We start from the raw sequence: 72089 nt of genomic DNA, 5'->3' as shown, positions 1-72089 counted from the left end.
AGATTGAAGATTCAAGATGACAATTGTATTGAAGATCTCCATTATCAATCAATGAGGATTTCTCATTCTCTCTCCTCTTTATTGCTTTGTTTAATTTCATATTTAATTGCTTTGATTTTGATGTTTGATCTTAATTAGTGTAATTGTGTCTGCATATTTTGTTGATTCTTGATTTCTGTAGTTGATTGTTGATAGATGATGATTATTGAGTAGTTGTTTGGCTAGGAATTGGGTAAAACTTGCATGATTGATTGATTGAGATTAATTTGGGAATTATGTTCACTACTACAAAAATTGGCAAAGAGACCCGTTGAAATATGCCTAATAGACCGCCTCACAACGGGTCTCTATCTCAGGGGTCTGTTTGGTAAAGAGACCCGTCATTAGTGGGGGTCTGTTTTTGATGACAAAGAGACTCGTTGTAAGTGATGTCAGGTCTGTTACATGAGTTATAAATTTAATAAGTTTGAAGAAAAAGAAACCTGGTATTAGAGATAGGGGGTCTGTTAAGTGGTACCGAATAGACCTACCATGTCAAATAACGGGTCTCTTTGTCCTCTTAGTTTTTTTTTAAAAAAAAAACATAATATTTTTGTTTTTTATTTGGTACGATTTTGGAGGTTTTTCATTTGATTTTTGAAAATTCTATTTATAAATTGGCAAATTATTTATAAATTGTAAATTACACTTTAAGAGCACAGAAAATAGCAACGGAGTAAATTAAAATTGATGCGAGATATAATAAAATCCAACATAAATTTGCAAAAAAAAGAAAAAAAAAACTATGAATTTACTGAAATTTTACTATTACAATAACACCATACAACAACAAGGTTTGAATACTCCATTTCCAATCTCCTCTGTTTGAGAATTTACTATGACGAAATCATACAAACCCTGACAAAACAAAAAAAAAAGACAAATTAATGTTGATTAATGAAATTGATATACGAAGTAAAACAAAACAAATTCACTAACAAAACAATATACTACATCCAAAACAATTATAACATAGTTAGTAAGTTACCCACTTGAGTATAATAAGACTGAATGGTGAAGAACACCAGCAAAAAAATACAACAATTAGCTCCGGAAACCTGACCCGAAATAGGACTATAACCAAAATTGAATATAAGGTGTAATTAAGAGCCGCATCATATGTAATTCATAAAAAATACAAAAAAAAAAAAAATTGTATGTACTTTTCATAACATTCAACTCATAAAATTTGTTCAATTAAATTGAGAAAATTCTTAAACGAATGAATGATAAGAAACTTTATATAAAATACAATTCAAAAGTTTAATAACAATCAAACCACAAATATAGAGACAATTTAAACTGAAAAATCAGTTTATAGATCGATTACCTTAATTTTAAACGGAATTTCAGTCATAAATTAGACAAAATTCTTCATAATTTGCAGATCTATTATTGAACCGTCATCGAAACTTAGCAAATAGCGATTTTCTCAAACTTGGGAAAAAAAAGAGGATAAAAAGCAAGCATGTATAAGAGGAGAGAAAGAGCCCATTTTACCATTCTTAGAATAAATGTAGTATTTCGATTTAATGGAGAAAAATGACAGAGTATTGATTCAATGGAGAAGGGAACTGAAGAGTTGACGGCGGCGCATTCATAAGGAAAAGACGAGGGTTTTAATTATGGGTTGGGCTTGGGAGGAGGTTTTGTAGAGAGAGAATAGGTGAATGCCAAGTAATGATGAAAATGAAATGGTCAGGACTCCAATTCTACTAGCAGGAGGCCAGGAGTAAGAGCAAAGCTAAGAGACCCGTGATATTAGTCAACGGATCTTTCAATTCCCTTCTCTAATTAAAGGTGTGGGACCTAACAAAATAAGAGACTCGTTAGGACTTATAACTGGTCTCTCATTTCTCACTCTCTTTGTTTAATACACATAAGAGACCCGTTATAATTAATATTGGATCTTTTACATCAAACAGACCCTATTGGTTAAATATCGGGTCTTTTATTGGGGGTCATTTTTCCAAGTTTTGTAGTAGTGGTTGATTGATAGTTGAGATTAAAGTGATTAATGTAAGTTTGCATGTGTGCAATTCGATTAGGCCTTGAGAATTATGCTAGATTGCATTGTAATTGCTAATGACACGACCAATTGATTTAGGAAGGAAAAATTGTCAAGAACTACATGCTTAATAGGGGTATTTGGAAAAAACTACCCACTAAATAATTTTATCAAAAAAACTACCCCATAAATTTAAAAAGTTAGAGTAGCACTACCCATTTGCATTTCCTGGCGAGAAAGTCTGACGTGTGGGGCCCGCTTTTTCAATTTTTCTTCTGAAAATTTCTAATTGAAGAAGTGAAAACAAGTAGGGTATGCAATTCATAGGTAATTATTTTCTTTTAATCCATTAATTATGAATTTTCATGTTAGGGTGTAACGATTAGAAAAATTCGGGTTCTTAGAAATTGGGGATAATTTGAAATTGGTTGAATTTTTTGCTTTTAATTCAAATTGATTATCTTAGGGTTACGAATTACGGTCCAATTTGTCATTGCATCGTGTCTTTTCAGAGAAAAATTGAAAAAGTGGGCCCATGCGCCGGACATTCTCGCCGGAAAATGCAAATGGGTAGTGTTACTCTAACTTTTTAAATTTAGGGGGTAGTTTTTTTGATAAAATTTTTTAGTGGGTAGTTGTTTCCAAATACCCATATTAAATGTGTAGTTCCTGACAAATTTTCCATTTAGGAATTGCAATTATTGACGAGGGGAAAACTAGGTCGTTATCTAATCTTCCCTCGGTCAAACTAAATTTATAAACACTTAACAAACCTATATACGAGTATAGAGGCAAGTCAAGGGTCGAACCCAAAGGAACAATAATGTTCAAGCACTCTCAATTACGCGCTTAAGCTAGGTCGAAATCGAAGGTAAGAGGTAACCTTAACAACTAACAAATAAAGAAACCAAACAAATAAAACACTAGGAACGGGGATCAACAAGTAATCATGTCAATTGCAACAACTTGGGAAGATCATGAAAATCAAAGGTTGTGAAGACTAATGATAAGAGCTATCAATTGGAATCAAAGAGCTATCTCCTAATCGTTAAGCTAGGGTTCACTATGAATAATAAACTAAGAGAATCACAATCCAAACCAATCAATAATTGCAATTCCTAAATCAATTGTTCGTGTCATTAGCAATTACAATGCAATCTAGCATAATTCTCAAGGACTAATCGAATTACACACATGCAAACCTTCATTAATCACTTTAATCTCAACAATCAATCAACACAATTCCCAAATTAATCACAATTAATCAATCATACAAGTTTCACCCAATTCCTAACCAAATAACTATTCAAGAATCATCATCTATCAACTAACAACTATGGAAATCAAGGATCAACAATATATCAAGAACAATTACACTATCAGGAATCAAACGTCAAAATTAAACCAAACAAACATGAAATTAAACAAAGCAATAAGGTGAGATAGAGTTAAGAATGCTCATTGATAATAGAGAAGATCTTCAACACAATTGTCACCCTTGTATCTTCAATCTCTCAATCACCATTGAAATCCTTCGCTTTCTCTCTCTAAAACTACTCCTAATCTAGAGAGAGAGACTCCTAAACTAACCTAATCCTTCTTAGAGGAGAGAGAAACTATTCTAAACTAAATAATTTCATGTATGAAGACTAAAGAAAGCCGTACGTATATATACAAACGGAGAAAAGAAGTTAAATCGCGAATAAAACCCAGAAAATCGAGCCCATAGAGAAATCAGTCGCGCCCTTAGAGGAGAAAAACAAGAACAGAGCAGCCCGAGGCCGCGCCCGCAGGGAAAGGGCCAGCGCCTGCGGCCAGACCGCGGTGGCATTCTGCTTGAATTTGCTGCTTTTGAGGTGCAGCCACCCGCGCCAGCGGCATGGAGACCCGCGCCCGCGGCTCCTGGGTGCGCGGCAGCGCTACTAGGCTGCGTGGCTACGCAGGTGTGCTGCTGTGTTGCGCAGTTACTCGGGGCTTCTGCTTTGTTGCTCAGGGTCGCGAAGCTTGCTTTGTTGCTTGACTTTCATGCTTGGCTTCTCGAACTCGGCTCCGTTGAATTCCTTGAATGCACTTGAGCTCCCTCCTTGATGATTAAATCCAGGAAACTCAACACACCTACAAAACAAGTCAAAAGAATGGAGAAGCGAGAGAAAAAGCCGAGAAATGAATAAAATAATTAGAAAACCATTAAAAGCACACATTTCCCTAAACTTATGCACAAACATGCAATTCAAGCATTATTACCAAAAAACACGACATAGAGGAGCATAAAAATATGTAGAAAACCTAGCCTAAGAGTGTCATAAATGGCACGCATCAATTATCGATTGGTTTGGATTGTGATTCTCTTAGTTTGTTATTCGTAGAGACATCTAACTTAACGATTAAGAGATAGCACTTTGATTTCAATTGATATCTTTTATCATTAGTCTTCACAACCATTTATTGGCATGTTTGTCCTAAGTTATTGCAATTGTCATGATTACTTATTGATCCCCATTCCTAGTGTTTTATTTGTTTGGTTGTTTGTTTATTAGTTGTTAGTGTTACCTCTTTACCCTTGACTTTGACCTAGCTTACACTAGTAGAAAATATCAATAGAGCACCGAGTAATGGGTACCGATTTTTAAAAACCGGTGGGAAAAAAACAAGGCAGGATTTACCGGTTCAAACCAAACCGGTGCCAAATTCCTTAAAGGGAACCGGTTCAAACCGGTGGCATTAAAATACCGGCCCTTTTATTTCCCATATTCATTCTCTTTCCTTTTCTTTTTTCACATTCTTTCTCTCTCCTCATATGTCTCGATCTCCTCTTCTCTCTCTCTCTCCTCAACCCAAACCCTAAGCCCCTTTCTTCTCCCTCTCCATGCCCTTCTTCTCCCTTGAACTCCCTTCTTTCTCCATTGAAGCGTAGATCTGTTGTCTCTCCATTGAAGTCAGGGTTCGTTACTGAAGCATTGTTGGTTGTCCTCCTCTCCCTCGCAAGCTTCCTCGTTCCTCCGTCCCTTTCCCCCTCGCAACTCCGGTGGAATTTGGGGTTATTTCCGGCAGCCAGGTGAATAAATGTTCTTGTTTAATTTTTAATTTTAATGAATTTGTTGTGGAAACTAACTGTATTAATTTATAATCTAGGGTTCCAAATTTTCTTAGATCGAATTAGAGGTGGTTATGAGGATGGCGACGGTACTAATCGGGATTTCCAGGCTTTTCAGGAAATTCGAAGAAGAAAAAAAAAACCCAATTTCTGAATCCCTAATTCATACCATTTGGAGCTCAATTTGCATGTTATATTGGGATTTTTGTTAACAAGGTCAGTAGATCGATTCGTTACTAATTCATTTAAGCGTAATTCTTAGCTTAATCTCATATATTTCATTCTAGTATTTCTTTTTCTTTTCTTTCCTTTTTTCTAGATTATGTAATTCTTTTTATCAATTTCTGTAAAAAATTTAATTGCTAATTTTGGGATCCATTACTTTTGTTTGATGGTAGTTTTTGGAAATATTTTCTGGGTTTCGTTCATAATAAGTGTTTTTAATGAAATGGGATTTTTTACTGCTTTTTTTAATACAAATAAAACGCAAGGAACAATTATTGGCTGATAAGCAAGGAACAATTTTTACACTAGGTGACTGGTGCTGAACTAACACCCGTTTTAAAGGTAGTGATATCTCCATGTATCCCTCCTCAATCACCACCACCTTACCACTTTTTATATTTGTCTCTTATTATCCCTTCTTTGCTTCACCCTTGATCCAAGTATGCCCTTAATTAGAGAATATTACTGCCTGTTACGTTATTGTTCTCGCCTGGCAGTCTGGTGCAATGTTTTCTAGAAAGAAATAAGCTAGGGGAGGAGGAGAGGGGTATAAACAAATGTATCCAAACCTTCTCCTGTCTTATTCACCATCTGAGGGACAGTATGCATTAGGCCAGATTCAGTATGTGCTTCACTTCATGTGTTCATTTTTTAAATAATCGTCCTCGATGAACAATATGCAATGTTTCATTTCAGTATGCCTATATGATTTCAACTTTTTTATATGCTCTTTTCTTGAACTCGAAACTCGTTCGAATCTAATGTAGGATCTTTGTAAACCCTCTCCTACTGACCAAATTTGGTTAGTATGCAGCTTGCTGATGCTTAGTACTTGTGTAGTGTTTCAATATTGTATGAATTTGCTTTGATACGATAAGAAAGTAAGTTTCAACGTCCAAGCCTAATGATAACTTAGACTAGATCTTTGCTTTACATCTGTTGTTTTCAAGCTAGCCTTTAATTTGGCTTAGTTCTAAAAAATGAAATTCTAGCTTTCACTTTTGTTTTTTTTTACAAAAGACCAATTGTCATTTTGATTTTTTCACTTTCGTTCGGCAGCTTTTTACTTAATTTTCTATAGTTGCTAAATTTTTTACTCAGAAAATAACTTAACACAGGCACTGAGTTTTTCTAGCTTAGGATCTGTTTTATGAACTTGAATAATATAACTTGTCTTAATTCAAACAAAGTTATTGGAAGCATAAATTCTGTCGTGGTGAAAATAAGCTCAATTTAATATAAATTCACGTTAAATAAGTTAAACCAAACATAGCTTAAGGTTTATACAGAGTATGATGCTTGTTCCTTGCTTTTTATTTGTATTGAAACAATAACATAATTTTAGGCTTATACAGAGTATGATGCTTGTTTTTGCATAAGCACTTTCCTAGTTCGTTTTGCACCTATTAAGTTTCTTTTACAATGTTCTATTTGCATATATAATCAATGATACCTTACTTTTAGACATCCATGATCAAAGAGACAAGATCAATCATAGAATTATAATATAATGGCCAATCTTTTGATTGATAAAATGTGCATCTTCTTTGAGTGCTTTTCTGTTCCTTCTCGGAGATGCCTAGTTTGAATTAGTGCAATGACTGTATCTCTTCCTTGTAAAAATTTCTTGATTTTACTGCTTTTGATTTGGTTGGGTTAAAAACCCATATTTACGTCATCACTATCACCTCATTGCTAAAACCTAAGCCTATATATGATTAGAAGTCAGCCAAATTTCTTACAAAATACCTAGTGCATGAATTGTGAAAATTTTTAGTCAGTATCTAGTATAAGAGGCAGCTCCAACATGAGTTATTTTGTATGCTACATCTTGATTTCTAGTCAAGTATGATTAATCATAGTATGAAGTGGGGAAAAATTGTTGGGATTTTTATTCATATTTTTATTCATATGAACAATTATTGTCTGGTTGATGGATAATATGTATGCTTTGGGATATTTTTTGTTCTCCTTCAGCTTGGGATTGTTTGGAACGGTTTTGTGAGTATACTAATATCGAATGTGATTTTGTTTTGTGCGACTATACTAGTATCTATTTTTGTTTTGTGATTTTGTTTGGGATTGTTCTAAAATAGTAGAATCTATAATGATTGGAGATGGTTGGTAATGCATGATTATAGTGTTTTGATAACTATCTAGTATGATTTACAATTGTAAATTTTCTAGATTTTATTAAGTCCTATTGATTGTAGTGTTGTCTTGGGGTTTTATATGTGAAGTTGTGAACCTTATGATTGGTGATATATTGAGTACCTTATATATTTTGCATAACTTGGAATTTTTGTGCAAGAATTCATGTTTAAAGATGTTTCTATAGCAGTAACACTTCTAAATAATACGAAGTATACAAAAGTAACTAACCATTAGTTGTAGGTGGCCTGGCAAGGCTGCAGTTGCCCTGCAGAGGCTGCGCTGCACAAACCAGAGAACTTAAGCCAGTGGCGTGGTGTGAGATTCAGGCTTCGGACGCTGCATTATTGTTCTGTGCTACTGCTTCGGAGCTGTTGTTGTCTAGTAATTGTGATGCTGCTGCTCTGCTAGTGATTGTAGTGTAGGAAGTTGTTGTTCTTGTTAAAGTGAATGTATCCAATGTATTTTTTTTCCTTTGTTTTTTGCAAGGGTAAAATTAAAGGTTATCAATGAAATTATCAGTTTTAAGTATATTATGTATATTATAACAGTCTGCTGCTAATTTTGGGTGAAAAAAGAAAAAAAAAATTTGTTTTTTAGGGCATATTAACCGGTGCCAATTAAATTTAATACCAAAAAAAACCGGGAATATTATTGGCACCGGTTAACCGGTGCCAAAAATAATTATTAGCACCGGTTAACCTGTGCCAATTTAAGCAATTGCCACCGGTTTTGAATCGGTGACTTTTTATTTATGAATTGGCATCCCTCAAATACTCAACGGTTCAAAACCGAGGCCAAATGGGGGGTTTGAACTGGTGTCAAATTGCAATTTTCTACTAGTGTTAGGCGCATAATTGAAAGCGCTTGAATATTACCATTCCTTTGAGTTTGACCCTTGACTTACCTCTATACTTGTATTTAGGTTTGTTAAGTGTTTATAAATTTAGTTTGACTTAGGGAGGATTAGTCAATGACCTAGTCTTTCCCCTCGTCATGGACATGTTTCGTGAGAGACAAGGTGCCTCTAACACTTGAGAAGGGATAATGAGTAGTGTTGATGTGCTGAAAAAAGGCATAAACATGGCTATGGGGTAATGGAACGACAACTATGTTTTGGCTAAATTTTTAGGCTACAAAGGAGCCTTATATCACCCTTAATGATCCCACCCCTCTAATAGCTACGCAAAAGATGAAAGTATGGGATTTGTGGGATTCGAATGTAGGGTGGAAGTTCGAAGAATTTTTTGCGTACTTACCTGCCAATACCTTGGCTGAAATTGCATTTTTGACTTAATAGAGGATAAAGAGGCAGTAGACGAAGTTTACTGAGATGGTATGACATCTGGAGGCTTCACTTTAAGCTCAGCCATTCAGATTGTGCGCAACTCCCTTGATGTCCCAATTAAACAAGTGTAAGGCTGGAAGAGTTTGGAGGGTGAGAGCTCCCCAAAGGGTTCGGTTATTTTTGTGGCTTACAATTCAAGATCAAATTATGACAAATAGAAACAGGTTTGTGAGAAAAATTGCTAATGACCCAAGATGCCAAGCTTGTGGTGCAGCTGAAGAAGATACTGAGCATATACTTCGCAAGTATCCCCTTGCTTTGATAGTTTGGAGAAGCCTACGATGGACGAGTGACACTAATTTTCTAGGAAGACCATTTAAGTTGTGGCTACTTGAAAATTTAGATGAGAATGCCCCGCATAGAAGTGAAGATTGAACTATTATTTTCATTGTTGCATGCTGGTGGATTTGGAAGTGGATATGTGAGTGTGCCTTAGACTAGTTCATAAGGATACCTTTTTATCAATGTAGCTTTATTTTGGCTTGGGTTGGAGATATTAAAAGACCTTGGGAGAGGAACGTGCTTCAACTTAGAAAGTAACCAACGCAAAGAGAAGAAGTTTATCTTAAGTGGATTTTCTTGAGAGAAGGGTGGGTGAAATTGAATACAGATGGTGCGGCTGGTGAGAGAGGAATTATATGAGAGAATAGGGGTGAATTGTTTGAGTACTTTGCGGTTAATTGTGGTTCTTTCACCAATACAAAAGATGAGCTGCTAGCTTTAATGAGAAGGCTTGCTATAGCCTGGAATGGAGGACATAGGAGGGTACAACTTGCTATGGATTCAGAGGTGGTCTTGCAGATGCTTACGAAGGATAGCCCTGCTACTTCCCCTTATGCTCATATAATTCAAAAATGCAAGGATCTAATAAGTAGAGAGAATGATGGGAAGTTTTGTTGAATCATTGCTATAAAGAAACAAACAGGGCGGTGGATTGGCTAACCAATTACGGTGCTCAAATGGAGTCAAAGTTGGTTCTTTTTTAGGCAGTCTCGAAAGATCTTCTTGACGTTTTATTAGAGGATATTAGTGGGGTTTCTAAAGCTCGTATGCTTCCGAGAATGCTAAACTAAGATTTTTCTTAGTTGAGTATGAGGGAGTGGTTTCGAGTGGTTTAGTTATTTGCTTTTTAGTTTGTTTTTTTTTAGCTTCTAGTTTCATTTGGTTTGTTTCTTTCTTTGGGGCTTTTTTCTCTAGTGCACAAAAAAAAAAAAAAAAAAAAAAAAAAAAAAAAAGCTATGAGGATTTTCTAGTTCCCTCCAGGATTTCTCCCTTGGTTTGGTTTGTATCTTTTTGTTTTGGGATTTCCCTTCTAGTGTACCAGAAAAAGAAAAAAAAAAAAAAAACACACACACACACACACAACTTAGGCTGTGAGGATTTTACTTGTTCCCTCTAGGATTTCTCCCATTGAAAGTGTTTATTTAATTAGCCTCCACTACTGGTAGGATATTTTTTTAATTTAAGATTTTCTTCATTCACTCTTCTTCTTAATCTGTCATTCTCTTTCATCTCTTTTCTTCCTGGTCTCATTTGTGAATCTTTGTAAGGGCTGTCACTAGTGTTCTTGCCGATGATAAGTAGAACACCAATAAAAGCCCCAAAAAGTTTTTAATTGCTTTCAATAAATAATAAATCTCATGCATTGTATCCTTGATATGGCGGTTGTTCTATATTGTTTAATTTATTTGTTTTTTCTTTTGGCGAGGATCATCGAAGATATAGGATTTCATAATATCTGTAAGTGTCTAGAGGTTCGCATGAATATTTTCACACAAAGAACGAACTATGCATTAGTGTTTTCCAACCCGAATTAGTGCTAATCACATATCTTTACTAGTTTATGCATGATTTTGTCATGCATTTCTAAATCAATACCAAATAAGCCAGTAAAGATATGTATTGCTTATTTGTATCCCAAATGGCTACATATACTATCACCTATTTGTATGATAATCACCCAAAAGTTGACTATACTAATACCCCCACCATATTTTATTATTTGTTGCACAATTATATTTTTCTCTTCACTAGTAGTCTCACTATATCATATTTTAATATTTTTGTATATTCTGTCTTTCCCCCACTTATACTTAACTTTTGTTTATTCAAAAAATTTTATTCTTCAACCAACAGTCCAACACCCAACCTCTCTCATAAAATACTCCCTCCATTTCAGAATGATGTTCCTGTTTCGTAAATCGATGTAAATTTTAACTCATCTTTGATCGCACATTTCTTTAATCTCACACTAGCAAAAATTGTAAAAGTTAGATATTAATATTCTACTCATCAAGACGAATCAAACAAGATCTCACATGACTATATTTGTTATTGTAGATTAAGAGAAATTTAGAAGATTCTCTCTTTTTTTAAAAAGTCAAATATTCCAAACAAGAACATCGTTATGAAACGGAGGGAGTAATATTTTCTACAATGTCTCCTAAAATTTCATGTTTAGAGAAATGAAGCAGGTAATAAAATACGAAAACAGCAAGTGTAGACACCCATTTGTGTCTCCCCAAAACCAAACCCAGTGATGAGTACCTTTCACGTCGAATCATAATCGAATGAAACGAAAGTGTGGAAAGGTCTAGTGTTGCGGAAAGTTTTAATTTCTTTTCTCTTCTCTCTGTTTTTGAAAACTTTATTTTAAGAAAACAGTCAATCCAGTTTGGTTAGTCCATGATATGGGTCCAATAATAGTGTAGTTGGATGGGGCTTGCAAAGACCTTTCCAACGATATATTATAAGCCCAATTCCGATGAATATTGAGGAAGTTATGGCCAATTTACTAAACTGGGCCCGGTTTGAGCTTTATGTGCGGCCCAATGATCTAGGGGAAGCCTAATATGATTTATCATTCCTAATGCAATTAGGAATGGTTTTAGTCTTCTAGATTCTTCTAGAAGGTTCTTTTCATTCCTAATTCAATTAGCATTGATAAGTTGACTTTGTTGACTTTTCAGAGTTTTGATCGAAATCAAATAGCATTTTCGAAGAAATTATATTATTTTATCCTCCAGTACGGTAAATTTATCAGATTTTCAAAAACGCGTCGAAATCGAGCTTGGCGTCCAACCCCAGGCCTTGGCGCCTGGAACCAGGCTTGGCGCCAGGCGCTAGCCACTGGTGCCTGGTGCCAGCTAGCCAGGGTTGGCGCCAACCTTGTTTTGCGTGCGTCGGACTTTGTTTTGTTAAATTATCTTTTTTGGCTGATTTTCTCTATAAATATCGTATTAAAAACTCCGTTTTGATTCACGAATTCATCATCTACATCTACATTCACCTACAATTAGTTTTCATTCATCGAGATTCATCATACATTCATTCTCTCTCATTCATCTCCTCCTAAACTTTGTTTTAATACAAAATTCCGCATTCACAAGATCTAGAAACACCTAGCCATATTCGAAGTTGCCTTCGCCCTAGACGTGAAAGGTTTAATTTCTGAGGGTTTGGTCCCAAATCTCTCTTTCAATTATTTAATTTAATTGCTTTGATTATTATCTTCCTTGAAGTTACTAACGTGTGTATTTTGTTATTAGAAAGAGGTACGAGGCATCAAAGTAAGTGCTTTAATTGATTAATTGATATTATGATGTAGAAATCATGTTTACATTGTTATTATGATTCCTAGTATCATGTCTAGGGTATTTTTAATATTGAATATGATTCTTGCGATGCTTCCTATGTTCTTCCTAATATTTATGATTGTTAGTATCATGTTAGGGCTAAAGATTTGATTTTTATTGCTTAGTGACATGCTAGGGTTTGTTACTAATCTTGTTAGTATCATGCCTAGGATCTTGCTATTATTATGATTATTATTATGGTTAAAATGATTGTTATTATGATGATTATTTCATTGTTATAATTTGATGATCATGATTATATTTTATACTTTGATTATTATGTTGCTTGATTTATATTGTTATTGCTTGATCACCTTTTATGCATGTTAAAGGGAATTTTGTACTTGTAATCATGCTTAATAAGATAATTAATAATCTTGTTAGCGTAAATTGTGATTATAATTCAAGTGATCACCAATAATAGATTTATTTGTGCATTAATATTCAACCAACATATATTAAACAGGTTTAGGGTTAATCCTATTGATTGTATGTTAGTCAGAAAGCGCACATGAATACGATCAGAATAAAGTAGAGGCCTATTATTAGGGCAGATTCAATCTCTTTTAGGTTGGATTTGTACCATCATCCCCGAACCCTAATTTGGTTCATGACCTTATGGAGTTGACGATCTCTTGGATCGTTAAGGGGTGTAACCTTCACCTCGTGAACGGTTTACAAGTTCCTTAAAAACTTGTTGGCGACTCTTTTGCTCTATCTTCTTCCCTTTTGGACGCCACCGTACTTTAGTGTATGATCACAGTGGGGTTCAAGCTAGTGGGATTTTAAAGGCTTGAAATTATTCCCTACAGCAAGTATAGGTAATATGGTTTTTTATTTCAATATTCTAATTTTTTTGTGTATATATTTATTTGGTACCTCAAAAAATTATAATAAATATCATGCATGTATAACATTATTTGAATAAATTAAGGGTAATTCTTGTATGTAGCTAGTCACACAGTGTGGCCACATTAGTTTATAAAAGTAATATTCATTTATATGTATGAGTAACCTATATTTTTCATAAGAGTAACCCCATGTTGTCCATAAAAGTAACCCGAATTCATTATACGAGTGAATTCAAGTAATTTATAAATACTCTATTTGTTCATTCAAGTAATCCCAATTATTTTGTTTTAAAGAATGAAAGAATAAATACACTTATTTAAGAGAGTAACCCCTATTTTTCATTTAAGTAACCTACACACGCGTTAAGGTAATCATATTCGCTCATCACCGTAACCCTCCTATTATTTAATTAATTGTCTTGTATGAGATTATGTGAAGTGGTCACATTATTTAGCTAGCCACATCGAAGACTTTGTGATAAAGTAATTAATAATTCAAATAAATTGTAAATATCTTAAAAGAATTCATTGCGAATTTGCGATTAAAAAAATTTAAATGTTAGTAAAGCTATTTACACCATTATTCCGTATTATTTATTATTCAAACCGTTATGCGTTATTCAAATGGTCAAACCTATGTACTACGTATTATTCATATGAAGACGGTTCATTCAAAAGATGAAAAGACCCATAATGCATTATTCTATAACGGGTCCATGTTTTAAGAATGTAGCTGGCAACAAGCATGAATATTCTTCCGGTCTTCCCTACTCCAGAGATCCATTGCACTTTGCTTCACTATTACTCCCGTTTTAGCCCCGCGTTTACCATTACTTCACCAAACACCATAAATGAAAATGTTACACCATTAAGACAACTAATTTTTTCACTTCCAAAGCAACATGCCAAAATTATTATAAATAAAAAAAGTTAAAATTTATTTAAAGTTTAACCTTAAAAAATAACTTCCATTTTTAACTGCTCCGTAAATTAAAAAGGATAACTTCTCCTATGGTGGTTAGTTTTTCTGAAATCAAATAATTCCTTCAGATGTAGTTATGTACTTATGTTTTTGGGAATATTTATTTAATGATATAAATTTGAAAATTGGTATTTTTTGTAATTTTGCATATGATTTTTCAAGTTTTATATTATTATAAAAGTACCATACTATATTTAATTAGTAGTACGAATATTTATATTGTGCACATATTTACAAGTACGTATACTTTAAATGATACAAGTTTAGAGGTGCACGCAATGCGTGCACGACTATTCCTCCTTTTTATACTTCGTACATAAAGTTATCTTTATACTTTACTTATTTACATAAATACATATATTTACATTATTTTACCAACTCATTTTTTTTTTAATAATTAGTAAATGTAAGAATCCATTTAGGCCCTATTCTGTTCACTTTATTTCAACTTATTTCAGGGTTAATAATTTCAAATAAGGGTTAATAAGTTCAGATAATTTCAGATAAAATAAGTTCAGAAAAGTTAAGTTCAGATTAGTTGTGCTAAGGGTTAATTAGGGTACAAATTCTTAAATGAACCTGGTTCACATTAATTTATTGTGGACCACCAACATTAGAGACAATATGATTGTAAAAAATAAAGGTCACTATGGGCGTGTTCGGCGCTAGCTTTTGAGTAGCTTTTAGGTAGCTTTTAGTGGTTTGACCAAGTCAAACCACTACTCAACAAAAAATGTGAGTGTTTGGCAAAGTAATGGTTCTAGTAGCTTTTAGTGGTGGAGCTAGCTTTTATTAAAAGCTAGGATTATTAGCTTTTGAAGTTAGAGGTAGCTTTTGAAGTAGCTTTTGAAAATTTAATGTATAGTTTTAAAAATAAAATATTGATTCTTAAATGTAACAGCTAGTCAATCACTAATTTACCGAACAATCATACCTAAATTATCTTTTTTCACGGCTAACAGCTTGTTGACAGCTAACAGCTATCTCCATAGCTACAGCTACCTTCACAGCTATATTTTGCCGAACATGCCCTATATTAAAACAAAGGTTATTATGTTGAAATAAAAGTTAGTATGATATTATAAAAGCTATAAGAGGTTAATTTTTTAATGAAATTTTAAGAATAATGGTCAATATGATTATATGAATAATAAAGATCATTATGTAAAAATTAGGCCACTATTCAACATAGTGTCGTACTTTAACTTCATAATAACATTAAAGGTCACACAAATTTTAAAAAAAGGTTACTATATTAAAAATAAGGTTACTATATTAAAACTAGGGGTCACTATATTGAATATAATGTCAGTTACGTGTGTATAAATCTTAGGTCCACAATAATATAATTGTGGACCAGGTTCACGCAAGATTTTCTGTAATTAGGGCTACCCGAGTTTAATCTATACCTAAAATAAGTTTTAATAAGGGCTAATAAGTTTAGATTAGTTCGGACAATATCATATAAGTTCATAAGAATTAAAATAAGAATAGATAAGATCAGATAAGTTCAGATAAATAAAAATCAGGTCAATGAATTGCAACTTTAACGAATTAGCAATTAAAGATAATCATGCAAAACAATCCTAGAATTAACTTTGACATGGGCTTAAAAATTGTCCATTGTTCTAACTATCATCCTTCCTTGTACAAAATAAAACCTTCAAATTAAGAAAAGAAATATGTTAATGTTCATTACTCAAATTTCCCAACTCACAATCCTCTCCTTCTACAACAGCTAATCACTTTTTCAAGTCCCTTTGTAATAGTAACACACGAATATACGAAGTATGAGGTATGTCAGTCTTTTGTACGATAATCAATGTGTCTATGTGTGCCCTTTTCTTTTCTTCTATTTGCTCATGCCTCCTACAGTCCTACTACAATCTTCCCTTAAATGATTCTTTATATAATCTTCCTATGTTATAGTCATACTATTCTAAGATATTTTAAAACCATAATACTCATTCTTATGATATTACTGACTCTTGCTAATCTATCTTTTGCTTAAAATGAAATCTCATGTTTACAGTTACGTTAAATTGTTCTCCATGCATCAATCTTTTTTATGATATATCAATCTATCCATGTTCATTTGTTAGATTGTTCTCCATACTTCAATCTTTGCTTGATTTGATTATGAGTACCTATTTTCAATTTTGTATGCTTCCTCCATAATATTTATACACTTAATTAAAAAAAAAGTTTATTTTTTAACTCCCTGCTTGGTATGATACACAGCTTCAATTTCTTATTAATTTAGGCATTATATTAAAGTGATAATTGTGCACGAATTGCGTACGCCTTTTAGCTTGGCAAAGACTACACCGCTGACCCTTGCTGAAGATTTTTTTTTTTTATTTTAAGCATCACACGACTTAAATAAGGTCTTTTTCTGTTCACCTTATTTCCACTTGTTTCAGGAAAAATAAGTTCAGATAATGGTTAATAGGTAAGTTCAGATCAAATAAGTTCGGATAAGTTGTGATAAAAATTAATCAGGGCTACCTATGTTCAATTTATAACTAAAATAAAATCTAATAAAGGCTAGGCTAGCTAGTTCAGATAAGACCAGATAAGTTCAAATAAGTTCAAATAAGATAAGATAAGTTCAGATAAGTAAAGATCAGGTGAATAGAACGCACCCTAAATGTCATTGTATTTATGTATCATTTAAATCATATATACTTGTAAAATAAGTTTCAATATATATATATATATATATATATATATATATATATATATATATATATATATATATATATATATATATATATATATATCATTTAAATCATACATACTTGTAAAATAAGTTTCAATATATTTATATCATTTAAAGTATACATACTTGTAAATATGTGAAAAATATTAATATTCTTACTACTAATTAAATATAGTATGTTGCATTTATACTAATATAAAATTTAAAAATCATATGCAAAATTACAAAAAAATAAAATAAATAAATAAATATTCCCAAATTAAACTAATATACAGTCTAACATAACTAAAACTAACCACCATAGGAGAAGTTCCCTCAAAAAAAAAAAAAAAAAAAAAAAAAAAAAAAAAAAAAAATCATAGGAGTAGTTATCTTTTTTTTTTTAAAAAAAAAAAAAATAAATTTATGAAGCAGCTAAAAATGGAAATTCTTTTTTTAAGTTAAAACTTTAAATAAATTTTAAATTTTTTATTTATAATAATTTTTTTTTAGAGAGGGTTGGTCCACTCAAAAATTCCCAACCAAAAACACCTCTTCTCTTTATATATTACATAGATATAAAAGTTGAAAAATCGTATGCAAAATTACAAAAACCACCAATTTTCAAATTTATATCATCAAATAAATATTCCCAAATTAAACTAATATACAGTCTAACATAAATACATAACTACACTTGAAGGAATCAATTGATTTGAGAAAAACTAGGAGAAATTATCTTTTTTAATTTATGGAGCAGTTAAAAATGGAAGTTATTTTTTAAGGTTAAACTTTAAATAAATTTTAACTTATTTATTTATAATAATTTTTTTAGAGAGAGTAAAATGGTCCACTCAAAAATTCCCAACCAAAAACATCTCTTCTCTTTATATATTACATAAATAAATAAATATATTGAAACTTATTTTACAAGTATGTATGATTTAAATGATACATAAATACGATGACATTTAGGGTGCGTTTCATTCACCCGATCTTTACTTATCTGAACTTATCTGATCTTATCTGAACTTATCTTAACTTATCTGATCTTATCTGAACTTATCTGAACTAGCCTTTATTAAAACTTATTTTAGTTATTAATTGAACTTGGGTAGCCCTAATTAATCCTTATAACAACTTATCCGAACTTATTTGATCTGAACTTATCTAAACTTATAAACCATTATCTGAACTTATTTTTCCTGAAACAAGTGAAAATAAGGTGAATAGAACAGAACCTTATTTAAGTCGTGTAATGCTTTAAAAAAAATCTTTAGCAAGGGTCAGCGGTGTAGTCTTTGCCAAGCCAAAAGGCATACGCAATGTGTGCACAATTATCACTTTAATATAATGCCTAAATTAATAAGAAATTGAAGTTGTATATCATACCAAGCAGGGAGTTAAAAAATAAACTTTTTTTAATGAAGTGTATAAATATTATGGAGGAAGCTAACAAAATTGAAAATTTGTACTCATAATCAAATCAAGCAAAGATTGATGTATGGAGAACAATCTAACAAATAATGAACATAGATAGATTGATAGATCATAAAAAAGATTGATGCATGGAGAACAATTTAACGTAATTATGAACATAAGTTTTCATTTTAAGCAAAACATTGGTTAGCAAGAGTCAGTAATATCATAAGAATGAGTATTATGGTTTTAAAATATCTTAGAGTAGTATGATTATACTATAGGAAGATTATATAAAGAATCATCTTAGGGAAGATTGTAGTAGGACTGTAGGAGGCATGAGCAAATAGAGGAAACATAGAAAGAAAAGGGCACACATAAACACATTGATTCTCCTACAAAAGACTGACATACATCATATATTCATGTGTGACTATAACAAAGGGACTTGAAAAAGTGATTAGCAGTTGTAGAAGGAGAAGATCGTGAGTGGGAAAATTTGAGTAATGAACATTAATATATTTATTATTCTTAATTTGAAGGTTTTATTTTGTACAAGGATGGATGATAGCTAAAACAATGGACAATTTTTAAGCTCGTGTTAAAGTTAAATCTAGTATTGGGGTTTTGCATGGTTTTCTTTAATGGCTTATTCGTTAAAGGTGCAATCTATTCACCTGATTTTTACTTATTTGAACTTATCTGATCTTATCTTAATTTATCTGATATTATCCGAACTTATCTAAACTTATTAGCCCTTATTAAAAGTTATTTTAGGTATAGATTAAACTTTGGTAGCCCTAATTAACCCTTATCACAACTAATCTGAACTTAACTTTCCTGAACTTATCTTATATAAACTTATTAACCCTTATCTAAACTTATTAACTCTTATCTAAACTTATTAACTCTGAAATAAGTGGAAATAAGGTGAACAGAATAGGACTAAATGGATTCTTGCATTTACTAATTATTAAAAATAAAAAAAAAATAAAAAAAATTTACGAGGTAGTAAAATTATGTAAAAATATGCTTTTATGCAAATAAGTAAAGTATAAAGATAACTTTATGTACGAAGTATAAAAAGCGAGAATAGTCGTACAAGCATTGTGTGCGCCTCTAAACTTGTATGAATAATCTCAACTCTTGAGGATGGTCTAAAAATACCTAGTCCATTCATGTAATCATGTATAGTGTACACAATCATTGTATAATAAATTTTTACTTTTTAAATAGTATGAGAAAACACTTATTAATAATATATGACAATTATATCCTTAAAATTTATATAACCTTAACGATAAAATATTAATTGTCTAAGCCTTTTCTTATTTGATTTGATAATTAAACGTTTATAAATAGTGTTTAGACAATCATACCATCTAAATGTTATTTACATATTTGCCCTCATTAAATTGTCTTTTAATTAAAAATTAAGAATATTATGCAGACATTTGTACCTCTGATAATTAAACGTTTATAATAGTGTTTAGACAATGCAGATAGTTGTCAACAATTGAAGAGCTCCTTGGAAATTGCTTACTATGGTGCACATCGCACTCGTTACCCACCCTAGTATGATTTTCGTTAAAAGTCATTGTATGAGTATAATCGAATATATATATATATATATATATATATATATATATATATATATATATATATATATATATATATATATATATATATATATATATATATATATATATATATATATATATATATATATATATTCACTAATAAATAAAGCTGATCTCGCAGGCAGGCCACAAAACAGCGACACTTGATATTCCTGTTTTTGCCAATCGTTAGCACCACATAGGCGACAAATAGATATTATTGTGACACATATGATGCTAAGTTAGTGAATTTTGAATAGATTTGCTAAGATAAAGCTATTTTACAGAGTTTTTTTTATCTATTTAGTTCTATAGTGTTTTCTATGTATGTTGACTAGTGCACAAGGATTCCATTCTTAAGGTGTTCAATTTGTAACCCTAGGCAAAACTTAGTTTTTCCAAGATCTTTTATTTCAAATTCTTTCTTTAAGCACTCTACTGTTATTTAAATCTCTTCAAGAGTTCCAATAATATTAAAATCATCAACATATACTGCAATTATGACATATCCTGATAAAAATCTCTTTATAAAAATACATGGGCATATAGGGTCATTCTTATACCCTTCTTTCAACAAGTACTCACTTAGTCGATTATACCACATGCACCCTGATTGTTTTAATCCATAAAGAGATCTATTCAATTTTATTGAGTATTGTTCTCGAGAACCTGAATTTGCTGCTTCTGACAGTTTAAAACCTTCTGGGAGTTTCATGTAAATGTCATTATCCAGTGGGCCATATAAGTAAGTTGTGACTACATCCATCAAGCGTAAATCAAGTCCTTATCTTATTGCCAGACTGATTAGAAATCTAAAAGTAGTTGCATCCACCACAGGAGAGTATGTCTCCTCTTAATCAATACCGGGTCTTTGTGAGAATCCTTGTGCAACTAATCGGGCCTTATATCTTACAATATCACCATTTTCATTTCTTTTTCGTACAAAGACCCATTTATATACCACTGGTATTACACCTTCAGGTGTACGGACTACAGGTCCGAATACTCCTCTTTTTTCGAGAGATTTCAATTCAGTTTCAATTGCTTCTTTCCAGTTTGGCCAATCGCTTTTTTGTCTACATTCATCAATGGGTTTTGGCTCATGATCCTCATCATCATTCATGACATCTAATGCTACATTGCATGCAAAAACATCATCGACGTCGATTTGGTTTTGGTTCCATGTAATTCCAGACATGATAAAATTTGTTGAAACTTCTTCATTGTCAGGTACCTGAATATCCTTTTCCATCATGTCTAAGTTCTCTTCTAGAGATCCTTCAAAATTAATAGCTTCCTCGGTTTGGCCATTGTCAATTGTTGCTCCTTTTCTCTTCCGGGGATTTTTATCTTTGGAACCGATGGGTCTACCACGCTTCAGGCGTGCTTTAGAATCATTTGATACTTGGGCTTGTCCTTCTGGGACATCAATTTTAATAGGAGCATTTTCAGCTGGTATATGTGACTTTGTCACTTTCTTTGGGTCAGTAAATGAGTCTGGCAATTGATTTGCTAAGTACTGTAAATGAATTATCTTTTGGACTTCCAACTCACATTGTTTAGTACGAGGATCTAGATGAGATAATGATAATTCATTCCAACTAATTTCCTTTTCCAGCTGTTTGTTTTCTCCCCCTAATGTTGGAAAAAACTGATTCATCAAAATGGCAATCTGCATAACGAGCCGTAAATAAATCTCCTGTAGTTGGCTCTAAGTACTTAATTATCGATGGAGATTCATATCCAACATATATCCCTAGTCTTCTTTGAGGGCCCATTTTAGTGCGTTGTGGTGGAGCAATTGGAACATATATTGCACATCCAAATATTCTCAAATGGGATATATTTGGTTCCTGACCAAAAACCAATTGTGATGGGGAGAACTTATGATGACTTGTCGGCCTGATGCGAATTAGTGCTGCTGCATGTAATATAGCATGCCCCCAAGCAGAAATTGGGAGCTTAGATTTCATAAGTAATGGTCTAGCCATCAATTGCAAACGTTTAATTTATTATTCCGCAAGACCATTTTGTGTGTGAACATGTGCTATAGGATGTTCAACACTGATCCCAATTGACATGCAATACTCATCAAATTCCTGGGATGTGAATTCACCAGCGTTATCAAGACGAATAGCCTTAATAGGAAAATCTGGAAAATGTGCTCGTAATCTGATCAACTGAGCAAGTAGTCTCGCAAACGCAAGGTTGCGAGTTGATAACAATGATACGTGTGACCATCTAGTTGATGCATCTATTAAAACCATGAAATATCTCAATGGCCCACACGGGGGATGAATTGGTCCACATATATCCCCTTGTATACGTTCTAGGAAAGTAATAGATTCGGAATTTATTTTAGCTGGTGATGGCCGAAGTATTAACTTGCCTATTGAGCAAGCAGCACATGAAAAACTATTATGAAGATTCTGCTGGCTTTTCAATGAGTGTCCACATGAATTTTCAATTATCTTTCGCATCATTATTGAACTGAGATGGTCTAACCGGTCATGCCAAACTTTAAAGTCTTCAGTAAACTTCTGGTTTACTATAGCATGTGATTCAATTGTATTGTACAAACCAGTGGAGAATGTAGGTAATTTCTCCATAATAAGTTTATTGCCTTGAGTTACACTCGTGATTTGAAGGAACTCATTATTTCCTTCACTAATTGTCTCAATATGGTATCCATTTTTTTGAATATCTTTAAAACTTAGTAAATTTCTTTGAGACTTAGGGGAGTATAATGCATCAATAATTTCCAATTTTGTTCCTCTAGGCAATAAAACATTTGCTCTTCCGGAGCCTTCTATAATTTTTGTACTATCTGATATAGTATTCACATTTATTTCTTTCATCATCAATTGCGAAAAATATTTCTTATTCTCAAGTATGGTGTGAGTGGTAGCACTATCAACTAGACATAAATCTTCACCATTGATTGATGATTGAGCTCCAAAAGGATTCATATTCTAATAGAATTAAAGGAATTAAAATAAGATTCACAAAATCAAATAAAACAACTTAAATCAATAAATGACTAAATAATGATAATATGAAATATCCGAAAACATAAAATTGTCCAAAAACATGAAATGTCCCATAAAGCATAAAGTCATAGTACTACGATAAAATTATATAATAAAATAAATGCAAGCTAATTAATAGAGTTTATTCGCTAAATCATAATTTATTCAATTGTTTTCTTCAGGATTAGGTAAGAAATCAGCCGCTTCTAGGTGAGTACTATCACTGCAATCAAAATCACCTTCGCCATCTTCATACACCAAATTTTTCTTTCCTTTCTGTTTGATTGATTGTTGATAAAGGTCTACTAGATGTTTTGGTGTGCGACACACACGAGACCAATGGCCTTTTCCTCCACAACGATAGCATATATTTTCATTTTTATCCTTCTCATTATTATTTCCATCTTTGTTGTCCTGCTTCTGGTGGGAGTATGAGTTCCTAAAATAACCACCTCGACCACGACCATATCCACGTCCGCGGCCGCGACCACAACCTCGACCACGGCTGCTGGCGTGATCTCTAGCATTTTGCTCTTTCCCACTATAGGATGTCGCATTCGCTTCAAGGAATGGAGTAGAGCCAGTTGGGTATGATTCATGATTTTTCATTAATAGTTCATTATTTTGCTCAGCCACAAGGAGACAAGATATCAATTCGGAATATTTTTTAAAACCCTTTTCACGGTATTGTGTCTGCAGGACAACATTGTTTGCATGAAAAGTAGAGTATGTGTTTTCTAACATTTGTGCATCCGTGATTTTCTCTCCACATAATTTCAATTGTGATGTAATTCTAAACATGGCTGAGTTGTATTCACTGATTCACTCACAGACTTAAAGTCTTGTAATCATAAATGTAACCAATCATAACGAGCTTTTGGTAATATCATAGTTTTCTGGTGGTCATACATTTCCTTTAGATTACTCCAAAGGACTTGTGGGTCTTTAACAGTCAAGTACTCAGTTTTAAGGCCTTCATGAATGGCGAAGGAATATCATAGCTTTAGACTTATCTTGGCTTGTTGCAGTGTTGTTTTCTTTAATAGTATCACCAAGTCTCTTTGCATTTAAATGTATTTCAGCATCTAACACCCAAGACAGATAGTTGTTTCCAGTAATATCAAGGGCAACAAATTCGAGTTTTGCAAGGTTTGACATGATTCACAGATATATAAAACAATATTATAAATTAGGAGGGCATTTAAAAATAACATACTTGCAATGTACCATAATGACTATCTATGATATTTGGAGAATATACATGTCAGATTGATCAAATTGAACAAATAGAATACTAGATATAAAATTTATAATACTAGTACTAATCATATAACGTGAAAATATGATCATGAATATGCTATCTACACAATATCTTAAAGAATTATTATCAGGCAAGATAATTATTGAAGTAATAAAGTAGGTAAAGTGGGTTCCAAAATTAAGTGAAACGTATACATAAAAGCATCTAAAGAAACCGAAAACAATTACCACAAAAATTAGGTAAAATTATCATTATCTCATTGATCTTCTGTTTTATCAGTCTGACACAAATTAAGGCAAAATTACGACAAATATCATTCGGAAAAGTCCTTCACATAAATAAATTACGCATGGCACAAAATTATAATCGGTGATGGTATTTATAAAATCTAATACGAATTATTGGTAGTAATTACCATCTAGAATATTCATGCTAATTTATAATCAATCGAGATAACATAATACAGTACATGCAAACCTTTAATTGCTATTGAGATCTATTTTAATTGATTGCGATAAAAATTTTATCAATTATAAACAACAGGCTTTAATAGAAATTGTAGGCGGTGATAATAAATTCCTAAACAAAATCATGCTCATACATAGTTTATTAAAACGAAACTATAAAATCAAATGATGAATAATAGAATTAGTAGTGTGCACACAAGTCAATAAAGCAATGGAAATATATACTTTGCGGAAGCCAATCTTGTTGTCAAATAATCCAAATTTTACTCCATATTTTAAAACAAGTGCGTCTCAATAAACAAAATAAAAGGCCAATTTCTATGTATCAAACAATAATAAATAACTTTATAATAATTGCTTCACAACACACGTCATTATAATAGCTTTCAAATCCTAATTCCATATAAAAAATTATAAGCATAATAAATATTATTAAAGTATAAAAAGGTATAGCAGAACATACTAGTTTGGTGGTAACTAAAACAAATGAACAGTTCAAAACAGATTTATATAAAAGATTATTTGCAAATCAGAATACGAAATACATGCAACATAATATTGTGGCTACGACTAATACGAATGATGTATGTGGTAATTGTATAATAGTTACATTATATTAAACGTACCTGAATTTAGAGTAGGATAACTTAATTCAACTAGGTAGAATTATGGTACTGATAACGTGTTAAATATAGAAGAGAAATATAGAGAGAGAAATATATTTTTCATTCTATATATTCTTCCATATTATCTTTTCATATTGAAAATTTTATCTAAATGTGAGAAAAGAAACAATTTATTTTAATTCGTATACATTAAAAATATATTATTAAAATTAAATATGAAATTCACGTTTAATTAATATAACTATTATTGGGTTAGATAAAAAAATGAAATATGGAAAGTGATTAAAATAAAATATTTTATAAAAAATCTTATTAAAAAAATGAGATCACGTTCAATTAAAAAAAATATCAATTGTTCAAAAAAAATATTACTTTTAGATTAGATGCAAAAAATCTAAAAAAATCTTTGAAACTAAAAATATATCCTTTCTATTTTTTCCAGCAAAAAAATAAAAAATTTGTGCATCATTTATCATTTATTCGGCTAATCTAATAATAAAATTTATAACCACTTTACATTTAGTATTTTTTCAATTGTCCCACACAAATAAACCTAAAACTTTTGCAAGCAAAGAAGCATATTTTAGAATTTGAATACCGTGAAATTCTTGAATGCAATAAACGGTGATCATAATTGGATGAACAGTGATCATAATTATGAAGTCAGCCATAAGTGCTAATTTTGCAAGGATGTTAAATTTGTAAGGGGAAGATTTAATTACGCAACTTATCGACTGACACGATCAGCGATTGAATTACAAAGGGAAGCCTAGAAGATCATACGTTTCACCCGTGTACACAATTTTAAAAAGTTGGTTAAAAAAATACACATAGCTTTACATTTTAATTTCTTTCTATTCTTATTCAAGAATTGGTTTGTTTTGTTGTTTAAACAAACTTTTATAAAATATACCGTGTTTATATATGTTAAACCTTAATAATATTTTAAAAATAGTAATATTATATATTTCCTCTATTCTTTTTTTATTGCATCATAAGGGGTTTCACGCTTGCCAATGCATTACTTTGGCTATTAATATCTTTAATTATACTTTTGTAAAAATTATAAAACATTGATATTTGAAAAGTGAATTTCAAGACGAATCTAACTAAATCTCACATGACTATTTTTTTCTAATAGATAAATCACAAAAGACGGTAAAAGAAGATTAAGTTAATAGTGTAAAAGTCCTTATGGTGCAATAAAAGAAAAACAGAGGAAGTATTAAGATTTTTCTAATTACGATTGAATATTAAATGTCAAATTTAACTATTAATAGAGACCCGTCGAACAAGCTTAAATCTAGTTTATTAGTAATATTATGATAAAATGAAACAAAACAAAAATTGTGAAAAGATAGGCAGATGTAAGAAACTGTGAAAAAAGTAAGAGATAATTTGATAAAGTTTAATTATTGTGAGATCAAAAAGGTATGATAATACAGATTTAGGCCCCGTTCACGTACTTCACTTTATTTTTGCTGAACTGAAATTATTTTTACTGAATTAAAATTATTTTTACTGAATTGAAATTAATTTTATTGATTTTCTATTATATATCTTTTTTAGGTTTATTGGTTTTTAGTGAATTGAAATTATTTTTTTTTAGGAAAAATTGCGGAAAATAATACAACCTTTGTGCGGTTCATTTATAATAATACAACCTTTGGATTAATTCTTAATAATATAACCTTTTACCCCCCATCTATTTTAATCAGGCAAATTACAGGCAACCTGTTGAACGCAACTCAACAGTATTCTAATTAGAGGTTGACCCAAAATTTCCCCCTAAAATTATCCAACGTGGCAAGGATGTTGCCACCTACCTCATTTACTCACTCTCTTCTTCTCTCTCCTCCCGCCATTACTGAAGCTACCAAACTTCCTCTCTGAAAAAAAAAAGCTCCGTACTTCGACATTGATGATTCTCAACCACCAAGGAAGTGCAATTGGCGTTGGGGAAGAGGTTTGAAGCGGAAATCAATTGCATGCGACACAATTCGACCATGGTATACTGTTCTATCCCTTAATTTGCCCAGATTTTGTCTTGATTTTTTTTATTTACAGCAATTCATCTCTAAAAATGAAGTCTTTAGGGTTAATTGATGTTTGTATTGGTTAAATTGCTTATGAATTATGTAATTTGGGGGGAAATTTTAATATTTTTATTTACATTTGGATGATTTAGGATGAAGGTAATGTAACCCGAAGATTTTGGCATGGAGGAAAGTTTAAACATGTTAAAAATGGGGAACTTGTGTATATGGGTGGTGAAGGCAGGACTTATAGTGTTGACCCAGACGAACTATGCTACTTTGACCTGTTATTGCTGGCTAAAAAAACTGGGAAGTATGAAAAAATTGAAGGGTTGTTCTACTTAGTTCCAGGGATGTATTTGGTTGTTGGGTTAAGGAAAATTCAAGGTGATGCAGATGTGTTTGAGATGGGGCAGCATGTTTTGAACAAAAGGTCTATTGAGTTGTATGTCATGCATCCTGGTAATGATCCTTCATGGCAACTTAGTGAGTCAAAAAGTACATCTGAGTCTTTGGATGACATGAGTGTGTCTTTGGTGGAACCTATTCCTATTGAACCTCAACTGAGTCAGCCAAGTACTAATACAAAACCCAACACAAGTAAAAGAAAAAAATTAACACCAAAAAGGGGACCACCCACCTCACTTATTACTCCACCTAGAAGAAGCCCAAGGAAACATGTTCAATTTGATGATTCAGCCACCACCCAAAACAACAGTATTAAAAAGACATGTGGCAAAGGGAAAAAAGTGGATTCCCACTTATCCAAAAAAGATGTTCACCCCTCATCTAGCTCTAAACCAGCTGCCTCTCTTTCCCCTCTAAAACCTACACAACCTTTGGTTGAAAACACCAAACCTCCTCCTGCTGGTACTATATATGACCCAAACAACAACATACACTTCCAGCCTATTGTTGAGGATCTTGATCCATATGGTGTTTATGATAGTGATGGTGATGATGTAATTGACTCAGATTGGGAAGATAATAGGCCAGATAGTCCAATACCATGGAGGGAGTTAGTTGAGTATTCTAGTGGTGACAGTGATGACCCTAGCTAAAATGCAGATGATGATTTAGATGTTGCATTAGGGGATGATGAAGATGCTGAACTAGATGATGCAGATCTTGAGATAGATGTGGGAGAAGTGGAAGAGGAGAGAACTGATTATATAGTTGGTGAGTCTGGAGATGAAGATGAGGAAGTGAGAACAGCTAGGGAAAGGGTGAACAACTGCAACAATAGGCTGCTACAAGTTGCTGAGCAATTACAAATAGAAGCTAGTGAGGGAAGGCTTATTGATCAACAACAAACTGGTTCCCAGCAAGCACATCCAGAGACTGGTACATTTGAGGCTAGGAATGAAAGTGACTATGATGAAAGTGAGGATGACATCCATACTCCTCCTGGAAGTGGGGATGATGATGTTGAAATTAAGAGGAAGAGGGGCATGCTTGTGAGTTTGAATGCTGATTTCAGCAAGTTCACTTGGAAAGTGTAGGGAATAATTTCAAGCGTTAACCCCTAGCTTGAACCCCACTGTGATCATACACTAAAGTACGGTGGCGTCCAAAAGGGAAGAAGATAGAGCAAAAGAGTCGCCAAAAAGTTTTGGGAACTTGTAAACCGTTCACGGGGTGAAGGTTACACCCCTTAACGATCCAAGAGATCGTGAACTCCACAAGGTCTTGAACCAAATAAGGGTTCGGGGATGAAGGTACAAATCCAACCTAAAAGAGATTGAACCTGCCCTAATAATATGCCTCTACTTTATTCTGATCGTATTCATGTGCGCTTTTTGACTAACATGCAATCAATAAAATTAACCCTAAACTTGTTTATCTATCTATGTTGGTTGAATTTAATGCACAAATAAAACTATTATTGGCGATCACTTGAAATTATAATCATATTAACCCTAAACAAGATTATTAAATATCTTACTAAGCATGATTACAAGTACCAAATTCCCTTTAAACATACATAAAAGGTGTGATCAAGCAATAACAATAATATAAATCAAGCAACATAATAATAATCATAAAATAAAATTATAATCATAACAATCATAATTAAAAATAATCATCATCACAATAATTATAACAATAATAATAATAATCATAAAGTATAATCATCATAATAACAATCATATTAATAATAGTAATAATCATTATAAAAGCATAGCAAGATCCTAGGCATGATACTAACAAGATTAATAACAAACCCTAGCATGTCACTAAACAATCAAAATCAAAGCTTTAACCCTAACATGATACTAACAATCATAAATATTAGGAAGAAAATAGGAAGCATCATAACAATCATATTTGATATTAAAATTACCCTAGACATGATAATAGGAATCATAATAACAATCTAAACATGATTTCTACATCATAATATCAATTAAACCATTAAAACACTTACTTTGATGCCTCGTACCTCTTTCTAATAAAAAAATACACACGTTAGTAACTTCAAGGAAAATAATAAACAAAGCAATTAAATTAAATAATTGAAAGAGAGATTTGGGACCAAACCCTCATAAATTAAACCTTTAACGTCTAAGGCGAAGGCAACTTCGAATATGGCTAGGTGTTTCTAGATCTAATGAATTCGGAATTTTTATATTTGAGATAAGGCTAGTTTAGAAAAGAGAGAGAGAGAGTAATCAAGAAAATCTTGATGAGAGTTGGTGAATGAAAACTGGTTGTCGGTGAATCTTGATGAAAACTGGTGAAAACTGGTTGTAAGTGAATGAAAAACGAGAAATGATCGTAGGTCCATGAAAACGGAGTTTTTACGACATTATTTATAGAGAAAATCAGCCAAAAATATAAAATATCAAAGCAGAGCCTGGCGCACAAAAAAGGGAACCAGCGCCAACGCTGGCTGTTGGCGCCAGGCACCAATGCTGGCGCCAGGCGCCAAGCATAGCGCCAGGCGCTACAGCTGGCGTTTGGCGCTAATTTCAAAAATTCACGCGTTTTCTTAAAATCAGATAAAAATTGCTGTACAGGAGGATAAAATCGTATTTGCCTCAAAAATGCTCTTTGATTTTAATTAAAACTCTGAAAAGTCAACAAAAGTCAATTTATCAATGCTAATTGAATTAGGAATGAAAAGAACCTTCTAGAAGAATCTAGAAGACTAAAACCATTCCTAATTGCATTAGGAATGATAAATCATATTAGGCCCTCCCCTTGATCATTGGGCCGCATATAAGACTCAAACCGGGTAAATTGGCCATAACTTCCTCAATATTCATCGGAACTGGGCTTATAATATATCGTTGGAAAGCTCTTGTCAAGCCCCATCCAAATACACTACTATTCGTCCCATATCATGGACCAACCAAACTGGATTGGCCGTTTTCTTAAAACTATCCTCAATACTAAACTTTCCACACTTTCACTTCATTCGATTATGATTCGACGCGAAAGGTACTCATCAGCGGGTTTGGTTTTGGGGAGACACAAATGGGTGTCTATAGAAAGCAGGACAGAGATGTGCAAAGAGAGATGATTTCAAGCAAGCTGTGGCTAGATATGCTATTTTGCAAGGTAGGAATCTGAGCTACTCACATAGCAACAAAAAGAGGCAGCAATTTGGTGTGAAGTGTGTCAAAGGGTGCCCATTTTACTTGTACTGCTCTTGGCACTCTAGGAGTGGTACATTTCTGGTGAAGAAAGTGGTTGGTACTCACAATTGCCATAGGATTATGAAAAGCAAAAGGCAACTTACTTCTGTTTGGGTGGCTGCTCAATTGGTTGAGGTGTTTAAGGCTAGGCCACATTGGCCAGCCAAGGACATTATTGAAACTATTAGGAGGGCTTACAGAGTTCTTGTTAGCAGGAATTTTTCTTATAGGGTTAAGTACAATGCCCATAAGTTGCTCCATGGGTCTATGAAAGACCACTACTTGAAGCTTGGAAGATACATTAAAGAAATTCAGTCTAAGAGCCCTGGCACAGTTGTTGAGCTAGTGACTGTTACAAGTGCAGATGGGAGCACACCAGTCTTTCAAAGACTGTTCACCTGCTATGAGGCACTAATGGTGTAATCCCCCGTATTTTTTAAATATTTTATTAATGAAATTTTATTTTATTTATAATATTTATTTGTTATTTTCCGAAATTTAATTTCAAAAGTTTCAAATTATTAATCTGGGTCGAAAATAAATTATTTGAACAAATTATTTTATGCACCTTTATTCTACAATTTATGTCCAATCACACAAGCCTAACCCATTTGTTTACTTAATCGACCCATTATATTTATGAGGCCCAATCTTCCTTTTTACCCTACAATAATTTTCTCCTATAAATACCCCATGAATCTCCAAAAATTTCACACACAAAAAGGTTAGTCTTATTTTCATCCTCCTTTGTTTCATTATTTTGCTAAATGTTAATTTAATTGTTTTGGGTTTTGATTTTAGTATAAAGATTATATTTTTAGTATCAAATTATATTTTAATGGTATAAAGATTATAAATTTCAGATTATATTTATGTTATAAATTTTCATATTTTATGAATTATAAACCTAGGGTTTCAATTTATTGAAATTGGGATTTTAGGGTTTTTATGAACAATTGATTTAGGGCTTTTATAGTAATGATGTTTTGAAATTTTGGTGATTATAACTAATGATTAGTTTAACTTAATTCCAGATTATTTTAAACACTTAAATTCGTATTTTAATTTTAAGATTTCCATTCATTAATATTAATCCCGTTTTAATCCCGATCAGGTTCTGAACTCATCCGATTTTGATGAAAAAGTAGTGTCTTTCATGTGGAAACAACGTTTTAAGAAAGACTCACTACCTTTGGTAATAAGCACCCCCCTCTCGTGGCCAAATTCAGCCTCTAAATATGATTTTTGGGCACTTTTTTATTTTAACAAAGTTTTTTTATACTTAAAATATTATCCTTGAGTTTGATTGATAAAATTAATTATGTTTAAATTTAATTAAGCATAAATATATATGTTTTTATTGAAGTTTTAAGTGCTGAAAATAGTTTCTAAGTACTACTTTTGATGTTTTATAAAGAGGGTTTAATCACCCACTAAAAAGGGAGATTATTAGGGGTTTTTAAATAATTTTAAGATTTTTATTAGACTTTGAACTTGCTGTAATTTCATGTATAAGAGTGTATTTTAAGGTTTTTATGAAGAAAATTTAAAGAACTATATATAAGCCTTTAATTTTAACTAAAGGGAAGGTTTTAAAGTGTTGTTTGATTTGGATTTTGAAGGTTTTAAAGTAAGTTAGTATTGCTGTAAATTTGATTGATTGGGTATTGATTGAGATGCTATTATTTGGTTTAGGAGAGGAGTTTATTGAAGGTGATTTCTAGTTAGTAAAGTGGCATACCAATTCGTTTGCTCAAGGTACGTACAAGTTACGAAACCTTGCTTGTAGGTGCAGGTTTAAGGACGGATCGAGAACTTAGTATCATGTATAGGATTGACTGAGTTAAATTGTTTGGTTATACATTGTGAATTTCAAATGATGTGCGCTATTTTATATTGCAAGCATTATTTGGGCTCTAATTATGCAAGGTGCGCTTAGAGGCAAAGGTATGTGATTGGTGTAAAGATTAATTTATTACTCATTCATGATTATGCAAACAGGATGAGTAAAGGAAGAATTCAAGTCTTATAAGACGAGGTTAAGGTTTTGGGGTGCCTTATGCACTCAAGGTGTTTATACACCGAGGTAGTAAAGGAATAAATAATAAGTGTTGTTTGTCACTAATAAATCAAGAATTGAAATTGGAAACTTGCCTTGTTTGATTGAATTGTGTTTAGAATGTTTGTATTGTTATGCATATGAGTCATCACTAATTCTAAACATGTAAATCACGTAAAGTGCAAGATGGATGAGCAATAAAACACTGGATTGGTGCACATCTGGAGTAATGACAATCAGGGGTTAGGGTACATGGGGTATTAGCCGTGTACTGTTATTGAGGCCGTCTGATCTACGAGTCTTCTATTTCAAATGTTATTTTTCTAAAATTAGGAGTTAGGTGAGATCTCATACTAACTACGGTCACGGAGTCGCGCCCGTGGTCGTTGGATGTTTATTTATGTTTCCGAAAGGAGGCATGGGGTTTTTCTTTTATTGATGTTCCAAATGGGACATGGGTTGGACAACCTTGTCTATTGCTAAATCAAATGAAATAAATAAATGAGTCAGTTAATATTAATTAGTGAGGTCTTAATAAATTAAATAACCGGGTCATGAATTGAGTCTATATTTAATGATGCTTGTGCTTGATTGTCAGTAGCATGCTAGGTATTTTCTTAATTTATTTCACAGCTTGTATGTACTCAGCTTTGCTGACTACGTGCTTTTGTGTGTGTCTTTCTTTGGTCATGACCTTCGCCTTTCAATGACCCTGTGACGATCCAATTTGTTACACTTGTAATATTGGGGAGCAGAATAACCACAGGTTCTTACACATGCAGCATTCATCAGGATTGTGGGATCTTGAGTAGAGAGTTGGTTGTTTGCATTTTATTTCTTTTGCAAGTTTGAATTTATTTTAATTCGATTTTATTTGACACTAATTCTTTTGGGTTTGAATTTGTTTGAACACTGGATTTAATCACTTACTACTTTTATTGGGTTTTGAATAAGGGCCTTAATGGTTCCAAGTTGTTTGACTTAATTTGGTTTCATTCGTTGGTTTTGAAAATTATTTATAACTGATTTAGTTTTTCCGCTGCTATTTTCTGATAAAGCCTTAACGTTTGAACACGTGGCGGTAGCACGCCAGTAATTCTCTTGAATATTGTTCAGGGTCCTCACAGGTTTAAAGAGAGAATTATTGGGGTGTTACAAATGGAAGGTTAGAAGGCAGCATGCAGAAGGGTTATATGTGTGGATGCTGCTTTCTTGAAGACCTTTCTTGGAGGGCAAATACTAAGTGTTGTTGGCAGATCTGCCAATAAACAGATGTACCCAATAGCTTGGGCAGCTGTTGAGGGTGAAAATAATCTGTCTTGGGAGTGGTTTTTCACCCACCTTCAAAGATGCTTAAACCTAGGAGATGGTGCTGGCATCACAATAATATCAGATAAACATCAGGTATACTTTCCAAACTCATTCTTGTTGTATCTTTGTATTATTGACACTTTAAGATGTTGTATGTTCTGTATCCATGTCTTGTTATTGTTTACATGTTATGCAACCATGTGTGTTGTTGTTTATATGTTTTGTACCCTGGTTTTGTTGTTTTTGGTTTGTTATGTAGCCTGAAATTTGAACTATTTCTTGTTGTTGCTGTTTGTTTTTGTGAAGGCCATAATGCATGCAGTAGCTACAGTTCTACCTAGTGCTGAGCACAGACACTGTGCTAGGCACATATTCTCCCATTGACATAAGAATTTTAGGGGAGATGAAATGAAACTTATTTTTTGGAAGATAGCTAAGTCCTATAACACAGCTGATTATGAGGAGGCATTAGAGGACTTGAAAGAGCTTAACCTTGATGCTGAGGTTGCCTTTAGGAGTTATAACCCCAAAGTCTTTTGTAGAGCATTTCTAGACACTTCAGTGAACTCAGATGCAATAACCAATAATATGGCAGAGACATTTAATGGCTATATTATTAATTCTAGGACTAAACATCTTATATGCATGCTTGAGGATATTAGGATTGCTCTTATGCAAAGGGTGGTGAAGAAAAAGAACTGAGATGGAGAAATCAGCTTCAATCCTGTGCCCTAGGATACAAAGTAGACAAGAAAAAGAAAAAGCCAAGGCAGCTGAGTGTGATGTTATGCCTTCCTCCCATCACAAGTTCAATGTGAGATACATCCTTGATATGGTGACTGTAGACCTTGAAGCTAAGAGTTGTACATGTAAAAAATGGAACATGACAGGTATACCATGTTGCCATGTTGTAGCCTGCATTTTCTTCAAAAACCAAGAGGCTGAGCTGTATGTTGATGAGTGTTTCAAAAAGGAGGTGTATCTTACTGCCTATGCTGGGGCCATACCACCCTTAGAAGGAGATAGACATTGGCCTAGGGTAATATGCAATGTGGATCCCCCCCCCCCAATAAAATTGGTCCTGGTAGACCAAGAAAAAATAGGATCAAGGATCCTTTTGAGCAACCAAAGAAACCAGGAGCACTGTCAAGAACAGAAATGGAGATGACCTGTTCTATATGCAAAACCAAGGGCCATAACAAGAGGAGATGCCCTGACAAAGGTACAACATCTGTTCCAAAGCCAGCACCTAAAAAACCAAGGGGCAGGCCTAGGAAGGAACCAGTGAATGAAGTTTCTACTTCCAACATTGCATCTTCAGCACCTGCAGCATCTGGTTCAACAGTTTAGACTCAGCACCACTCTAATACAGCTCATCCAACTCATCTAGGCAGAGGGGGGAGGGTTATATTGGGTGGCAGAGGTGCTAGAGGTGGGAGCATTCAAAGGGGAGTGGGTCCTGGAAGAGGCAGGGGAAGGGGCAGAACTCAGCTTCCAGGTGGTGTTGGTGTTATAGTTGTTGCAGATGGCACAGCTTTGATGCCCAAGATATACTTTTGCCTTTTTTTTTAGCGAATACTACTAAGTTATCTTTGCCTTAATGTATTTCATTTTTTTTTTGTACTCAGCCTGCTCCAACAAGAGGAAGAGGGAGGCCTAGGAAGCAGCAACCAAGTCAGCTAGGAACCCAGTCCGGCCAAGCTTCCACAGCCCACCAGCTCACACAGTAGCATCACCAGCATCTGTTTCATTTTGTAGCATATGGTGTCATGTCCTGGGAATTACTTTGCTTTAAGACCTTATTTATGAACTTATTTACTTATTTATGAACTTGTTTCAAGTTGTAATATTGGTTGGCAGTCACTTGCTATGACTTTATGTATTTTATGGGATCAACAATATGTATTTTGTGGGAACAACGTTACTCTTATGTATTTTGTTGAGACAAGTTTATGTACTCATTTTGCAAAAGTTAACATTTCCAAATGAAGATGCTAAGTTCACCTTATCTAATTGCAAATAAATAACATACATAATCTTGTTTATCTAGAGTTATCACAACTCATACAAAGAGTTTAGTTAGAGTACTACCACACCACTCACCTAACCATAAACATAAAAAAAGCAAACACAATCCATGACAACAACAACATCAAATACATTCTTTTCTCATCTTCCTACTTTTCTTAATCTGAGTCTTCAGCTCTTCCAAATCTGTCTTCATCCCAGCAAGTGCATCAGAGTACTTGTCCTTCTTCAATTGCAGCTTCTTAATCTTGTCATCCTTCAGTTTCTTCTCATATTCCAACTCACAAAACTTAGTATCCTTCTCCATAATTTTCATTTCAAGATCTTCCAATTCAGTACTAGTAGTTACCCACTTAAACATCTCACATTGAGTATCCTAAATCATACCCAAAATCAGAGTAAGTGAACAATATTAACAAAAAATTAAGTAAATTTTTTTAAAAAAATTAAATAACTTACTAGCCATAAGGGGCAACCATAAAATCTCATCCCATATTTGGACCATTCTTGACTGTCCTCACAACAACATACTTCCCACATGAACAACGAATTCTTGAGTTAGCCCCCCTTGCCGATTGATTGTGCTTCCAGATCCACCAGATTGGGATGGTTGCCTTCTCCCAGACATATCACTTAATTCAGAGTAATTGAAGGGGAGAGTACGAATTTGAGAAAGAAAAAAGAAAGGGGATGCAACGAATTTGGGGAAAAATAAAAAAGGAACAGGGTATTTAAGAAAAAGATATAAGTAAAGAAAGGGATTTTGAAAACACTGTCCAACGGTCAATGACACGTCAAAAGTATTACTGCCATGTCATCAGCTTACCTCTTGTAACATGTTGCCTCGTATATTTGCCTGATTAAAATAGATGGGGGTAAAAGGTTATATTATTAAGAATTAATCCAAAGGTCGTATTATTATAAATGAACCGCACAAAGGTTGTATTATTTTTCGCATTTTTTTCCTTTTTTTTTAAGGTGAAGTAAATAGGGCCTTAGATTACTCTTTTGTTTGAGTTATTCCTTCAACAAAAGCAAAACAACCGATTATAATGACATCTAACAAAGAACGGATTAAAATAACACTATTACCCAAGGGAGGTTGACCGATGAAAAAATTTGTATCATTATGTCACCTTATTTTTACTTACCGTAAAAAATAGTTTAAAAATATTTAACTTTAAGTGATTTTCTTCATCTAATCCCAACTTTAGGGATGTGTTTTCTTCTAACAGTCTCAAACTAGTCAACAACCTATTATATCAAATTATAAAAATTCAAAAAAAAAAAAAAAAAAAAACCTTTTCCCTACCAAACCACTCCAGCTCCACCTCCCCCCCCCCCCCCCCCACCGGAACTTAAACCTTTCCCCCACCCTAGGAAACGCCCTTCCATTCCTTGATCCAAGAAATATCCCCGTCTTTTGTTTCCCACCCTGGATAACAACCCCCCACCCTTCCCCAACCACTGAAACCACCCATCCTTTCCCCCACTTCCAAAATCGTCCATTAAGGGGGATTTTGGTGGTAAGGGAAGGAAGCGAGGTCGTTTTAACATAGTAAGGAAAGTAAGGGGCAGTATCCGAAGGGGAGGAAGAAGTTTTCGGGAGTGGCTTCTATGGGTGGGTGTGGCGGCTGACCAACTTTAGTGGTTGGAGCGAGACGACCGGCTGGTTTCGAGGCTTGGGGTGGCCGACTGGTGAGGTCAGGGGAGGGGTGGGGGCTAGTAGTGGTGTTTGGGTTAGCTTTATTTATGTATTTATTTTTTTTACCACTATACTTGTAACAATATTAAATTCTAGAATAATCTATAGTTGAAATTATTTAGAGAAAATCGCTCAAAATTGAAATTATCAAAAACTAATTATCAAAAAAAAAAAAAAAAAAAGAAAGAAAGGGAAATTCTACATTATAACCCTCACCATACATTAACCTTGCCATTATCCTGCCATTAAAATAAATTATGTTATGTAGTTTTAATCACCATTAGTGGAGCCAACCCCACTCTCCACTAAATTTTTTTTTTCTTTTCAATTTACGTGATGATAAAATTCCGTTAAAGGTTTAGGGGGCTGTTTTGGTCCTCATAAGACCAAATTGAGCTCAGATTTGTAAAAACAATATCGTAAATATCTTATTTTTCATATTAAGAAATGTCTCAATTTGTGTGTTAATATTTTTTTAGCCGCAAAAAATTATTCAAGTAATTGTCTCGTTTTACGTGTCAATTGCTTTAATTCTTAACACGCTAAATGAGATATTAGACATTATTTTTTATTTTATTTTTTTTGCAAATTTCAAATTTGGTTTGGAACTATTAAACAAACCTTGATACCTTACCTAAACAATTTTCACCTGCTAAAAAATATTGACGTGCAAATCGAAACATCTCTTAATACGCATAACTGTAGACACCAAAAGATGTCTCCCCAAAACCAAACTCGATGATGAACGACCTTTCATCGCCATCATTGGTCAGGTTGAGTATTTAATCTTGAGAGTGCATAATCAAATCCATATTCAATCCCATACATATCATAAACCAACCCAATTCTTAGCCTATTTCCCGAAACCATAACTTATCTTTCTCTTTTCGTGTCCACATCACAAAACCAAGCTAATTTGATTTCGTGGCCCTATAATTTTGATACAAATATTATTTGGTTGAATAGGTCTTGAAATAAGCTTTCTAACGGTATATCACGATCATAAGCCCAATTCCGATTTAAAAAAAAAAAAGAAGATATTAGCAAAATATTAAACTCGGCCCAAAACCAACACCCTTGCACTAAAACTGCTAAATCATAAAATCTTTAAAATATTTTGACCTGATTTTAATTGGGTTGGAAAGTAGACTTGATAATCTTTCCAACAAAATATTATATTCTTTATTCCGAGTTACAGATCAAAAGTTATCATAGTTTTAAAAATGCATAAAAACTGGAATTTACCGCGCCCGTGCCACGTCAGAATTTTCACACAACGGTATTTTATGTTGTGTCATGGCAATTACAGCGTGGCGCAGCCTATTTTCCTGAGGACACGGCGTTTTTTCTGGTCATTTCTTTGTGGCGCTTTCACTTTTAGGGTTCCGTGCTACACTGCACATATTTTCTTTATAAATACAAACCTGATTTACTCAGTTTCGGGGCACCAAAAATCATTCTCTTTCTCCCTGCACCAACAATCATTCTCTTATCCCTCTTTAGCCTAAATACTAGCCTTCCTATTCTCTCATAATAATTCCCCTAAGCACTCCAAGGAGTCCATACTTGACCCGAACTTCTATACTTAAACCAAGGCGTGAAAGGTATAAATAAGTGAGGGTTTGGACCAAATCAACTTTACTTTTAATTTATTTTAATTTTTTTCAATTTGATTTATATTTTTATTGAAGTTACTAACAATTTATTCATGATGTAGCAATTCAAGAAAACGCAGAAAGTGAGTAATTAATCACTTAATTACTCTTATTTTTATTTAGTACAACAAAAAAAAGCAAAGGTAACAGTGCAAAACCATTGCCTAATTGTAGACACCCATTTGTGTCTCCCCAAAACAAAACCTAGTGATGAATACTTTTCACGTCGAATCATAATCGAATGAAGTGAAAGTGTGGAAAGTCTAGTGTTGCGATTAGTTTCAATTCTCTTCTTTCTCTCTGTTTTTGAAAACCTATTTTATGAAAATAGCCAATCCATTTTAGTTTGGTCCATATCAAGGATCCAATAATAGTGTAGTTGGATCAGGATTGAAAAAAGCTTTCCAACAGTATATTATAAGCCAAATTCCAATGAATAATGAGGAAGTTATGGCCAAATTACTAAACTGGGCCTGGTTTGATCTTTATATGCAGCCAAATGATCTAGAGGATGGTCTATTATGATTTATCATTCCTAATGCAATTAGGATTGATTATAGTCTTCTAGAATCTTCTATAAGGTTCTTTTGAATCCTAATGTAATTAACATTGATGATTGAGTTTTATGAGTTTTATTTAGAATAAAAGAAGTGTTTTAAATGAAATTACAGTTTTACCCCTCGTGCGCTTAATTTTATCAAAAATATGAAAACGTGTGAAATAAACTGCCCGCAGCGCCATACCACAGGCTGTCGCTTGGCGACAGAGGCTTGTGCGGCGCCAGCGTCGTGTTTTATTCTTCGTGAAACTCCAATTCTTTTTTATCATATTCCGGCTGATTTTCATTATAAATAGCCTCCTTAAACCTCCGTTTTTAATCACCAACTCTCATCAAGAAAATCTTGATACACTCTCTCTCTTTTTCTAAACCAACTTTTTACAAACAAAATTCCGCATTCACAAGATCTAGACACACCTAGCCCAATTCGAAGTAACCTTCGCCCTAGACGTGAAAGGTTTGATATTTCTGAGGGTTTGGTCTCAAATCTCTATTTTAATTATTTAATTCTTTGATTATTATTTTCCTTGAAGTTACTAACGTGTGTATTTTGTTATTAGAAAGAGGTACGAGGCATCCAAGTAAGTGCTTTAATTGTTTTATTGATATTATGATAAAGAAATCATGTTTAGGTTTTTATTTTGATTCCTAGTATCATGTTAGGATGCTTTTCCTAGTATCATAATTAGGGTGATTTGCTTATATCAATTGTGATTTCTATGATGCTTCCTTTTATTGTCTTTCTTAATATGCATGTTAGTATTATGTTAGGGTTAAAGCTTTGATTTTTATTGTTTAGTGACATGCTAGGGTTTGTTATTTATCTTGTTAGTATCATGCCTAGGACCTTGCTATTATTATCATGCTTTATTGTTAACATGATTATTTTTATAATTGTGATAATTATTATTATTGTTGTTATTATGATGATTTATTATGTTGCTTGATAATTGCTATTGTTATTGCTTGATCACACCTTTTATGCATGTTTAAAGGGAATTTGTACTTGTAATCACGCTTAATAAGATAATTAATAATCTTGTTTAGGGTTAATTTGATTATAATTCAAGTGATCGCCAATAATAGGTTTTATTTGTGCATTAATATTCAACCAACATAGATAAACAGGTTTAGGGTAATCCTATTGATTGTATGTTAGTCAGAAAACGCACCTGAATACGAGAAGAATAAAATAGAGGCCTATTATTAGGGCAGACTCTTTCTCTTTTAGATTGGATTTGTACCTTCATCCTCGAACTTCCAGTTTTGGTTCCAGACCTATTGGAGTTAACGATCTCCTGGATCGTTAAGGGGTGTAACCTTCACCCTGTGAACGGTTTACAAGTTCCTAAAACTTGTTGGCGACTCTTTTGCTCTAGCTTCCTTCCCTTTGGACGCCCCCATGCTTAAGTGTATGATCGCAGTGGGGTTCAAGTTTGGGATAATGCTTGAAATATTCCCTACACTAATATAAAAAAAGTGTTGCCTTGTAGCTAAGGCAACACATATGAGGCGTAGTGTAGACACCCAAATGTGTCTCCCCAAAACCAAACCCAATGATGAATACCTTTCATGTCATTTGATTATCGAACAAAGAGAAAGTGTGAAAAGTCTAGTGATGAGGATGTTTTTATTAAAATATCTCTTCTTTTTGTTTTTGAAAATATTTCTTTTCGTGCATTCTAGTTTAGTTTGGTCCATGACAAGGGTCCAAAAATGGGGTAGTTGGATGGGGCTTGAAAAGACCTTTCCAACGATATATTATAAACCCAATTCCGATGAATAATGAGGAAGTCATGGCTAAAATACTAAACTGGGCTCAAACCGGATTTTACCTACGGCCCAATGATCTAGAGGAGGGCCTATTATTAATTATCATTCCTAAAGCTATTATGATTGATCATAGTCTTCTAGAATATTCTAGAAGGTTCTCTTAAATCCTAATGGAGTTAGGATTGATAATTATGTTTCAAAGAGTTTGAAATTGAATAAAACTACTCCTTTTTAGAATCCTTGTTTTGTACGAAGTGGAATATATTCAGATTTTTATTTTCGTGCCTCATAATCTTTATCCAAATTTTATATGGTTGGATAGATCTTGAAATTATCTTTCCAATGATATAATATAATATTAAATCCGAGCTATAACGAAAAGGATATGAATGAGATATGAAACTCTATCCAAAACTGACACCCTTCCACTATTTGGCCATATCTTTTTATCTACAAAAGATTTTAATCTGATTCTAATTGGGTTGTAAAGTAGATTTCAAGAGCTTTCCAACGACATATTTTATGACCCATTTGAACTTTTGGATCAAAAGATATGATAAAAACAAAATCCACAAAAACTGTCTTGCAGCGCCGGACGACAGGCCTGTCGCCTGGCGACAGCTCTGTCGTCTGGCGACAGGCGCGTATTTGGCGACAGTGTCGTGTTTTATTCTTTTCGAAACTCATATTCTTTTTTATCATATCCGGCTGATTTTCTTTATAAATAGCGTCCTTAGACCTCCGTTTTTAATCATTAATTCTTCTCACCAACTCTCATCAAGAATCTCTTGATTACTCTCTCTCTCTCTCTCTCTTTTCTAAACTAGCCTTTTGCACACAAAATTCCGCATTCACAAGATCTAGAAACACCTAGCCAAGTTCGAAGTTGCCTTCGCCCCAGACGTGAAAAGTTTTAATTTCTGAGGGTTTGGTCCCAAATCTCTCTTTCAATTATTTAATTTAATTGTTTGATTATTATTTTCCTTGAAGTTACTAACGTGTGTATTTTGTTATTAGAAAGAGGTACGAGGTATCCAAGTAAGTTCTTTAATTGTTTAATTGATATTTTGATATAGAAATCATGTTTAGGTTATTATTTTGATTCCTAGTATCATGTTTAGGGTAATTTCTAATATCAAGTATGATTAAAAGAATGCTTCCTAGTATCACTGTCTAGGGTAAAGAATAAGTTTCTTAAATCAATTATGATTTCTATGATGCCTCCTATTTTCTTTCCTAATATTCATGTTAGTATCATGTTAGGGCTAAAGCTTTGATTTTTATTGTTTAGTGACATGCTAGGGTTTGTTATTAATCTTGTTAGTATCATGCCTAGGATCTTGCTATTATGCTTTAACATGTTTATGATTATTATTATCACAATTATTGATTATAATTGTTATTATTTCAATTTATGATGATTTTTATGTTGCTTTATATTCATTGTTATTGCTTGATCACACCTTTTATGCATGTTTAAAGGGAATTGGTACTTGTAATCACGCTTAATAAGATAATTAATAATCTTGTTTAGGATTATTTTGATTATAATTCAAGTGATCGCCAATAATAGATTTATTTGTGCATTAATATTCAACCAACATAGATAAACATGTTTAGGGTAAACATAATGATTGCATGTTAGTCAGAAAGCGCACATGAATACGATCTGAATAAAGTAGAGGCCTATTATTAGGGCAGAGTCAATCTCTTTTAGGTTGGATTTGTACCTTCATCCCCGAACTTCCAATCATGGTTCCAGACCTATTGGAGTTAACGATCTCTTGGATTGTTAAGGGGTGTAACCTTCACCCTGTGAACGGTTTACAAGTTCCTAAAACTTGTTGGCGACTCTTTTGCTCTATCTTCTTTTCCTTTAGACGCCACCATGCTTAAGTGTATGATCACAATGGGGTTCAAGTTTGGGGTAATGCTTGAAATATTCCCTACACGTAGTATATACCCCTGTTGTCTATTCATAAGGCAACATATTTTTATTCAAAGACAACAATTTTGAAAGGCAAGGTAAAATGATATAAAAGGCAACAAATGAAAAATGTTGCCATCTAAGGAGACAATTCAAAAATGTTTCTAAATGTTGCCACTCCCAAGCATTTATTAGTTGGTAGAGCTCGAACTTGTGACCTCAAAGTCACAAGGTGATTTCCCCACCAACTCCGCGAAACTTGCTTGTTTATATATATTATATATAACACACTCAACATAAAAGCAACATCTTAAATTATGTTGTCTTTTTAATATAAATGTTGCCACAGATAGCAACATAGATATTAATGTTACACTTTCAAACAATAGTTTTGTTATTGTTATTTTTTCATGCAACAATTATAATGTTTGTTATCTTAGACAAGAAAAAGGTAACACCTTAAGCGACTATTGCCTTATATAGTCTAGAGCAACACTTTTTTTTTTCCTGTTACTTTAGTTCAAGGTAACAAATAAATATTGTTGCGTTAAATTATAAAGAGTAACATTTCTGTAAGTGTTGCAATCTTAAGTGTTGCCTATTTTCATTTTTTTTTGGTAGTGATTCTGTATTGCTAGTATCATGATTAGGGTTATTATTCTGATTTGATTTGACTAACGATATTATGGTTAAATTGCTTCCAATGTTGATGTTTATTCTATTGTTTATTGTTGATCACCATATTGCATGTTTAAAGGGAATATGTAATTGAAAACCACGAGTAATAAGATAATTTGGACAAACGATTTATGTTCCTTTTTAATCTTGTTTAATCAAGTGATCACAATACTTTAGAATTATGTGTTCCATTAATATTCAACCAATTTAGCATAATTATAGTTTGGAGCAAATTAAATGTTTGTTTGCATGCCTTTGAGATAGCAGGAATTGCTTTTCACTAAAAGAATCGAGTCGAGACCAATACAGGCGAATGTGACTCCATGACTCACTTCGTACCATCATTTTTGATCCTCCTTTCGTGGTTCCGAACCATATGGAGTTGGTAATCTCATGGATTATGAATAGGGTGTAACCTTCATCGATCAATCGTTGTTGCCTATCTTTCTCCTTTATCGTGGTTGCCTTATATGATCCGTGAACGGTTTACAAGTTCCTTAAAAACTTGTTAACGACTCCTTACTTGGCTTTGTCCCAAATCGTGTCCCTAATCGTATATGTCAATTCCCACTTCTTATGAGTGTCAAGCATGTTCACAACATGCTTAACGTAGGTGCGCTTCGAACGACGCCTACAATAATAAAGCGTTTACATAATTTTTTTTTGTCAAATATGAGCTCAAATTAGACTCTTAAGAACCAAAATGGCCCCAAAATATTTATCGAAATGTTTTCCAACACGCAAATCGACAAAAAATATTAATTAGTGGAGGGTGGACCCCACTAATGGTGAACCAAATTACGGAATTTGTTAACGACGAGATAACGACGAGGTTATCGTATGGTTACTTATACCTGAGGGTTACAATGTGTAACTTTTATAAAGATGGGGTACAACGTAAAAAACGTAGAATTACAGGGTTATAATGTGGAATTTCCCAAAAAGAAATTACAAAAATTCGATACATACTAACCATAGCCAAATGTGAATACCTATTTAAGGGTAATGATATATGTAACACTTAGGGCTATATATAAGCATTTAATATACTTTCTAAAATGGAATTAAGTTGGGAATTTATGACAAAATCACGTGCATATCGGTGTAATGAATATTAATCTATGTTTATTATTTCTTTTTTTAGCTTCTTATACATAAACATATCCTTTAGGGCTATGTTTATCATTTTCCTTAATTAAGGGTCTGTTCTCTTTAGCTTAATTTAAGTTCAATTCAGTTCAATATAGTTTAGTTCAATTCTTGATTTCTTTTTCTCATAGACAGTTCAATTAAATTTAGTTCAGTTTAGTTAATTTCAGTAAATTAGAACATACCCTAAATATATATTAAAACAACCAATAGAATTCGTATCCTACTTAAAAACCCATCAAACCCGTTTAATTAATTTACAAAGTTTGTTCTCAAAAAAAAAAATTTACAAAGTTTAAATTGAGTCAAATAGTCAACCAAAAACTCTCCATGCTTAACCCAATTATATATAACCATATAAGCCTGTCACTTTCAATAGTCGCCAAGCCCAATTCATTTCATGAATCATAAATGAGAAATTTATAAAACCCCTGAAAAGTATTCACGTCATTATTCTTTTCCTACACTCAGCCGCTCTCTTTCATATCCCTCTTCTCTCTTCTTTCTTTCTTCTATCCCACACTTCAATTTCACTCAAACACGCTAATTCATCTCAAGTTGGTTAATTCATTTCAAGCTTTCAGATCTAAGTTCCTACCCCCATTAATCAAAATCAATAATCTTCTTGAATCGAAATCAACAAGAAATCCGGCAATTTCTTTTAGCCGGAAAAATTGTTAGAGAAAATTCAATGGGAACAATGGAACCACCACTACCAAACATGGTGGGATTTCAGTCGCAACCAGCTGCGAATTATTCAGATTCGGTGGATTCATCGCCAAAATCGACAACCCAACAGGGCGATTGGGATGAGCCCCTCCCACCTGTCCCCGGTGCGAAACTCCGATTAATGTGTAGTTACGGAGGTCACATTATTCCACGGCCACATGATAAGAACCTCTGCTACGTTGGCGGGGAGACTCGAATCGTTGTCGCTGAGAGAAACACTTCTCTCGCCGATCTCACAGCTCGTTTGTCACATTCTTTATTGGATAACAGGAAATTCACCTTTAAGTACCAGCTACCGAACGAGGAGCTAGACTCGTTGATATCGGTTAGTACTGACGAGGATCTGGATAACATGATTGAGGAATATGATCGTATTGCTGCGAATAACTCGTTTTCGAAGTCTACTTCGGGGAGGCTGCGCCTTTTCCTGTTTATGGCTAAGCCGGAGACGGCTCAAACCATGGGTGCTTTGATGGATGATGCTCAATCTGAATCTTGGTTCGTTGATGCTCTTAATGGGGCGGATTTGTTGTCCAGAGGGTTGTCTGATTCCGCTGCCGCCGTTGGTGATCTGCTTAGGCTTGATAGTGACCCTGCATTGCAACAAATTCCACCTAATTGCTCTCATCCTGCTGCTCAACCAAAAGTCGCACCCCAAGTAAGATCATCTTCCTTGTTCCGTTAATATGATTGTGATGTTGCTATGACATTGAAATTGTTAGAAAATATTGGGAATTCAGAATTCATAACAATTTTATAGTATCAATTTGGACTAGTAATTTATTTATATGCAGTGCTAAAGTTTTTAGTAAGGATTAAAAGAAATAGAAATATCTTTATTATTGGCATTGATGCCTTAGGTACTTCTGTAAAATAAGAGGTATATGGTAAGTTATGATTGGTATATCAGTTTATTGGTATATATGTGTATTGATTTTTAAAGATTGATACTGATATGGATTTTTCTTTTCTAAACCAAGGATTTACATTCAGTAGAATCCATACATACTATAATGTCAGACTCTCCAATGGTTGAAAACACATCATCTTTTGACTCGACTACCTCATCTCCATCTATGGCTCACCTGCCTCCAATTCGTGTCCGTGTAGATGAGGTTGGTGATGGAAATACTAGGATGCAGGAAGAGATGAGGGGTAGAGGAGGATTGGAAGAGCACTTCTCATCACAGCTCAGGGTTACTCCACCTTCAGCTGCTGCTTCAGCACCAAGTAGTGCTGCAGTTGCTAATGCTGCAATGATGAATAATAACTATGGTGGTATCAATAGCGGTATGAATGATGATGATCAGTTGTCGGATCAGGGGATGCACGCGGCATCAAGGAAGCCACCTCTGCCAATACCAATGCCGCAGAGAGTGAGTGGGGGTTTTAATTCGCCATCACCTAATGACTCAAAGAATGCTGCTGGATTTAACTTGCCATCCCCTGATTCTGTTCACAGGTACTTTTTTTTACTCCACATCTGCTTTATTCACTTTTTTCTTGCTAGACTTACAACTGCACATTTTGTCCTAGTGATTCTATAAACAAAAGCATACAATAAGCGAGTTGAACTTTAAATAACGAAGGTAGTATATATATTAATGGTGAAAGATCTGGCTTACTGAACCCAAAGAAATATAAAATACAAATGAATTGTGACAGACATTTTTTCTGAGACATTACTCTAGACCGAGGTAATGGAATTTGTTTCATATTTTGACATTATATCATTCATGGCAGTGCCAGCAGCATATCTTCTGGAATTTCTCTCACTAAAACGGCAGTCCAGCATGACCAAGCTCAAGTAATCAGCTCGAATGAGAACAAACCTCCAATCACCCAAACCATCACTGATCAAAGATTAGATAACCGTTCTCCCTCGCCACAAAACCAAAACCTCCAAATGCAGCCAACTCAAGACCCTACCAAATACATGTATCCTCCACAACAACATGAACAGCATCAACATCAATTCATTCAAGAAAACATGCATTATATCCCGGCTCACTCACAAATGACCCAATCATATCGGCCAATGTATGCGACACAACAACAAATCCACCCTCAAGTTGATCATCAGCAGTATCCAATGTATTATATACCTGTTAACCAAAATCAACCTTATAATGTTGCTCAACCGCAGACAATGACACCCATGGTCCAACCTTCATCAGTAACCCATGCTCAACCGCCTGTGTACGCTACCAGAGGGACTGCTGCACAAACAAATAACCAATTTCAGCAATATCTTGCGTACAATAATGCAGTTGTTCAGCCAAGGACTGGAACTCCGGATAATTATGCTCATTTTGATTACAGTCAATTTGACTATGGTCATAACCAGGTATATTATACAGGACAACTTCCACCAGCTGCAGCCCCCATGGCTACTTCCCAATACCAAAGCATAACACCTGCTCAAGCAGCTATGATTGCCGAAGCTTCTATGCAGTTGCCTAAAAACGAGGGCACCAAGCAACCACCAACGTCATAGTCTATAACGTGTCTTGAAATTCTGCTATTTGTAGGATATTATGTGGCATACTCTATCAGCCTTAATGAGTTCTGCATTCTATATACAAATAAGTTTTCAATTATCTTAGTTTTACCTTCTCCTGTAATATGTACTTATATGGAAAATAATTATTTCCTGAATTATCTTTGAAACTAAAGCTACTCATACAGGTTTTCATCTCATATATCACTTTTGAACCATCAAATTATATCCGGAAAAATTGAAACGAATAATCCCACCTTTGCCACGTATGCTCAAAATTATCTCATCTTTACATAATTTGGAAATAATCCTACCTTTTACCCCAATCTGCTCAAAATAGTCCCGATCTTAGAAGGTGACTTGTCACGTGTCACCTTCTAATTGGTATTTTTTTTTTTTCTAATATTAAAAAAAACAAAAAAATAATACTACCTCTATTTCATAAAATTTACAACAATTTCTCAAAATGGAAATTACACATTATGTGCAACAAACTAAAAGTTTCCTCTTTTAGTATATTCTTTTTGTGTAAAATTACCCGCATAGCCTTACTAAATTTTACTAAATTACAATAAACAACATATTAACTCTTTAACCCAAATTAATTTATCCATTGTCTCAAAAAAAAATTAATTTATCCATAATTGAAACCATAACCCACATTCTCTCTCCTCCCTCACAACCATATCCACCACCAACATCACCAATTTTCTCTCTACTCCCTGTCAACCACCACAAGCACCAACCTTGTTCTCTCTTCTCTCACAACCAACGCACCACCACCACCACTCAGATCCACCGCACCACCGACGCACCACCACCACCACCACTTAGATCCCCACACCATCTCTTCTCTATATTCTGTCTTCTCTCGTATCCATCGCACCATTTCTTCTCTCTGTTCTCTCTTCTCTCGTATCCACTGCACCACCGACCATGTCACCTCTTTAACCCAAATTAATTTATCCATAATTAAAACCATAACCCACATTCTCTCTCCTCCCTCACAATCATATCCACCACCATCACCAATTTTCTCTCTACTCCCTGTCAACCACCACAAGCACCAACCTTGTTCTCTCTTCTCTCACAACCAACGCACCACCACCACCACTCAGATCCCCACACCATCTTTTCTCTCTATTCTCTCTTCTCTCGTATCCATCGCACCATCTCTTCTCTCTGTTCTCTCTTCTCTCGTATCCACTGCACCACCATCCATGTCACCTCGCCTGTTCGTCGCTACCGCCTCTTTTCCACTTTTCAAAGTTCCCCCTTTTCAAAATCGAGATTGGGGTTTCGGTTTGTTAGAGGTGGTAAGGTGGTCGGCTAGTCGCGCGATTTGGTTGGGTGGTTCGTTGGTGGTGGTAAGTGGGGGTTTTGGTTCTTTGGTGGTGAGTTAGGGTTTTGGTTCGTTGGTGGTTGGGTGGGTTTTGGTGGTGGTGCGAGTTGAATGGTGGTGCGACTTGGTTGGATGGGTTTTGGGCGGTGGTGCGAGTTGATTGGTGGTGGTGAGGTGGGGCTTCGTTCGTTGTTGTGGTGTTGGTGGTCTGGTGGTGGTGCAAGTTGGCTGGCTAGGTTTTAGGTGGTTGCGGTGGGATTATTGTCTCTCCCATCCAATTAATCACATGCCCCTTTTTTTACTAATCTTTGCTTAAGAAATTTTGCCTTCTGAATTGTGCAAGTCACTTTGTTGCAGATTTTACGAAACTGAGGTTGTAAAAAAAAGCCTCTTCATCCCCCTTCCCGAACCCCTAATTGAAAACACCCACCCATGCCTATCCCTTCCCTGCCGGAGCAGCCATCAACAAGCCACTCATCTTCCCAGCCGGAGAATTCCCACCCCCTTCCTCGTTACTCTCTTTTCTCTAATTTTAAGTAGCTTAAATTGGGTAGCATTCATATGGACGATTACAAAAGTTATGGGCAATTGGGCAGTAATTAATTCTTGCTCACTTTTAGAAGTTTTATATTTAGAATTGCCTTTTTACAAAACTAGAGTTCTGATTGTGAATATATCATCTCCAACGAATCAATAATGAAGTCCTTGATTATTAGTGGAGCACAACGAGGAAAAATTTTGTTAAGGGCTTGTTTGACAGTTTTGGTTTTCAATTTCTTGTTTTTTTTTTTTTTAAAACCAAAAACAGGAAACAAGAAAAAAATGTTTCCACTTTTCTATTGTCTGTTTTCAAAATTAATATAATTTTAATAAGTTTATATAATTTTTGATTCATTATGGGACTCATATCATATACTTTTTGAAAACAAAAAACCAAAAAACAGAAAACCACAACAATGCCAAACGAACCCTAAGCTTTTGTCCACTATCCAAGTGAATTGGTTAAGGTAGAGCTTTGTATCTAGAACTTTTGTATTAGCGACGATAGATACATAAGTACTGATTAATCTGGCCAAATACTACCACTTGCTCAAAGGATTTATGGTGTCAAATCGATTAGATTAGGTAATAATATGGTTTCTTCAAAGTCGTTAATTACTTGGATAATGATGTTGGGTCAATCTTCCGTAGTTTAACCCATCTTAGATTGAGTACTCTTGATGTTGAAGAGGATTTTGATGCCCATAATCCAATTCTGTTAGATTTCAGGGTTTAAGGGGTTGTTGGAGTGGTCTGCTTTGGGGGATTTTGGAGGGGATTTTGGGGTGGCTGGTTGGTTGGGTTTAGGGGTATTAGTGGGGTTAGGTGGGGTACGTGGTGGTCTGGTGAGAGGGGTAGGGTTGGAAGTTCAAGGCCTAGTGGGGGTGAGGTTAGGGTTTTGAGTGGTGGTTACGGAGGTCTAGAAAGAACAGTTTTGGTGGATTGCCATTGAAGGTGGGGAGGGAGATACGAGGAGAGATTTAAGAAATAAATTTACATAAAAAATTTGTAAAAACTAATCTGTTACAAGTAAAAATGATCATGTTAAGCAGATGAGCTGTAAAGGTGGGATTGTTTTGAGTAAAAGTGATAAAGGTGGGATTATTAATTTTAATTTTTCCTAATGTTAATTGCCTCTTTTATATTTTTATTCTAAAAATACTTCTTCCGTTTCATATTATGTGCAACAAAATAGGTTGTACATTTCCCAAGAAGATTCTTTTAAGGAAGATTTATTAAAGAAAGAGCGAATAATTAAGCTCATAATAGGACACCAACACCACCACCTGAAACCACCAATACCCACCTCCATCCACCTTGCTGCCACCATAAACCACAAAAGGCAGCCACCACCAGACTTGCAACCACCCAAAACTAACTAGACCTGCAACCACCCAAACCGACCAGACCTACAACCGCCCAAAAACGACCGGACCCACAACCGCCCAAAAACGACTAGATCTACAACCGCCCAAAACCGACCACACAACCACCTAAAACCTGCCGGACCTACAACCACTCAAGACCAACCAGAACCAGAACCACAACCACCAAACCCAAAACCCATAGCCACCAAACCCAAAACCCTTAACCTCGGAAACAGTGCCGTGTCAGACATTTTTGGGGCCCGGAGCAAAAATTTAAATAGGGCCTCGATCCTAAATTACAAAGTATAATTTATACGTAATTCAACAACAAAATATTTTACCCCTTACTATTGGATTAATAATTTCAATAATTTAATTATTTTTTTTTTACCACCACGTATTAATTAAAATTTTGACGGGGCATTACAAAATTTGAAATGAGAGACAGAAGAAGGCAATAATATACTCCTTCTATTTCATAATAATCGCAACACTAGCTAACACATATGTCAATGCACAAATTTGACTATTAATATTATCAAGTATATATATATATATATATATATATATATATATATATATATATATATATATATATATATATATATATATATATGTATATGTATATAAGTTAACCTGCAGACACCCATTTGTGTCTCCCCAAAACCAAATTCAATGATGAGTACCTTTCACGTCGAATCATAATCGAATGAAGTGAAAGTGTGGAAAGTTTAGTGTTGCGGATAGTTTTAATTTCTTTTCTCTTCTCTCTGTTTTTGAAAACCTATTTTAAGAAAACAGTCAATCCAGTTTGGTTGGTCCATGATATGGGTCCAATAATAGTGTAGTTGGATAGGGCTTGAAAAGAGCTTTCCAACGATATATTATAAGCCCAATTCCGATGAATATTGAGGAAGTTATGACCAAATTACTGAACTGGGCCTGGTTTGAGCCTTATATGCGGCCCAATGATCTAGGGGAGGGCCTAATATAGATTTATCATTCCTAATGCAATTAGGGATGGTTTTAGTCTTCTAGATTCTTCTAGAAGGTTCTTTTCATTCCTAATTTAATTAGCATTGATAAATTGACTTTTGTTGACTTTTTAGAGTTTTAATCAGAGTAAAAGAATGTTTTTGAGGGAAATACGATTTTATCCTCCTGTATGGCAATTTCTATCTGATTTTAAGAAAACGCGCCGATTTCTCAGTCAGCGCCAAACTCCAGTTGTAGCGCCTGACGCTACGCTTGGCTCCTGGCGCTAAGGTCAGCGTTTGGCGCTAATCTGGCTTTTTGCGTCAGAACTCTGTTTTCGATGTTTTATCTTTTTTGGCTGATTTTATCTATAAATAGCTTCCTAAAAACTTCGTTTTCATTCACCAACTCTCATCAATATTTTCTTGATTACTCTCTCTCTCTCTTTTCTAAACTAGCCTTCTCTCAAATATAAAAATTCCTCATACATTAGCACTAGACACACCTAGCCATATTCGAAGTTGCCTTCGCCCTAGACGTGAAAGGTTTAATTTTTGAGGGTTTGGTCCAAAATCTCTCTTTCTATTATTATTTAATTGTTGTTTATTATTTTCCTTGAAGTTACTAACGTGTGTATTTTGTTATTAGAAAGAGGTACGAGGCGTCCTAGTAAGTACTTTAGTGATTTTTAATTGATGTTATGATATAGAGTTCATGTTTAGGTTGTTATTATGCTATTCCTAGTATCATGTCTAGGGTAAATTTAATACTAAGTATGATTGTTATGATGCCTTTTATGTTCTTCCTAATATTTATGATTGTTAGTATCATGTTAGGGCAAAATATATGATTTTTATTGTTTAGTGACATGCTAGGGTTTGTTATTAATCTTGTTAGTATCATGCCTAGGATCTTGCTATTATTATGCTTTAACATGATTATTGATTATATTTATTACAATGATTATTTATTGTTTATGATTATTATTATTATTATTAATTGTGATTATGTTGCTTAATTATTCATTTATTGCTTGATCACGCCTTTTATGCATGTTTAAAGGGAATTTGATACTTGTAATCACGCTTAATAAGATAATTAATAATCTTGTTTAGGGTTAATTTGATTATAATTCAAGTGGTCGCCAATAATAGATTTATTTGTGCATTATATTCAACCAACATAGATAAACAGGTTTAGGGTTAATCCTATTGATTGCATGTTAGTCAGAAAGCGCACATGAATACGATCAGAATAAAGTAGAGTCCTATTATTAGGGCAGGTTCAATCTCTTTTAGGTTGGATTTGTACCTTCATCCCCGAACCCTATTTGGTTCAAGACCTTATGGAGTTGACGATCTCTTGGATCGTTAAGGGGTGTAACCTTTACCTCGTGAACGGTTTACAAGTTCCTAAAAAAAATTTTGGCGACTCTTTTGCTCTATCTTCTTTCCCTTTGGACGCCACTGTACTTTAGTGTATGATCACAGTGGGGTTCAAGCTAGGGGTTAACGCTTGAAATATTCCCTACAGTTTTTGGCGACTCAACTTGGGAGGATTTCTATTTTAATTCCTGAAATTTATTTCGGCAAGGATTTAGAATGAGTGGATGAGGCTCGAAACGTTCTAAGTATTTTATGTGCGTAATTTTGATTAACATTATTATCATAAGCATAAAAAAGATCTCATTGGAAAGACCATCCGTAATGAGTTAAAACATAGGATTTTACAGGTAGGAAATTTGAGAAATATCTTTCACAACTAGGACCGAAATAACACTACGCGAAACTGGAAAATTTTATCGAGCACAGAAAGCTGCTGAGGCATGTAGGAATTAGCGTCAGCAAACAGAATATTAGCGCCAGAGTTTTAACTGTAGCGCCATACGACAGTTCTGTCGCCAGGCGCTACAGCTAAAATCCGGCGCCAATCTCTGTTTGCTGGCGCCAAATTCTTCCAATACCGAGCCAGAAATATGCGTTCTTATTTTGACCAATTTTTCGCATTGTTTGCTCGATCCTACTTCCTGATTGAGTTTTTCTCACTTTTCTGAAACCCATATGTGTTCTACATATGAACATAACCCTCTGGGAATTCATGCTCCATCTACCTGATTGAACGCTCTGAGCAACAAAGGGTACATCCGAGATTGTTGAATTCACCAAACCATGGAAGCGAGTTTTTCTAAAACTTGCGGTGTCCCATCCACTCGCGCCAACCCTTCACGGTTAGGCTTCCGCGCGGTGCATCCGGACAATTAACCATGGACCCTCTATTGACTAAACCATATCCCGAACTTTAGAGAACTAGAGCCATGGTTAGGTTGCAAACTCATTGCATCATATCGTGCCTACTTGACTAATTGTGCATTATTTGTTGTTCATATACTATGTTCTCTTAACCGTTTGTTTGACTTGTGTTAAGACTAAATAAATTAATGACTAAAAGAACTTTGCCTAATTAATTAATTAATTAATTTGAGTAAATAAAGTCTAATATTTTAACCAGAATTGACCTAGTACGACTTTAGGCATACCCCTGTTGATTAATAACACCGAAAACAGTCTCAGATTGAAGCTCCAGTAATGGCGCCAAAATCTGAACTGTAGTGCCACTCTGTGGAGTGTGGCGCCTGGCAACAGTTCTGTCGTCTTGCGCTGCACTGCAAAGAGAGGCGCCAGTCCTGTCGTTTTGACGACAGTTCGGATTATTGATCGAGTCATCACCTAGTGTCTAATTAACCAGTTTGCTAATTAATTCGGTTAAATTTACTGTCAATAATACTTTGTTAAGTCATTAATTGAGTCTAGGCACTAAGTCCCATGGTCTTACACAAGAGTCCAAACATGTCACTTACACTCAACGCACACACCAATACACACACTTTGACCATGTTTAAGAGAGTCTTGGACGCGCGTTTTTTCCGTCATTTTTTTTAGGGGGTAAGTCGGATATTAATCCTCCAATTTAAATACCATACTTAGTTCCCTAAAAGTATATACATTATTTTTGCGTCGGATATTAATCCTCCAATTTAAATACCATACTTAGTTCCCTAAAAGTATATGCATTATTTTTGCCAAAAATATGCACCCATTTTTTTAATTTTCCTCTTTAAAAACTGTAAAGTCAAGGTCGATTCGAGTTAAGTAATTAAAACGCAAAATGGTTTAAATTACAGCACGTGGTCAAGAAAAGAAGGACGGTTAATCAAAGACAACCTTTTCGTACAAGTCCAACTTTTCGACAAACCCATAGCTCGTAAGAGGAAAGCTAGGACAATAATGGCAACACAAGAAGAAGTCAATGAGCTTAGGAACCAACTGGTTACCGTGACTGAGGCACTGAAGCTCCTAACACTCAAGATCGATGATTCTGTGAAACAACAACAGATGGACCTCATGCAAGAGAGTCTAAGCAAGCTATCTAGCGACTACAAGTTTCAAGGGATTAGTTCACAAGGGGTCTCGATGGACAAAGATCTTCTTCCGCAGAAGTTCAATTCCAACGACATCCCGAAATTCAAAGCAATCGATAACCCCTATTTTCATTTAAGAGCCTTCGAGACAATAATGAGTATTAAGGGTATCGATAAGAAGGTGTTCCCCTCTATGTTCTCACTATCTCTCGAGACCGTTTACCAATAATGGTTCTTTTCTCTCGAGAAAGAAAAGACCTCCACCTGGGAGTCCATAGCAAACGATTTCATTGATAGATACAAATGCAACATTCAAGTTGAGACTGACCATAGGGAGCTTGAAATCCTCAAGCAAAAAGAGAACGAAGGCTTCACCTCTTTCTTTAACAAATGGAGAGAAACCTCAGCTAAGATGATCGAGGTGCCGAGTGAAAAAGAGTCAGTAAGGTTATTCATCAAAAACCTTCAAGAAAAGTACTCCAAGCATCTCAAGTATCAAAATAATCTTCATACCTTCAAGGCCGTCTACGACATCGGAATTAACATTGAAGACGACCTGGCTAATTTGAAAGCTGCCAACAATAACTCCAACAGTGGCTGGAAAGGAAAGAAGAACGACAATCCTTCTTCTTCCAAAACCACCCACTCAAACAACGTTAGCACTTTTAACCTAGGTGAAGTCCTTGCTATGCATAATCAAGGACAAAAAAAACCATTTAGGAGGAAATTTACTCCTATTGGCATGAGTTATGACACCGCATTTTATCGATTAAATGCAAAAGGTCTTATAACTCCTATTGGACCATTTGGGGACACACCAGTCGAAAACAGGTCGGCTAACTGGAACCCCAATGCACACTGCAAGTATCACCAAGGTAGGGGCCATCTCACCGAGAACTATTGGAAGCTTAAAGAAGCTATCCAAGACTTAATCGACAACAACAAGCTACCATTGCCCCTGCCAGTAAAAAGCCAAGTATTGATAATGCGCCTCTCGCTCATGCCTTGGCTATCTCTAATGAGGAAAACGAGGTTGACCCCTCATCTCTCATTAAACCTATTAAAGAAATCCATGCCATCGAAGAAGAGGAGGAGATCTTTTTCGACGCCATGGATAACCTTCCAGAACCAACAAGTAAAGACGACATACAATCACTCACATTATCTATGATGGAAGGATCACATTTGCTACGTGACACTCTCAAGGCTATAAAGGAACTTCAAAAGAAATATGACGAGGTTCCACTCCCGAAAGATGAACCTAAGAGAGAATTCACACCCGTGGAAACGACTTATGAGGCAAAGCGTTTTCCTTTACAAGTCACTGAAAAACCCATGAAGAGTAATAGACTCTACACTCCAATTGGAATCCCATATGTACAAATGTTCGAAATTCTCTCCGAGAGTGGCGAGATCAAACCTCTCGAACCGAGACCATTTGAATCATTGAAAAGGACAGATAGATATTACTGTCACACTATCGAAAACTGTTTTAAATTTAAGGATTTAATTCAGAAAATGATTGATGAAAATAAACTAGTCCAAGTCCCACAAGAAGAGGATGCAAGTATTAATGGAGTTTGGGACAGTGATGAAGAAGACGTCTATTTAAAAGACATGGTAGGACCTCCACCTTCGGTGTCATACGCCATGGATGACTTTTGGGCTGAAGAAGACTCATCGATTGACGTCCTCACAAGATCCGGGAGAATGCAACCTCCCGTTTCAACACAACCCATGCCAACCACACATCAAGTTCCCATACCTATCATTGAAGACAATGATATTTTCAAGCAGTTTAAGAAAACAAAAGTTGAAATGAACGTATGGAAACTTCTGGAAACATCCCGAGAACATAGGTTGGCTGTAATAAATGCCTTGGACAAAATAGGGATAGATTCTGACACCACTCCTGAGGGGTTGGCTAACTTCCTCACGAGTGATCTTCCTAGTCCAATCAATTTGATCACCTTTTCTGACAAGGATTAACTCCAGAAGGTGACAAACATTACAAAGCATTAAACCTCACGGTAGTTTGCAAGAGAATGAACGTCCCTATGACTCTTGTAGACAATGGATCGGCCATCAACGTCTGTCCACTTAGAACTGCGAGGATGCTAGGCATAAGGGATGAAGATTTAACTCCGTCTACACAAGGAATAAGGGCCTATGACAACACTCATCGTCAAGCTCTTGGTAAAATTACAATGAATGTAACGGCAGAAGCAATAGAACATGCTACTACTTTCCAAGTAGTAGACATTAAAGCTTCATTCAATCTACTGTTGGGACGCCCTTGGCTTCATGACCTAAGGGCCGTCCCCTCATCTCTCCACCAACAAGTAAAAGCCATAGTTGGGGAAATTCCTATCACCATCGATGCTTCACCTAAGAGGATCAAGTCTATAGAAAACCCAATAATTAACGTGGAGCACGACGAGGATGATGAAGACTTATGGGGCTTTAACGAAGAGGTCTCCTTAATCCAGGAGGATGAAAGGACCCCTCTTTGCCATGACCCCCATTCCAACATGATTGTAAATGCTATTCTGAAGAAACACGGACATTTTCCTGGGATGACCCTAGGAAAGAAGAAGGGAATAGCAAAACCGCTGGAATCACCTGGCCTCCCTAAGTTAGACACTTTCGGACTTGGTTTCGAACCGACTCGGAAAGATCTCAAGCGAGCCCAGGAAAAATCAAAGGCACGTAGAGATGCTCGCACTGAAAAGAAGGCAATCCCAATGGATCAGTACCCTCTTACACTTAATGGTCAATTTATAAAAGAAGGAGAGGACTATCCATGCCATGAATTTCCCGAGCCATTTGTTGTAAACGACATAAGGCAACCGGGATTTGAGATTTTCTTGAATTGTTATTTCACAGATGAAATCCCAACTCCTGTCCATAAGGAGAAAGCACCCCCATGCTTTGACTTTAACGTCATGGGATTATTATTTGGGCGAGAAAAGAATGAGCCAACTTACAAAGAGGATAACTCCTCGCTCATTCAAACAGTCCTACAAAGCGAAAGCTTCGATCCCTCGAAGCTAATCACTCCAGCGGAAGGATCACTACAAGGGTGGCGCAAGACCGTAAAGGTGACTAGTCCAAGTGGAAGAAAGATATCTATCACGACAGGGCAAGGACCAATGTTTGAAGAGTCGTCTGAGTCTGAGTCTGAGTCAGAGTCTCTCCCTATAGATTCATCTAGGTCTTTAGTAGTAGCAGTCTTCTATCTCTTCCCCTAGAATAGTTAGTAATCAAGTCCCTGAGGACATATCACTCTTTGATGTAATGATCTCAGAGTACAATAATATATCTTCTTCTCCTTATTTCTTGTGTTCTTCTCTAACCCAAGATGACGAGCATTGCTTAACTAACAATGAAAAAGACAAAGAACTTATTAAAGCAATGGAAAACTCAAAAAGAAAACACCGGTAATTGAAGAAACTAAGACGGTTGATATCTCAAATGATTCAACCAATAAAAGAGAAGTTAAAATCGGACTAACACTTAACGAACAAGAAAGAACCGATTTAATTAACTTACTTAAAGAGTTTATCGATGTATTTGCCTGGTCATACGAAGATATGCCAGGCATTAATAGAGAAATAGCTCAACACAGTATACCACTAATTCCAGGAATGAAACCTGTAAAACAAAAGTTACAGCGAATGAAACCCGACGTAGCTCTTAAAATAAAAGAAGAGGTTCAAAAACAAATAACTACAGGTTTCATCAGGGTATCTAAATACCCCGAATGGGTCGCCAACGTCGTCCCAGTTCCGAAAAAAGATGGGAGGGTAAGAATGTGTATCGACTATCGAGATCTAAATAAGGCAAGTCCAAAGGACGACTTCCCTTTACCACACATTGATATTCTGGTAGACAACACGACAAATCACGCACTTCTCTCGTTCATGGACGGATACGCAGGTTACAATCAGATTCTCTTGGCAGAAGAAGACATGGAGAAAACAACTTTCATAACACCATGGGGCACTTACTGCTACACGGTAATGCCATTTGGGTTGAAAAACGCGGGTTCCACTTACCAACGTGCAGCAACTGCCTTACTCCATGACATGATGCATAAAGAGGTTGAAGTATATGTCAATGACATGATTGTGAAATCAAAAGACCGTCCAGGCCATCAAGTAGCCTTAAGGAAATTTTTCGAAAGGCTAAGGAAATACAATATGAGGTTGAACCCATCTAAGTGTGCTTTTGGAGTCACCTCAGGAAAACTTTTGGGTTATGTCATAAGCTCTAGAGGAATAAAGATAGACCCAACCAAGATCAAAGCAATCATGTCAATGCCACCGCCCAAAACCGAGAAGCAGATTCGAGGATTTATTGGCCAGTTGCAATACATAAGTAGGTTCATATCAAAATTGACAACGATATGTGAACCAATCTTCAAAAACTTAAGAAGAATGTACCAGTAATATGGGATGACGATTGTCAAAAAGCCTTTGAAAAGATCAAAGCCTATCTCGCAAATCCTCCCGTATTAGCACCAGCACTTTCTGGAATACCTCTTAGGTTGTACTTAACAGTTACCAAAGAGACAATGGGAGCTATGCTAGCACAAGAAGTAGAAGGCAAAGAAAACGCAATCTACTATCTAAGCAAGAAAATGCTCGAATATGAAGCACGCTATACACCGCTTGAGAAATTGTGCCTCGCCTTGGTGTGGGCCACAACCAAGTTAAGACATTACATGCTAGTGCATAGCGTCTTTGTAGTCTCCCAATTAGATCCACTCAAATATCTATTCGAGAAATCTACACTCAATGGATGCATATCGAGATGGATAGTCAATTTAGCCTAGTTTGATGTAAGGTTTATGCCGCAAAAAGCTATCAAAGGATCTGTGGTGTTAGACTTTCTAGCGGACTTTCCAATAGAAGACTCGACGCCAATACAAGACAATGAATTTCTAGATGAAGACTTAATGGTCACTGAAGATGATACTTGGACCTTATACTTTGATGGAGCTTCAAACCAAAAGGGATGTGGCGTTGGAGTATTACTAGTATCACCTAAAGAAGAGCATGTTCCAATCTCCATAAAGCTTGATTTCGACGTTACCAACAACGCTGCTGAATACGAAGCATGCGTGGTAGGCCTTGAAACAGCTTTGGCATTGGGAGTGAAAAAGTTACGGATATTCGGAGACTCTTCACTAATAATCAATCAAATATCCAAAAGGTGGAAAGTAAGGAGTGAAAGTCTAGCCCCTTACCAAACCTATCTGGAAACTCTTACTAATCAGTTAGAGAAGGTAGAATACACATATCTACCTAGGAAAGAAAATCAATTTGCTGATGCCTTGGCAAGACTAGCCTCGATGGTTAGGATTCCCACGGAAATCGAGAAAATGCCTCTAACTATAGAAAAAGGCATAAACCAGCGTATATCCAGGCTATAAAAGACGATGAAGTAGCCCAAGACGACGAAGAAGAAGAAGAAGAACCATGGTACACGGATATACTCAATTATGTCACCAAAGGAGAATACCCTGCCCATGCTGACAAGAGAGCAAAACGAGCTTTAAGACTCTTGGCTTCCCAATATTTACTCATAGACAATGAGCTACATAAAAGGGTACCTAAGGGTCGAGCTCTCTTATGTGTAGGAAAAAAGGATGCACAAAGAGCAATGAGGATAGTCCACGAAGGAATTTGTGGCACTCACATTAATGGCAAAATGTTAGTCCAAAAGATAATGTGAGAAGGATATTATTGGACTACAATGAATAGGGATTGCCATCAATATGTAAAAAGATGCCCTAAGTGCCAAATCTATGCCAATTTACAACATGTTCCTCCATCCTTGCTCTACACCTACACGTCGCCATGGCCATTCTCTACATGGGGAATTGACATCATCGGCAAAATCACTCCCCTAGGAACAGGAGGCCACGAATATATCCTAGTAGCAATTGATTACTTCACAAAGTGGGTTGAAGCGCAATCATACGCTAAACTCACTGCAAAACATGTAGCACTCTTTATTGAGAGAAATATTATTTGTCGATATGGAGTCCCACATGAAATGATAAGTGACAATGGAACTCACTTTCAAGCCGAATGCAAAGAATTGCTACAAAAATATGGCATTCAACATCATCATTCTTCCCCTTATAGGCCTCAAGCAAATGGAGCAGTCGAGGCAGCTAATAAAAATCTAAAAACTATCATCGAGAAAATGACAGAAAATTATAAGGATTGGCCTGATAAACTTCACTTCGCATTGTGGGGTTACCGCACGTCAATTCACACATAAACAGGAAATACGCCATTTTCCTTGGTATATGGAATGGATCCCGTATAACCTGTTGAATTAGAGATTCCATCTCTACTCATTGCATTAGAGAGCAAACTCGATGAAGTTGAATGGACTAGGGCAAGATATGAAGAGCTAATTCTACTTGACGAAAAGCGACTAGAAGCTCTACATCACACTCAGTGTTATCAAACTCGTATGGCTAGGCATTTTAATAAGAAGGTCAAGACAAGAAACATCAAAGTAGGAGATTTGGTGTTAAAAGCATTAAGGAAAAATGTTTTAGATCCAAGGGGAAAATTTAGACCTAATTGGTCTGGACCCTACATTGTCAAAACAATCCTGTCAAGAGGTGCAACAAAATTAACTGATATGGATGGCAATGAGTTCTCGAACATGACAAATCTTGACCAACTTAAGAAATACTACCCATAATTACTTGAGTAGGATACTCAAGAGAGCTACGTTTGGCCTGATTCCTTAAGAAAGGATACGTAGGCAACCCTTTACGGGTGCGGCCACTTTAATTTTTAAAAAATCTCGCATCCCAGAATTAATTAAAAATTCGACAGAAGATCGACGGAACATCGGCGTCACAGAAAACACTCTAGCGCCAGCCGATGACCATCAGCGCCAGACGGCGGCGTCTGTCGTTTGACGCCAGACTGCCGCGGCCGGCGCCAGTCTCGAAATTGTGGCGCCAATAAATAGTTAAAATTCTGGGAATATTTCGGTGTTTTTCGGAAAATTTTCAACTTCCCTACTCGAAAAATTTATGGAAAATTAATTTTTTCGATTTTCATTGCTTTAATAAAATAAATTTTAAGTACATAATTTAATTAAAAAGCTGAAATTTCATTAATAAAATAAATTACATTATTGATGGAATTTAAATAAAGCTTAAATAAATTAACTTTAAATAAAAAAAATAAACTAAGTCTAATAATTGGAAATTAAGCAATGCTCTTAATCTTCTTTCTCTTTCTTAGCCCTTTTCCAATTTTTGTCTGTTTCTTCCTCCTCATCCATAACCTTAGCTAGTAGGCATCCTTTAGAGGACCTACATTCATGCTATGTTTGGATAAAAAACTAGAAGGGAGATGGAAGGGAGTGAAATAGGAGGAAGGGGAAGGAAGGGAAAGTGAAGGAAATGATGAGCTCCATTTTCCCTCCAAATCTCTCCAATTTTGAAGGGAAGGTCTTTATTAAAGGAGGAGGTAAAATGGATCCCTCCCTCCCCCTCCCCTTCCCTCCCCTAACAAATTATCCAAACAAGGAACTTTGTCTCCCTCCCTTTCCCTTCCCTTTCTTTCCTTCCATTTTTTGTTATCCAAACATAGCCTCAATCTTGGAGTAGATAGTTTTCCCCTCAGCTAGGACTCCATGCTTCTTTTCTACCCAAGCTTTCTTTTCTGTGGTGTTAGCTTTCCTTTTTCCCCTATCTTTTCCAGTACTTTTCTTCATAGGCATTGTAGGTGTTTTGAACTCAATTCTTTCACCTAAGCGTTCCTTAACAGGAACCACCTTGTCACCTAGACGACTCTTCACATCAGTTTTACTCTGATTTTTCTTTAAGTCCTTTGAAGGTTTCTTCATCAGCTACTTTCTCACATCATTGGGCAAGGAAGGAGGAACCTTTTGGGTAATTACTTCCCATAGAGGTCTGGCACTCCAATAAGCATCAAACTTGTCTACTTCCTGGGAGACAGGGAACTCGTAGGGAGGACGAAGATCTCCAGAAGGAATAGTCTGAAGTAGGCCGTACTGTCTTTTTACCCTGCAGAGATAATAAAAAGTCATGCGGGACAAGCTTGGAAGACGACAGAAAGGTTGCTTGTTGACACCAACCATCCTTTCTATTTTCCACCAAGGGATGACCCACTTGATAGCAAAATTGCAGGATTCAAAGACCTTCTTCCATTTATGGCGCCCCATCTCAGAGAAGCGTTTCTTCCTCCTCACGAAGCAATTTGGAGTATACTTCTCAATGTTGTCTGGAGGGCTAATTAATTTCAGCCTTTCCATTAGCCACATCTGTAAAAAAAAAATTGTAATGCAAATAAATTATTATTACTATACAAAAATATATTTTTGATTTCTGTAATTAAAAATATTATTTTTCTACCTGTAATAAAATTGGAGAGCCCCGAAAAGGTGCTTTTGGATTTCTCTTTAATTCATCAAGACTAATCATAGTTTCTCCAACTATTAACGACATTTGATTTCTCTCTGATTCAATTTGTTCTAATACGGTGGTTATAATTGATTGACCCTCATTATTTTTACCACTAGTAAGAAAAAATTGATTAAGCATACAAAATAAGAAAGCCCTTCTTCTATAAACATGAAAAGATTCGGAGTAAGGTTTATCAAAATAATGGCAAGCAAATTCTTTCAAATTAACTATGTTACCATCCACTATTTTTGATAGATCTCTGTCTTTTAAATTGAAGAAGCGTTCAAAATCCTTATAATAATATGCATCTATTCTAGGGATTACTACAAGATCCATTGCAGGGAAACCTAAAATAGCACCAAATTCTTCCGGCAAAGGGCTAATTTCATCATACCCTATTCTAAAGCAATGAGTATCTACATCCCAATATTCTAGAGTGGTATGAATAAAATCTGAGTCAAGATCTACCCCTTTGATACCATAAATACCCCCCAAGTGAAACACATCTAATTCTTTTCTTTCTTTGGCGTTAAGAGACCGACACCATTCATGGGTGTAATTGGTAAAATTTTGGGTAACTAGAGACATGATAATATTTTTCTAAAAGCTAAGAAATATTTTATCTGCTGAAATAATGAAGAGAATCGGCTGGCAGGGGGCTATTTATGCACAAAATCGGAGCAGTTTTAATCTGGGAAGGATTCGGGATCAGCGCTCTTTAGCGTCAGACGCTACTATTGGCGCCTGACGCCAGAGCCTGGCGCCAAACGCTAGGTGTAGCGCCTGGCGCTACACCAAAACACGTGGCGCCAGCTGGCGCCAATTTGCCTCATCGTACGCGCTTTCTAAAAACCGCGTTTTAACTTAATTCGAGTCTGCTAACGACTTTACAGTTTCCTTATCTTTTCTAAATATTCATTTATTCCTTTTTTTTTTAATTAATATAGCTATTATATAAATTATATTATTTTTTGGACTTTATTTAGACTAATTTCCAAGTTTTTATAAATCCAATATTTTTTTCGACTTTTCCTTTTTTCTTTTTTGGGGAAGAAAGTCGGATACCCTCCATCAATAACAAAAATGACGGAATTTTTGCGCAAAATTATTTGTCACATTTCCTTACACACACAAACATGCACATAATAATAATTAAAAAAAATGAAAAAAACATGATAAATAAAATAAACTCATAGTAGTATGTATATACAACATATGTCTAAAAAATGAGTCTAACTAAAAGGCAAAGTTATGTACAAAGTCAAATAAATAATAAAAAGCACAGGTATAAGCTACGGCGCCGGGGGACGTAAACCCATCATCGCATAAAACTCCGCTGTACGAGGAGTAACCTCTCCACCAGCCCCGGCTCCAGCTCCAGCATCAACTCCAGTCTCCGCGGGAGGAGGAAAGCTCAACGTAGGACCCGACCACCCAAGATCAACCTGAGGCTGAGGCTGCGGAGGCTGCTGTGATGACAAGCCAACCTCGTACATCCCACCACCTCTAAGAGCCAAGGTAGCCTCTTCCTGGCCTACCGGCGCAGCATGTGCACCCTCAGAGGAGGAACCTGAGCCCTCTACCGCCCGGTACGGGCAGCCTCAGAACAACCGCCCCGACCTCCCGAAGTAGTGCGGCGACATCTCGAGCTAGACCTCGCCGGATCCCTCCGCACCTCATGTCTCGTGCGGGTACGAGAAGGAATGGGCTGACCCTGCAAAAGGAATTAAAATCAGAAACAGGCAAAATAGAAGCGGTAATGCAAAAACATATGAAGGGAAGACTACCTCCTGAATAGCGTCATCCCGACGGCAGGTAGCCACGTTCCTCATCCGGACAAGCTGGCTCCAGAAGGCATCTATGCATCGTGCCATCGCCGAAACCACCTCGCGTGAGAACTGTCAAAGAAATAAGTCAGTAAACATGCGTAATATATATGGACAAAAGTTGCAAGAAAACAAGCTTACCCGAGTCTAGTGGCTAGGAATCGACCGCTCCACGAAGTGCTCGTCCTCAGGAGCCGGAGGAATCATCTCCTCAATCGGCCCATATGTCCCCTGCTAATGGATAGACATACGGGGTGGCACGAACTCAGCAGCGTCGTCCTGACAAGGCAAAGCAAAATCAGTAAAGCATTACTTAGGGGCTACTTAATGAAAGGTAAAAGCTGAAAAATCGTACCGCCACATCCTCAGCTGGTACAGGAACTGGAGCTAACAACGGCAGTAGCTCCTCCGCATAGCATCGCCCATGGATCGTGTAAGATCGCCAAGGGGTACCAGCTCCCTCTAACATGCTCAACAACCTCGTGGCGTTAAACATGTGACGTGGTGGAGGAGAAGGAACGATAAATGTATCGGAGGAATGCTGAATAGCAACCCTCTCTCCAAGATACGCAACCGCTCCATAGGTCCCTAAGAAATAGCGACGCTCAGCAGAATACTGCGCGGCTAACCTAGGGACTGCCAGGTCGTCCCACGGTCGGTTCAGCACCTCGCGCTCCTGCAAAGAATGTCAATCAGGCAAGAATCTATTTAAAACATCTCAAAATGTCAAAAAGACTAGAATCATACCGAGATGATCCAATCTCGGACATATGCAGTGGACATCCCCACACGGCGGCTGCCCCAGGAAGCGCTAACAAGAAACCTGCGCGGCGACAGTCTCGTCGGCGCAGCAGAAGGGAAGTACTCGTAGAACCAGATCTACAAGAAGCTAAGGTTATCAGTAAATGCTAACTAAAATGTAGAGCTAAACTTTATAGGGGATAAGGTTTACCTCTACGACCCTCCAAAAGCTGGACAGAGTAACATTCGACCCAAAGGAACGAAGTCGACACGAGTCCCTCAGCGCTCGAATGAAATCAACATAGGCCAAGCTGGCCCAGTCATAAGTCCCGATCCGGTGTAGATCACGGACGGCAGGAAGGTAGTAAAGCAGCGCCCTACTACCCTTGTCAGGGGAGAACGTCCCTGACAGCAAGATAAGTGCAAAGATGCGCACCCGCTGCTCTCGGGTAGTCGCACCATTGTCAAGAGCCGCTGCTAGAGTCGAGCGGCGAATCCCCCTAGCGCTGAACTGAGTCGACTCTACCTCAGCTCGAGCCCGAATAGCAATCGGACCCAACAACTCCTCGACCTCAGGGGAAAAGACGTAAATCTCGGTGTCGAACGGCAGTGGCACGGAACTAAACTTCAGTCCTGTGATGAGACTGAAGTCGGTAGGAGTGACCATCATCTCACCGAAGGGAAAGTGGAAAGTGTTGGTGGTGTCCCAAAAGAACTCCACCAGAGCACGAACTACATGATGACCCCCGCAAGAGGCAACCATTGCCTCGGAGGTCTCAAACAACACATTAAGACAGCAAGACTCCCATAGAAGTCTCGTCTGATCATCTCTGGCGATGTACATCTTGTACAGATCGCCTAAGCCGTCACAGCCGGAACCATGACAGCGCGTCCTCCCGACAGTGATGCCCCGTCTCACCCTCTTAGAAATGTGGTGGACGGGAGAAAAGTACAAGGTCCGCTCATCCCACTTGGGGAGTCGACCAAGCGAAGTGGACGACTCGGCATCGTCCTCTATGGGCTCATGCTCCCGTCGAACGTCTCGGGACCGTGAACCGGAACCTCGCTGTCTAGCCATGCTACATTGTGCAAAATTATCATAAATTAAGGTTTTATAGTATCTAAGGTTTGCCTAGCCGCATGATACTATGTTCGCAAAAAAAAAAAAAAAAAAAAAAAAAAACAGAGTACGTAGTACTAAAACAGAGCACAAATTCAAATTGAGCATAACGGCATTTTTCAATCAATCAAAAAATTTCTTGCAATACTATAGTAATTATTGTGACAAATTGGACAAGAGTTGATAGCAAAAACATCAAGAACGAGCCACATTGCATTCCCGACCTTAAGAGGTTCAACAATGGCAATTTGTTCATTTCTTCACCAAATTGAGTCAAACAAGTCTCAAATTACTCCCAAGGAAATAAATATATAAACATAATCAAGCAATTTCATGGCATAAAATTTGACAAGCAAAGAGAATTAAGCATTTTAAGTTTCGAATTTTCAAGAAATTCGAGAATAAACACATGCAAAATTCATGAAACCCGGCGTGAGTTTGAAGAAATCTTACATAGATCGGAAAATGGATGGAATAAGCTTTGATTTGCAACAAATTTGAGCGAATTTGGTTGAGAAACGAGCAAGAACGAAGAAAATGAAGTTATGAGATTTTTCGAAGCCAAAATGCGAAGAACAGCAGAAAAAATGAAGAAGAGAAGGGTATTTAAGGAAAACCCGACTCTAGCGCCAAGCGCTAGACCTTGGCGTCAGCAAATAGGCTTGGCGCCTGGCGTTAACTCCAGCGTCTGGCGCTACAGCCAGTTAAGTGGCGTTGACGTTATTTTAGTGGCGCCAGAATGTTCAGCCCCTCAGTACGGTTGTTCTAACCTTTTGCAATATATTTTGGGTTCCTTGGTACGCCAGTTAGTCCCTCTAAGCAATTTGACAAGGTTTTTAGTAATCGGCCTGATGAAAGATCGTCTCACTTAGCTTAAAGCGCCTAAACATTGGCTCATCGCAAAAGGCACCGACATACTGGTTCATTTGCAAAAGGCACCGACGTATTGGTTCATCCATTAGCAAAATACACCGACATACAGGTTCAAAGCAGTAAAAGCACCTACGTACAGGCATAGCGGAGGCAAAGTTCAAGCGAACTTTTAAAGATCGACAAGCGGAGATTCTCGGTAATTTCCTTTGGAAAATTATCGCAACAAATGAGGATACCTTCAAGCGAGGATATCTTCGACATCGTTCCCTAGATTGTGGAGAGTTGTCAAAAACAACTGAAGGTGATTTTAAGCGAAGTTGTCTTCGATCATGTTCCCTTAAACGTGGAAGATGGTCACAAAGCGGAAGAGGATCGTTTCAAGCGAAATAATCTTCGATATTGGAGACAGTTACAAGCGTAGCAGTTTTCAAGCGAGATGGCATTCTCTTAGCAGGAGGTCATCAAAACAGTAAAGCGGCAGCAAATTGGTTACTTTCAGAGACATGTGCTCGACGGTGCAAGATACGCATTTCTGAACTCTTTTATCTATTTAACTAACGCTAGTTTGCAGGTATCGGCGTTACAAGAGTGATTTAAGATCGCAGAACGTTCTAAATCATTCTCCGTCCCTATCGATACTTTGACTTTTGTTTTCGAAACTTGCGTTTCTCCAAACTCAGTCAAAGTGGGGGCTTCTGTAGACACCCATTTGTGTATCCCCAAAACCAAATCCAATGATGAGTACCTTTCACGTCGAATCATAATCGAATGAAGTGAAAGTGTGGAAAGTTTAGTGTTGCGGATAGTTTTAATTTCTTTTCTCTTCTCTCTATTTTTGAAAACCTATTTTAAGAAAACAGCCAATATAGTTTGGTTGGTCCATGATATGGGTCCAATAATAGTGTAGCTGGATAGGGCTTGAAAAGAGCTTTCCAGCGATATATTATAAGCCCAATTCCGATGAATATTGAGGAAGTTATGGCCAAATTACTGAACTGGGCCTGGTTTGAGCCTTATATGCGGCCCAATGATCTAGGGGAGGGCCTAATATAGATTTATCATTCCTAATGCAATTAGGAATGGTTCTAGTCTTCTAGATTCTTCTAGAAGGTTCTTTTCATTCCTAATTTAATTAGCATTAATAAATTGACTTTTGTTGACTTTTTAGAGTTTTAATCAGAATAAAAGAACGTTTTTGAGGGAAATACGATTTTATCCTCATGTACGACAATTTCTATCTGATTTTAAGAAAACGCTCGATTTCTCAGTTAGCGCCAAACGCCAGCTGTAGCGCCTGACGCTACGCTTGGCGCCTGGCGCTAAGGTCAGCGTTTGGCGCTAATCTGGCTTTTTGCGTCAGAACTCTGTTTTCGATGTTTTATCTTTTTTGGCTGATTTTCTCTATAAATAGCTTCCTAAAAACTTCGTTTTCATTCACCAACTCTCATCAAGATTTTCTTGATTACTCTCTCTCTCTCTTTTCTAAACTAGCCTTCTCTCAAATATAAAAATTCCTCATACATTAGCACTAGACACACCTAGCCATATTCGAAGTTGCCTTCGCCCTAGACGTGAAAGGTTTAATTTCTGAGGGTTTGACCCCAAATATCTCTTTCTATTATTATTTAATTGTTGTTTATTATTTTCCTTGAAGTTACTAACGTGTGTATTTTGTTATTAGAAAGAGGTACGAGGCGTCCAAGTAAGTACTTTAGTGATTTTTAATTGATGTTATGATATAGAGTTCATGTTTAGGTTGTTATTATGATATTCCTAGTATCATGTCTAGGGTAAATTTAATACTAAGTATGATTGTTATGATGCCTTTTATGTTCTTCCTAATTTTTATGATTGTTAGTATCATGTTAGGGCAAAATTTATGATTTTTATTGTTTAGTGACATGCTAGGGTTTGTTATTAATCTTGTTAGTATCATGCCTAGGATCTTGCTATTATTATGCTTTAACATGATTACTGATTATATTTATTACAATGATTATTTATTGTGTATGATTATTATTATTATTATTAATTGTGATTATGTTTCTTAATTATTCATTTATTGCTTGATCACGCCTTTTATGCATGTTTAAAGGGAATTTGATACTTGTAATCACGCTTAATAAGATAATTAATAATCTTGTTTAGGGTTAATTTGATTATTATTCAAGTGATCGCCAATAATAGATTTATTTGTGCATTATATTCAACC

General features: G+C 35.5%; 1 protein-coding gene across 1 annotated transcript; it reads left to right on the top strand.

Moving 5' to 3' along the window:
* The first annotated feature begins 46435 nt into the window (after window positions 1-46435).
* Window positions 46436-49388, top strand: LOC145586197 (uncharacterized). The gene is made up of 3 exons (XM_081642969.1): window positions 46436-47363; window positions 47686-48167; window positions 48449-49388. The coding sequence occupies exons 1-3, from the start codon at window positions 46668-46670 to the stop codon at window positions 49200-49202; spliced, it is 1932 nt and encodes a 643-aa protein (XP_081499095.1). The 5' UTR covers window positions 46436-46667; the 3' UTR covers window positions 49203-49388.
* The last annotated feature ends 22701 nt before the right edge of the window (window positions 49389-72089 follow it).

This window comes from Chenopodium album, chromosome 2 (genome assembly GCF_948465745.1).
Source record: "Chenopodium album chromosome 2, dcCheAlbu1.1, whole genome shotgun sequence".
In the NCBI taxonomy this organism is placed as follows: domain Eukaryota; kingdom Viridiplantae; phylum Streptophyta; class Magnoliopsida; order Caryophyllales; family Amaranthaceae; genus Chenopodium; species Chenopodium album.
This window is presented reverse-complemented; position numbering and strand designations above follow the sequence as displayed.

Excerpts from the sequence above, each read along its gene's own strand:
- LOC145586197 (XM_081642969.1), top strand. The coding sequence starts at position 46,668 with ATGGGAACAATGGAACCACCACTACCAAACATGGTGGGATTTCAGTCG. Across the intron at positions 47,364-47,685 it reads AACCAAAAGTCGCACCCCAA|GATTTACATTCAGTAGAATC; the intron begins GTAAGATCATCT and ends TTCTAAACCAAG. Across the intron at positions 48,168-48,448 it reads TCCCCTGATTCTGTTCACAG|TGCCAGCAGCATATCTTCTG; the intron begins GTACTTTTTTTT and ends CATTCATGGCAG.